The following is a 72,089-nucleotide window of genomic DNA, read 5'->3' on the forward strand; positions in this document are numbered from 1 at the left end:
ATTTGTGTGTGCAGATGCAGGAATCTGTGTCATTGACAAGCATGTCAAATATGTCACAAGCTCACTCACATTTGGCAATTACTAATTTAAGAACAATATGGCTAGAAGCAAAGCATCCAAAGGTTGAGTAACAACAGTTATGCTCCTGACTGCTTGAGTGACTCTGAGTCTTTGCTAAACTTCATTCAGTTTTCTGGCCTGTAAAGATACTGATAAAACACACTTCATGGAGTTCTGAAAACTAAATGAGATAGGACAAGTACTCAGCAAAATAGCTAGCTGCTAATAATTGCTTGGCAAATATGAGGTATTGTTATTAAGCCAACTTTAGGTACTTTTTGGTTGGAAAAAAAGGAGCTAGAAGATCTCCTTTTTAGTATTAGGGGATTATGGATTAGCATCAAATAACCTACTTTCTACAAGTACTCCATCAACATTTGTTGTGCTGAATCAAAATGAACTGATTTTAGTAGAGTATACATTTATCTCATCATTTGTAACTGAACAGCAATTCAAATAGAACAATGCAGTGTCTGAATGGAATAATTCATGGGACTCTAAAGCAGTGAAGAAGAATAAAGAGGAGGATACAGTACATAGAATACATGATGTATTGCTGTGAGGCAAGTCTTGGATGTCATCTATTTCTGCATCAGCTTTGTCTCAAGAGTCCAAAGCTTCTTGCTAATCTGATGACTTCCTACAACATCCTGGTGTTATCATTCCAATTTTTTGAAACACGAGCAAACTGAACCACAGAAAAATTGAGTGAATCGCTCAAGGTGACATGGAAGTCAAGCCCAGAATAGAACTGATGTCTGCTGATTTCCCATCAAGCCACGACCCTTCCCCACACACCTGATTTGAAACAGTCTGGTCGGTAGTGGCTAATGGCTTTGATATGCTAGAAATATTAGTATCTTTTTTTTTCTGAGTAATATTCTTGGCAAGCATGTTTATTTTCCAGAGTGAGAGATATTTTTGAAAATAAAGTCTCTAGACAGTGTTGACTGTCAATCTCAAAAGATAGTCAGTGTTAAACTAGTAAGTGCACTTTAACATAAAAATGTGGGTTTGCAGACTGCATTCAAACTTATACCAATATTATGACAATATAACAAATCTTGAAGGATAGAAATGTTGAATGAAAAATATTGAAAATCAAGGCAAGAATTTTTGCAAAAAAAACCTGGATTCGAAGTAAGACCAGGCCTTTAGCAATGAGCTTGAATTTCTGCCAGGAAATGTAATCCACCTTGGCATCCTGCCCTGATCTCACAGTCCTGAGCATTGGCTTGTATCTTATGCTGAAGCCAACTCATTTCCTCCAGTCCAATCGATGGTTTTCTAATAGCTGAGCATCCTGCTCTGAATCACTTGCAAACCACAAAGATACACTTTCACTGTTTATTTTCTGACTTGAGACAGAGAAGAGCAAGGTCAGTTGATGCTTTCAATGATTGCTCTTAAAATAAAAACTTTCACTACAGTCTTTTGAACTTTTGAAAACCCCAGTCCAATGATACAGTCATTTCAGCAAATTCGGTTGCTCATGATTTCACAGTTTTTAAAAATAACTTTGTCAGTTGCATCTCTCTATGTCAAAATATAAATGCATTGATAGTTATTTAATTGGTATAGTTGTTTAATTGGTATTTTATGTCTGTAAAATACAGTGACGTGCTACAGGTACACTCATAGAATACTGAAAAAGAAAAAAATGAAAATGCATGTAATGATAATAAATGGTTTCTTTACAATTAGGGTCTTAGATTATATGTGCATTTCCACACACTTTAATGAATGTATACATTTGTACATCTGCCCTCCAATAACAGAACGTTTTCATCATTCCATAGAGATCCCTTCTAGTACTACATTCCATTTTCACCTTCTGCAGACAACTATGGTGCTGATATCTGTCAACATAATTGTTTTTCCTATTCCAGACCTTCATATAAATGGAATCATGCAATATGTAATCTTCTGTTCTGGCTTCTTTTGTCCAAATATAAGGTTTTTGAGTTCTTGTCCATCTTATTATCCTTATTAGTAAGGATAAGATCTTTCTTACTTTTTATTGCCAGGTAGTATTACACAGAATGAATATGCCACACTTTTGCATCCATCAACCTGTTGGTGAACATTTAGTGTCTTTTCAGCATCTATGATTAAAGCTGCCATAAATTCGTTTTTACATTATTCATTTGTGGACATGTTTTCACAACTATTTTAGGATTATTATTCACAGATTTGCCCTGATTACTCCCTTTAGAAGAGGTTTAGTGGGAAAGTAAAGTATTCTGAGCAGAAAGGCTGTTTTTTCATCCTTAACTCATTGGTTGTTTCAGTCTAGGACTTTGTACTACATCCCCTCCCAATCTTCAACCTTCAATACCCACTGTAGATATACTCTGAATGCCATGTCTCCTGTGAAATCATAGTAAAACAGAATAATAAAGTCAAGATCCCATCCTCTTTCACACTCCTATTTGAATAATTAGATTTTCTTTTAATGTCTCAATACATTGTAGCTAATATAGAACATAGTAACAATGCTACTAAATAGATTGAAAAGCAGCCTAACAGTTTCAGAGTAGTTGCTTCAAAATTCACCTGGAAGTGAATTCATCAAAATGGCAGAGTAGAAGCAATCTTACTCACTCAGGTAAGCCCCTTTGCTTTGAATCTCATGGGTTATCGCATTGCATGTATTTTGCAGTCATAATACAAAATAATCCAAATTTCAATGTTTTGTATTATAAGAGACTTCTGAGCATTTCACTGCATTTTTGAGCTGTAGGAAGGGATATGTTAACAAGATCTTATTTAAAATCCATCCTAGCTGGGCACAGTGGTTCATGCTTGTAATCCCAACCGCTCATGAGTTTGAGATGGAAGGATCTTAGGATGCCAGGAGTTCAGGACTAGCCTGGGCAACATAGGGAAACCTATCTCAGAAAGAAAGAAAGGAGAAAAAGAAAAGGAAAGGAAAGGAAGAGAAATTGGATGAGTATGGTGGCACACAACTGTAGTCTCAGCCACTAGAGAGGCTGAAGTGGGAGGATCCCTTGAGCCCAGGAGTTCAAAGCTGCAGTGAGATACGAGTGCACTTCTAAACTCCAGCTTGGAATCAAGACCTCAACTTTGAAAAATAAAATAGATAAAATTCATCCTAATGCTTTAAGATCCTTGCTTAGAAAACTATGCTGAGATGTTTGCTACACTCCATATTAAGGACCTTCTAAAGATTTAAGGATTTTGTTACAGTGAAGAATGCTCTTCTGGAGAATGGTGGTCTTGCTGTAAGGATCACCAGAGCATTTATTTTCCCTCAACATACTATGAGCACCTTGAGTGAAGGAGTTGGGATTTTTTTCAAATAGTACCCTAACCTTTCTTTGATAGCGTCTCAATTGTGGTAAACAGGGACGTGGTCTTCTTCAGCCTCTTTCTAACACCTAAAAGAGTATGGTACAGAGTTGTATTCATTAAAAAAATTATTGAAGGATGGACCAGAGAGACCTGATCTCCCACACTCTCCAATTTTAGTTACTTTCTTGCAAAATGGACATAACTGGATGCTTCACTCTGCTCACATCCCAAGTAAGTCAGTGTGCAGATATAGTTATTATCATTATCAGTAAGAAAAGTGAAAAGGATAAGAAATGTTGCATTTTCATAGTGTTTAGGTCATATAGAATGCTCTCATATGCAGATCCCATTTATATGTCCAAATTTTACTGATACAGAGAGAGTAAGACACTTGATTAAAGTCATGGAATCAAAAACTCATTCAACTAAAAATTGAACCTAGAATGTCCAACTCATTTTCAGTTTCCCCATTTTCTGCATCACAGTTGTGGCCAAATGTAGGGCCACATTTTGCTCACAATAAAATGTTCTAGACAGATGCATGGTATTTTTGCCATATTGTTATCAGGAGGGACTCAATAATCCCCGACTAAGAAAATGTTATCATTATTTGAAACTGCTTTGATCTATCTTTATATGTATTAAATACAGCTATTGACCCACCAGAAAGCCTAGAGTGGTTCTAAATAAATATTTTCATTTTCCAAATTGTACTGTGATGGCTTGTCTTCTAGAATAAAATGACTTCATTGGAAGTGGGGGGGATTGATTTCTTAAATCTGACCCAGACGTGGGATGGTGTGCTTTATTGTGTGAGTCTAACTAAATTTTTTTTTTGTAAGCAAGATCTCGCGTTACCAGAACAAGTAGGTTGTACACAAATTATTCATCAAAACCTTGAAGAAAAGTAAGCTCAACCACACAACTGACTTACAAAATATTTCAAATGCATTTGTTCAGTAAACAATTGAAGAAGGGAAATAATTTCCTCCCAAGTCAACATAAAGTGGGAAAATACAAACATTTGTTCTTGCCAAATTTAGCCTGAATTATTTATTAACTGCTACAGATCAGGGTATGCTAATAATATTGTAAGAAACAGCAAAGTTCTGATACTTCTCAAGAGATAGTTTGTAAATATCAGTAAATTATTGCACATCAGCTGTTGCAATAGTTGAGTTATGAATTGTTGTGACTACTGTTGTACCCTTGTAGCATCTGCATTTTTGGAAAAAATAAATCTTAATACTCTTCAACAAGCTATGGGGAAAGATTGTCGGACTTGAAACACAAAGACTTGACTTCACTTTGTAGCTGTGTCATCTTGAACAAATTAGTTAAACATTGTTAAGGAGGTTAATGACATTTAGTTTACAGGGTTAGAGTGAATATGAAGTAAGTTAGCACAAGTGAATTGCCCCTGTATGATACCTGACCCATGGTAAAAGATTCACAGATAACTGATCCATAGTGAGAGCATATAATTATAAATACCATTTTTTCTTATTTAAATATGATTGAGAAATTGGTGTTTAATGCCTGGTAACATGTTATCTTAGCTGCTACAGCACTGGACTTGACACAATTTGATAATAATACACCACTCATTCATTTATTATTTAACTTTCATGGTGAAGACAAAGATTTAATTTACTTCCCACTAAGTACAGGGCACTGCACTCGATCCTGAAGAGATTGTCGTGATCAAAGCATACAACTATCTCCTGTAGCCTATAATCCATAGACTACTATTTGTTAAATGTTGTTTTAGCAGAAGAGCTGTGGTTTCCTACTATGGGAATTAAGGTTTCAACCTTTACTATGAATAGCAAACGACTTTCTTCAAAAAGATATTTAAGTTACTCATCCCCATCACTCCAACTTGTAGTCACAGAATAACTAAGTTGAGAAAGAATGACAATATCCTACAGCAGTTCCAAGTCCAACAGCTAAACTGGTGTTTTATATATACGTTAAGAAGCAAGAGTTCATTAGCAATCAAATTATAAAAGCTCCATACTTAAACAGTATTTTTTAAATCAAAAATAGTGGAACATTGAAGATCTTGATTCTACTAATGCTACATATCCTGTAACAGAAAGCAGGTCCCAAGACCTGCTTGACTGTAGGTGACACAAGACAAACTCCAGAGGAAGATGGACTTAAAAAATTTTTATTATAAAGACGTGGGGTACAATTCAGTGTTAGGTATATAAACATTGATTGTGCAGGTACCCTTGTTGATGAGGTAGGACCCTCCCTCCCCTAGCAGTTTCCTTCAACTGCCAATCCCACTTCAACTCCCCTGACAGTTTTCAACTACTGCCAATCACTTTCTTTTTTTTTTTTTTTTTTTGAGTTAGAGTCTCACTCTGTTGCCCAGACTGTAGTGCAGTGGCCGCTCCCGGCCACCGCAGCCTCGACCTGCCGGGCTCCGGCAATCCTTCCGCCTCAGCCTTCCGAGTAGCCGGAATTACAGGCGCACGCTAACACGCCCGGTTAATTTTTTGATTTATTGTAGAGATGAGGTCTCGCTGCCCAGGCGGGTCTCAAACCCGCGGGCTCAGGCAATCCACTCATCTCAGCCTCCCAAAGGCGCGGGATTACAGGCTGAGCCACCGAGCCCGGCCCAATCACTTTCTTATAGAATTATAATTGTTCAAGGTCCGCTTATGAGTGAGAACATATGGAACTCTGTTCTTTGTTTCTGTGATAAATTACTTAGTACAATCGACTCTAAATCCATCCAAGTTGCTCCAAAGTCCATATATTTGTTCTTATTTATGGCTGCATAATATTCCATTGTGTATATGTACCGCATTTTTTTTTATCCAGTCCAGCTTTGATGGGCAACATGGTTGGTTCCATGTATTTGCTATTGTGAATAGAGCTGCAACAAACATACGTGTGCAGTTATCTTTTTAAAGAATAATTTGAGTTCTTCTGGGTATATTCCCAATAGGGGACTTGTTGGGTCATATAGAAGGTCATTTCTAGTTCTTTCAGAAATTGCCACACTGTCTTCCAAAAAGGTTGCACTAGTTTGAATTCCCTCCAGCAGTGTAGAAGCGTTCATTTTTCTTCACATCCTCACCAGCATCTGTTGTTGTTTGTTTTATTAATGATGGCCATTCTTACAAGGTGGGTGGTCTCTCAGTGTGGTTTTGATTTGCATTTCTCTGATGATGAGTAAGGCTGAGCACCTTTTCATGTGTCTGTTGGCTGACCATTTATCTTCTTTTGAGAAGTGTTTATTCATGTCTTTTGCCCACTTTTTAAAGGGGCTTTTTGTTTTTTTTCCTTTTGGCACATTTGAGTTCCTCGTAGATCCTAGATGTTAGGCCTTTGTCAGATATACAGTTGGCAAGTATTTTTCCCCAATCTATGGGCTATCTCCCTGCTCTCTTGATGGTTTCTTTTGCCTTGCAGAAGCTCGTTAATTTGTTGAGGTCCCACTTGTCTATCTTATTTCATAAGGTATGAGCATTTAGGGTTCTGAATAGGAATTGGTTCTTAGTTGCAAATTTCCATAAGGGTGTCTCCTGCATTTTCTAAGATTCTTATCATTTGAGGTTGTATGTTTAGGTCTTTGATCCATTTAAAGTTAATTTTTGTGTATGGTGATAGGTAGGGATCCTGTTTCAATCTTCTGCATGTGGTCAGCCAGTTTTCCCAGCACCGTTTACTGAATAGGGTCTACTCTCCCCAGTGGTTGCTGTTGGAGGCTTTGTCAAAGATGAGTTGGTTGAGAAATTGTTGCTTTGCTTCTGGAATCTCTATCCTGTTCCATTGGTCTATTGCCGGTTCTTGTATCAATACAAGATGGGCTGTTTTGATTACTGTAGCCTTATAGTAAAGTTTGACGTCTGGAAGTGTGTTACCTCCTGCTTTCTTTTGCTAAGGATTGTTTTGGCTATTCGTAGTCATTTATGTTTCCATATGAATTTCTGTATTGTCATGTCCAGGTCTGAGAAGAATGATGTTGGTAACTTCATGGGTATTGCATTGAATCTGTAGGTTGCCTTTGATAGGATGGACATCTTAACAATGTCGATTCTTCCTGTCCATGAACATGGAATATTTTTTCATTTATTTGTGTCTTCTTGGATTTCTTTGAGCAGTGATTTGTAATTCTCATTGTAAAGGTCTTTCACTTCTCTGGTTAGGAAAATGCTGAGGTATATCATTTTTTTGGTGACTACTGTGATGTGATTGTGCTTTTTATTTGGGTCTCTGCCTGCCTGTTATTGGTATATAGGAATGCAACTGTCTTTTGCACATTTATTTTGTACGCTGAGACTTGGCCAAAGTCTTTTATCCATGCAAGTAGGTTTTTGACAGATTCTCTTGGATAAGATCATATCATCAGCAAGGTATAGGATCATATCATCAGCAAAGAGGGATCATTTGACTTCCTCTTTTCCTATTTGGATATCCCTGATTTCCTTCTCTTGTCTAATTGCCTGAGCTAGGACTTCCAACACCATATTTAACAAGAGGGATGAGAGTGGGCAGCCTTGTCTCATTCCAGTTTTCAGGGGAAATGTTTCTAGTTTCTGTCCATTTAGTAATATGTTAGCTCTGGGTTTGTCATAGATGGCACTTACTATTTTGAGGTATGTTCCTTTTATATCTAGGTGTTTGAGGGTTTTTTATCAAGAAGGGATGTTGGATTTTATCAAAAACTTTTTCTGCATCTAATGAGATAATCATGTGGTTCTTGTTTTTGCATCTGTTGATGTATTTAATGACATTTATGGTCTTGCAAATGTTGAACTAGTCCTGTATCCTGGGGATGAAACCTACTTGGTCATGGTGGATGATTTTTCAGATGTGTTTTTGGATCCAACTTGATGAATCTTGTTGAGGATTTTTGCATCTATGTTCATAAGGGATATTGGCCTGTAGTTCTCTTTCTTTGTTGTATCTTTACCCGGTTTGGGTATCAGTATAACGTTCGCTTTGTAAAAGGATTTGCAGAGAATTCCATCTTTCTCAATTGCCTGGAATAGTTTCAATAGGATTGATATCAGCTGCTCTTTGTATGTCTTGTAGAATTCTGCTAGAAAGCGATCCGGTCCAGGGCTTTTTTTTTTTTTTTGTAGGTAGTTTTCGTATGACAGAGTCAATTTCCTGGTCTATTTAGTGTCTCAATGTCTTCTTGTTTTAACCTGAGGAGGTTATATGATGTCAGAAAGTCCTCCATTTCATCTAGGTTATTGAGTTTGTTTTCACATAGGTATACATAGTAATCTCTAATAATCTTTTGTATTTCTTTGGGGTCAGTTGTAATTTGATCTTTTGTATTTCTGATTGTGTTTATTCAGGCTTTTTGTCTTGTTTTCTTGGTCAATCTGGCTAGGGGCCCATCAATCTTGTTAATTCTTTCAAAGAATCAGCTTTTTGTTTTGTTAATGTTTTCTATGATATTTTTGTCTTCTTTGTCCCATATTTGGGCTCTTTTTTTGTGATTTGATTCTTCTGTTAAAGTTGAGGTTTTGGTGGTCTTCTCTTTCCAGCTCCCTTAGGTGATTTGTTAGGCTCTCCACTTGTGATCTTTCCATTTCCTTGATGTGTGCTCATAGAGATATAAATTCCCCTCTTAGAACTGATTTCATGGCATCCCAGAGGTTTTGGTAAGATGCTTCTTCATTTTCATTTGTTTCCAGGAATCTTTCGATTTCTTCTTTGATTTCAGTGTTGACCCAGTTGTTGTTCAGCATCATGCTGTTTAGTATTCATGTCTTTGTGGGCTTTGAGGAAATGTTGTTGGTGTTGATATTTATTTTTATTTCACTGTGGTCTGAGAATGTGCATGGCAAGATTTCAACCTTATGGAATTTGTTTATGCTTGATTTATGACCAAGGATGTGATCGATCTTGGAATATATTCCATGTGGTGATGAATAGAATGTATATTCTGTGGTTGTTGGGTGGAATAATCTGTAGGTATCTATTAAGTACATTTGGTCAAGTGTCAAATTTAGGTTCTGGATCTCCTTGTTGATTTTTTGCCTTGATGATCAATCTAGGGCTGTTAGTGGGGTATTTAAGTCCCCTGCTATGAAAAGATGGACTTTAAAATAAGTGGTACTAGGAGAATTGGGTAACCAATTGGAAAATGATAAAATTAGATAAATACCTAATACTATAAACAAGAATAAACTCTAAATGGCTTTAGGATCTATATATGAAAGATAGAACCACACATGTATTAAATGGTCAAATTCTTCTTTAAATGCAAAACCAGAAGACTTTCTAACTATGACTATAAATCCAGAGACAATGAAAAAATAAAAAGATTGATAAATTTGACCCAGAAAATGTTTTTTAAACACATAGCACAAAACACCATACACAAAATCAAAAGACAGCTGTATAACAGAAAGAAAACATTTGTAATGCATACTATATACAGGGTTTCAGATTTCCAATTCATAAAGACTTTTTAAAAACTGAGGAACTAAGGAAACTGAGGAACAAAAGACCAAAGTCAACTCACAAATAAATATAAAAATTGACCTCAAACATATTTAAAAGCTCAAGCTAACCCATAATTAAAGACATGCAAGTTATCACAGCCCTGAGGTACAATTTCTCACCTCTCAGACTAGCAAAAACTAAAAAGTAGGCCCATAAATGGTGCTGGAAAGAACTGGGCATCCAGATGAAAAAAAAAATGGATTTAGACACAAACCTTACACCCACCACAAAAATTTACTCAAAAGGGATGGTGGGCCTAAATATAAGTTGCAAAACTATAAAACTCCTAGTAGATAGCATAGGAAAAAAGCTACATGATCTTGGGTATGTTAGTGCCTTTTTAGTTATAAAAGCCACAATCCATGAGTCAAAAAATTGATAAACCAGGTTTTATTATAATTAAAAACTTCTGCTGTATAAAGGACACCATCAAGAACTTGAGAAGATAAGCCACAGACTGGTAGAAATATTAACAAAAGATGTATCTAATAAAGTATTGTTTGTCAAAATATGTAAAGAATTCTTAAAACTCAACAATTAGAAAATGAACATGCTGATTTTAAAAAGGGGCCAGTAAACACCTCACCAAAAAACACAAAACAGATGATAAATAAGCATATGAAAATTTCCACATCTCACATCATTAGGGAATTGCAAATTAAAACAACAGCGAGATACCACTACACACTTATTAGAATGACCAAAATCTGAAATACGGACACCACCAAATGCTGGTGAGAATGCAGAGCAATAGAAACTCGGTTGTTGGCTGGGAGTGGTGGCTCAGTTTGTAATCCCAGCATTTTGGGAGGCTGAGGCGAGAAGATTGCCTGAGCCTGGGGTCTTGAGAACAGCCTGGGCAACTTGGTGAGACTTCGTCTCTACAATAAATCACAAAAACTAGCCAGGTGTGGTGGCGGGTGTCTACAGTTCCAGCTACTTGGAAGGCTGAGGCAAAAGGATGCCTAAACCCAGCAGGTCGAGGCTGCGGTGGCCGTGAGTGTGCCACTGCACCACTCTAGCCTGGGAGACAAGAGTGAGACTCCAACTCAAGAAAGAGAGAGATGGGGGGGAGAGAAAGAAAGAAAGAGAGAGAGAGAGAGAGAGAGAAGGAAGGAAGGAAGGAAGGAAGGAAGGAAGGAAGGAAGGAAGGAAGAAAGAAAGAAAGAAAGAAAGAAAGAAAGAAAGAAAGAAAGAAAGAAAGGAAAGAAAGGAAAGAAAGGAAAGAAAGGAAAGAAAGAAAGAAAGAAACTCAGTCATTGTTAGTGGGAACTCAAAGTGGCACAGGCATTCCTATAAAACTAAACATCAGCCCGGTTTGGTGACTCAGCCTGTAATCCCGCGCCTTTCGGAGACTGAGGTGAGTGGATTGACTGAGCCTGAGGGTTCGAGACCCGCCTGGGCAACTTGGCGAGACCTCATCGCCACAATAAATAAAAAAATTAGCCGACGTGGTAGCGCGCCTGTAGTTCCAACTACTTGGAAGGCTGAGTGGAGGATCGCTGGAGCCCAGAAGGTCCAGGCTGCGGTGGCTTGGAGCAACCACTGCACTCCAATCGGGGCGACAGAGTGAGACTCCAACTCAAAAAAAAAAAAACTTAAAAAAAGCCTAAATATCAGTTTATCATCCAATCCAGCAACCACTCTCTTTGGCATATATTCACATAAGTTAAGAACTTATATTCACAATTAGACCTACACATGGATGTTTACAGCAGCTTTATTTGTCGTGGCCAAAAGTTGGAGGCAACCAAGGTGTCCTTCAGTAGGTGAATAGATAACTAGACTGTGGTACATCCAGATAATAGAATATCATTCATCACTAAAAACAGATGAAATATCAAGCCATGAAAAAATGTTTGTAGGAATCTTAAATGCATATCACTTAAGTGAAATAAGCTACTCAGAAAAAGGCTACATGCTGTATAACTTCAACTATATAACATTCTAGAAAAGGCGAAACTATGGAGACAGTAAAGAGATCAGTTGATGCCAGGAGTTGGGGGAAAGAAGCAATGGATAGTCAGAGCGCAGAGAATTGTTAGGGTGGCGAAACTTTTCTGTACGATACAATAATGGTAGATACATGTCAGTATACAGTTGCCAAAACCCATACGATGTACAAAAATAAGGATGGAAACTGTGTAATTTGGGTAATAATGATGCTTCAATGTAGGTTCATTGATTGTAATAAATGTACCACTCTGGTCCTTGTTGCTGATAGTGGAGAAATCTGTGCTTATGTGGGGAAGGGAGATATGAGAACTCTATGTACTTTGCATTCATTTTGCTGTAAATGCAAAACTTCTCTAATAATAGCGTGTATATATATATATATATGCACACACTTTTTTTTAAATACAGGACGACACGTAGTTAGCAAAGCTGCAATGAAACAGGCTGTCTTCAAACATTGCTGGTGGATGTGCAAACAGATGTAAACTTTCTAGAGTGCATGAACCGACAAAACTGCCTACACATTTATCTTTTTTTTATTTTAATTAATTTTATTTTCAGTCGGGGCCTCACTCCATTACCAGGCTGGAGTGTAGCAGCAAGATGATGGCTCACCACAGCCTTAACCTCTGGGATTCAGGTGATTCTCACACCTCAGCTTCCCAAATAGCTGGGACTATAGATGTGCTCCACCATGCCCAGCTAATGTTCTGATGTTTTTGTAGAGACAAAATCTCACTAGGTTGCTCTCAAACTCCTGGGTTCTAGCAATCCTCTGCCTCCGCCTCTTAAAGTGCTGATATTACAGGCATGAGCCACTCACTGCACCTGGCCAACACACTTATATTTTAACTCCACAGTTCCACTCTTATGAATCTACAGTATGAAACTGCATATATGCATGGCAGAATTTTTTGTTATTACAAACTGTTAGAAACTACCTAAAAACCCATGCATTGGAAAAGTTACTGGAAAAAGAAAAACAATGGTGTATCTACACTACACAATACTATGTATTTATAAGAAAAAATATTAACAGATATGCAGTGATTGCCACAACAACTGTTAAGGAGAAAAAGAAAGGTAGTGTAAGCTATTCTTTATGTTAGAAAGAAGGAGATACAAGAAAATGCATAATTTGTGCAAAAGGTACTAAGAAAATAATCCCCAGACTAGGGTTACATATGTAGGACTTGAGTATGAAAAGGCTGGAAAGCAGCAGAAAATAGAAATAATAATAGGGATAAGAAGAGAGGACGCTTCTTTGAGTAGAATTTTCTGAGTAGCTATAACTCTTAAAATCACAAGATTATATCAGAAGTCCCCAAATTAAAGAATTATGATCAAGAATGCAAGGGAACTCGAGAGACATAGCACAAAATGAATTTAATTGCATGACGACAAATAACAAAACCACACTGCAAGAGCTGGGGAAGCAAATAACTAATCTGAGCAACTTGGAAGACATGTATTTTTGCTGGACAAAATACTTTATAAAGTGAAAGACAATAAGAACTGTACACAAGTGCTGTAATATAGTCAGTAAATGTGTTTCTCACGAGGACATGGGCTAGCAGTTCTAAAACTGCTTTATGTGTTTAATGGGATTGTAAGGATTATATACTGGAATAAGTAAATATATGTAATAAGAACAAGATTTCTTGCAACTGGGGGACTGAATATAACTCTTTGCCCCACTTTTGCCACTTCCTATGAATCTATACTTTTTTTAAGTTTTAAAAAATAGAATGGCATAAGCAACAAGTGGCTTTAAAGACTGTACTGAAATGCTTATTTTCATTAGTCCAAGGTGTCCCAAGGATTATAGAACAACTTTTATAATAAACCGTACTTGCTTTTGTGGAGAGAGATCTGAGTGTGTGTATACACACTTATACATGTGCATATATATTTACAGAAAAGTGATCATTTCAAAAAGGTTTTCAATTTAAAAAAACTTTTTCAGTTTATTATTTTTCTATCATTGACATACATTATTTTTAATTTTTAAAAAGAGGAGCAATTTTTAAGAACATTAGAGAAAAAATTAGGAATTATGTATCCAGCTTAAACAATTTACAGATCGAGAAACCGTGGCCCAAAGGGCTCATATGTTTTTGTTCAAGTTCTTCAGTGACCCTCTGGCAGAACCAAGAACACTATTTTCTGTCCAGAGGCTCCATTCACTGAGCCCGTGGCATCCTCTCTGGTAGGGTTCTAATACTTTCCTCCTCCCAGGGTCCATGTTTCTGTAGGAAATCTGAATGGCAGGGTCAAATAAATCTGCATAAAATAAACACAAAGCATATAGTTAATATTTAGAAAGGAATGCTATAAACAAAGTTAGCAACAAGAAATATTCAGGCAAGTTGCCTCTGCCTATTATATTCCAGCGTAACTGTTCAATGGGCCATTTTTCTATTGACAGACATTCTTTCCACATAAGTCAAAAAATAATTGCCAAGAACATGGTAACAAAAATCTTCAAAGTCTTCTAAAAGTCTCCAGTGTGCTCTCACTTATGTAGGGTTGTTTCCCAAAACTCAAGTTCTAAAATGATCTTTAAAAGCTATGTCTATAATTAAATACAAAAATAAAAGGCTATTTTTTCAGATTCTTCAACTTAAAGAACTTATTCCATGAATGCAAGAATAAAGATTTTTAAATAAAAAAAAATTTCTAGACTCTTGAATGCCCTAGATTTCTTCAGAAATGGCTGACACAATTACCCCACATGATAAAAATCTTATATGAAAGTGTCTTTTTTTTTGAGTTGGAGTGTCACTCGGTCGCCCTGGCTGGAGTGCAGGCGCACACTCATGGCCACTGCAGCGTCGACCTGCTGGGCTCTGGCGATCCTTGCAAGTGGCCCGAACCACATGCGCCTGCCTGGACCTCCCAAAGTGCTGGGATTGCAGGCTGAGCCACCCAGTCGGGCCATGTCATTTTTAAAATAGTAATTTTTTTCAGGAGGGAAGTAGAACTTCAAAACGGTGGCTGAGGTACTGGCGGTGGCTACGGTGACCTCCCAACCCCGGAAAGGCCGAGCTGGAGATGGTGGCAGTGCTTGCCCTCCCCAGGGGCCGTGGGAAGCTCAGCAGAGACCAAGCCTGGGAGGCCGGCTGGTGCCAGCCCCTTTCTGCTTCTGAGACGACAGCAGCAGAGGCGGTCAGGTTCAACTGGCTTCTTAGAAGTTGGGTGCAGATTTTCATGAACTTTCCGTGATCTTGATGATGTCCCATTGGGGAGGGAGGGGCACACCTCATCAACAAGGGTACCTGCATAATCAACGTTTGTATACCTAACTCTGAATTGCACCCCACATCTTTAGAATAAAAAAAATTGAATTGCATTTAAAAAAAAAAAGATAGGAGACAAATTCAAAACACTAGCTAAAGTTGGTCTATATATTGGCTTCTCCTTGCCTGATTGTTTGCAGGTTATCAGGGAAGGACAGTATGACTTCTCCTTGGAAGAGAAAATCATGGAGTGGGCCAAAGATATTAAGAAAATCCAAGAAGCCCAGAGGGAAGCTGAGTGCAAAGCTGAGGAAGAAGCCACTAAAGTGAAGTCTAAGAATGTTCCAGAGGGTGTTAGCAAAATGAGCTTCTCGGAGACTCATAGTACAGCCACAATGCAACCTCCTATGAACCCCATCTTTGCCAATTTATACCACAACAGCATTTTTGCCCTGACTAGCGTCAGCAGTAGTACCATAAAGAAAGTTCTCATCCCACCCCACACAAAGGCAGATTTCAATCCAACCTGCCTTTTTTTTCTTTATTCTAAAGATGTGGGGTAAAATTCAGGGTTAGGTATACAAATGTTTGTGACGCAGCTACCCTTGCTGATGAAGTGTGCCCCTCCCTCTCTTTGCAGTTACTCAACTGCCAATCTCGCCATCCCCCCTGCAGTTTCCCCCTAGTGCCAATCCCTGTCTTATAGTATTATGATATTCAAGGTCTGCTTATGAGCGAGAACATATGGTACTCTGTTCTTTATTTCTGTGATAGATCACTGAGTATGATCAACTCTAAATCCATCCAAGTTGCTGCAAAGTCAGTATGTTTGTCCTTCATTATGGCTGCATAATATTCCACTGTGTATATGTGCATTTTTTTTTATCCAGTCCAGCTTCAATGAGCAGCATGGTGGGTTCCATGTTTTTGCTATTGTGAATAGAGCTGCAACAAACATACGTGTGCAGGTAACTTTTTGGTAGAATGACTTGAGTTCCCCGGGTATATTCCCAGTAGGGGGATTGCTGGATCAGAAAGTCAATTTCTAGTTCTTTCAGAAATCGCCACACTGTCTTCCAAAGAGGTTGCACCAGTTTGCATTCCCACTAGCAGTGTGGAAGCCTTCCTTTTCCTCCGCATCCTTGCCAGCATCTGTTATTGTTTGTTTTATTAATGATGGCCATTCTTATTGGGGTTAAGTGGTGTCTCAATGTGATTTTGATTTGCATTTCTTTGATGATTAGTGAGACTGAGCACCTTTTCATGTGTCTGTTGGCTTCCTGTACATCTTCTTTTGAGAAGTGTCTATTCATATCTTTTGCCCACTTTTTAAAGGGGCTATTTGTTTTTTTTCCTTTCAGCGCATTAGAGTTCCTTGTAAATCCTAGATATTGGGCCTTTGTCAGATATACAGTTGGCAAGTATTTTTCCCCATTCTGTGGACTGTCTCCCTGCTCTCTTGATGGTTTCTTTTGCTTTGCAGAAGCTTGTCAGTTTCACGAGGTCCCACTTGTCTATCTTATCTCTTATAGTATGGGCACTTGGGGTTTTTTATCAGGAATTGGTTGCCAGTTCCAATTTCCATAAGGGTGTCTCTTGCATTTTCTATGATTCTTATAGTTTGAGGTTTTACATTTAGGTCTTTGATCCATTTAGAGTTAATTTTTGTGTATGGTCCTGCTCACTTTGAGTATGAAAAGGACCCATTTGATAATCTGGAGTTAAAACTATTGATGGGAAGGAAGAGTTCAGAAACACTCTGGTAGGAACAACTGGACCCATTATGGCTCAGGTACTGGACAGTAACCTGCCCAGAGGAGGCTCTGGATGAGGAGGATGAGGTTACCTGGCATCCTTGGGGCAGGTAACCCTAGATTTCAAGCCTCTTCATAAACTCAGTGGCTTTATAACCTTTCCACAGTTGGGCAACTGTGAAAAGATGTCACTGTCTTCCAATGTGCCCCTCCCTCTATCCCTGCAGTAAGCAATATCAAATCCCTATCTTTCCCCAAAGTTGACTGTTGTCTTCATTCAGAAGTCAGTCAAGTTGGCAAGCACTTTCCGTAGAACATCCTGCCTCTGTAATGTCATGTTTCAGAATTCCCTTAAACTTTCCACCCAAAGCAGTGCCAATGATCTCAAAGGGCATCATACTCTTGGGTTTTCAGCTTTGACCTTGGACAGTTGCACAGAGACATCCACCCTAGCACCCTCCCAGATGCCTTTCCTCTCTGTTTTGTCTGTGTGCACAGAGGAATCATAACCTCCAAATTCAGGTCCTATGGTCACCCCTCCTAATTTCTCAATGTCACAAGTGCCCAACCTGTCCAGCTGTCCCCACACCTATTCTGAACTACAGACACTGCCCCCCCCCCCCCCCCCCCCCAGTGAGCAGCAGTGTGTGGAGACAGTAGTCAACACAGGTTACTCATATGAGTGTGCTCTGACAGCCATGAAGAAGAAAGCGGAAAATATTGAGAAGATTCTCGGCTATCTCTTTGCACATGGACAGCTTTGTGAGAAGGGTTGTGACCCTCTTTTAGTGAAAAAGGCTCTGGAAATGTGCCAGTGTTCAGAAGAAAAGATAATGATGTTTCTTCAATTAATGAGCAAATTTAAGGAAATGGGCTTTGACCTGAAAGACATTAAGGAAGTTTTGCTATTACACAACAATGACCAGGACAATGCTTTGGAAGACCCCGTGGCTCACAAGGGATCCTGTTGCTTGCTTAGGCCCTGATGCAGAACCACCACCCTCAAGGACCCTGCAGAGACCACCAGAGGGGAAAGAGAAGGGACACACTTCTGGATTTTTCTTTGGGGGATAAGCAGATCGCTCACGTATGGAGATTGTGCTTAGCGTTCTCTGCAAGACTAGGCCCTCGGTCGGGGGAAGTGGTAAGTTGTGGGCATATGACTGCCACCAGAACCTTCCTGGCTCCTTCCACACTAAGTGCATTTGCATTTTGAGAAGGGTCCTGCCCACCTCAGCGCTCCAGTGACTACCTGGTCTTTCTGGAGTCCTACATCCTCAGCTGAAACCTGACCTGGCTGACAAGCAGCAGGTGTGGGCCAGACTCACCCCTGCTTTGAGGCTGGATGCTTTCCTCCTACCCCAACACTGGTGAACTGAACTCCAGTCCAAGCTGAGTGCAAGTGGAAGCTTCTTCCAGGGTTTTAGCTCCTCTCACCCTCCTTAATAGGCCCTTAGGGCTACACTGGTTCTGCAATGTCTCTGAGGTGCCAAGAATGTGCTTTTCCCCCAGAGGGCCCAGAGTTTGCTTCTTCTGCTAGGCAGTCACCATGCTTCTCTGCCCCAGCCTGTTTCTTTTGACTTGGTTTGGACATTTCTCTGCTACCCAGGGTTTTGGAGTCCCTGCTCTAGGAAACAGTTGTTAGTTTAAGAAATCACTGGCTCCTTTGCAGCACATTGAATGCATGAAAAAACAGGCCATGGTTTAGTTGACCAGCACTAACTCCACCTCTGTGCTCTCACTGCTTTAAGATGACATAGTGTGTAGCACATAGCCATAGAAATCAGTCTCTTTGTTTTATACTATGTTGTGAATCATTAAAGATCTAAATAGAAAAGACATACAGAATTGATGAATGTAAACTAATTTGTTAACTATTTTGATACTTCAGAGAGAACAAACGAAAATCTAAAAGATAAAAAATAAAAACAGTTTATTTTTTAATGTGTGAAGAAAATTTATTTTACATAAATTAAATTGAGTAGAACATTGTGGGGAAAAAGTTATTTTGCTTCCAGATTTCATGTATGTGCATTTGACAAAGACCCAGTAAGCATCTCCTTTGAACAGGCTCTGTTTTCATTCTGGGTTCTGGGTGTGCATCAATGAAATTAGAACTAGAGGATAAGATGGTTGCACAGCTCCGATAGAGTATCAAGAACTCAGGTACAGTCCTCGTCCTATTTCCAGTGGCAGTCAGTGTGATCTTGATTGGATAGTCAGCATTCTGAGCTTCAAGGGTGCATCTGTAAAATAGGAATAATGAAACAACCCTCCTGGCACAGCTGTGGGAGAAAAATAGAAGCTTCTTGAATGCAAATTTCTTGGTGGATATTTGGCCCTTGGGTTAACATTATCTCCCCTCATGCGTTCCCACCAGAGGTTGGAAAATAATCATCAGAAACTCTGACTTTTTACTGAACTTCTTTTTTTTTCTTTTTTTGAGTTGGAGTCTCACTCCATCACCCAGACAAGAGTGCAGTGACATGGTCCTGACCACCACAGTCTCAACCTGCTGGGCTCCAATGATTCTTCCACCTCAGCATGCCAAGTAGCTGGAACTACAGGCGGCTAATTTTTTATTTATTGTAGAGATGAGGTCTCACCAAGTTGCCTCGGCGGGTCCTGAACCCGCAGGCAATCCACTCACTTCGGCCTCCCAAAGCGCTGGGATTACAGGCTGAACCACCAAGCCTGGCCAAGGGTTACTGAACTTCGAAACCCAAACAGGAACAAGTCCAGGAATAGGGCACAGGGTGGGGGAGAAGCTGAGGGGATTGGGATACAGGTAGGCAGAATCCATACAACCAATGTTTTGCACAGAGCCACAGATGTCATGACTGAATTTTGATGCCAATTTCTGAAGGTCTTTAAAAGTCAAACTGAACCTAATCAAATGAGATTTCACCCAGAAGCATCAAATGATCTTGAAGCTTTCCTAAGATCCCTTCTAGCCCTCAGGTTTAATGCTAGAGTCATCTTTAAACTAGTCAGCCTTTATTTTTTTTTCCCCAGTGCTTTTATTTTTAAGTCAGAGAGTGTAACTGATTGCTTATATTTCATTGCCTCTCAGTGGGGTTTATTTATAGAATACCCACATGACAGCCAGAAATACCTTCAGACCAGGAGGGACACCAACCATCTGTTCCTCTGATAACATGCTTCCAGTGATTTCTCCGGGATTCTGGTACTTAACAAAATGTTGCCACAGCAATCTCCAATCTGTGTATTTATAGGAAGGAGAATGTGTGTATGTTACATATTTGGACTTGTTTCCTTCAGCAGGAGAAATATAGTCTCAGCCATATGTTTGCCGCACTCATAATTACCTCCCCACTCCATACATCCCATTTTAAATATCTCACCATTCAGAAAGCAGCAGGTTAGAATCTTCCTCTTGAGTCCAGATACACTTAAATCCATTATCCTGGAACAGAAGCCCTTTGTGGAATGGCCATTAATCAGATAATTACTAACTTCAAGTTGATGGCCTAAATAAACATTTCCTGACTTGAGACGTCTCCTGGAGCTAGAGAGAAAGCCGTGTTTCCTGTGTTGGGTCCCAGGCATGTGTACTCACACCCTCTTCCCCTAAAACCACTGCTCCTCATGTAAAAATGAAAGACTGGGCAATGATGTTGAAAATCATAGGTGTATTGACTGAGCTCACTCCTTGTAGCATGTTGTGCTAGACATGTTACATACAGTATCTGATTTTTACTTCACATAACAGCTCTAGGTGGTGGGGACTCCAATATTTCCATCTTACAAATGAAGAAACTGAGGCTTAGGGGAGGTAAATAGCTTGCAAATGACAGAGCTGGCTCTCAACCCGAGATCTGTTTCTCTAAAGGGAAGACTATTTTTGTTGAATATTTCCGATATTCATTGATCCAGTCAATATTTAAGGAAAGTCTTCCAAGCACCACATGTTGTGTTGAGTTCTGGGAATACAATGGTTCACAAGGAGGCAGTGTTCCCTCTCTCGAGAAGCTAACAGTTCTGGTCTAAGAGGACAGATGATAAACAAATTTTTAAAAAAAACTAACAGGTAATAATAAAAGTGGTAATATGGGGTAACAGAAAGAGAGTCCTGTGGCCACTTCCACTCCAGTTTGGAGGAATGAGCTGAGACCAGAATGAGAACAGGTCTGGCAAGTGAAACTCCTGAGGAGAAGTGTTCGGTCAGAGGAAATAACTGGTGGCTTAGGTGGGAATGACCTCGTTTGCTTTCAAGTTCAGATGGAAGGCTGTTGGGATCAGAGCCAGAGCGATGGAGGGGAAGAAGTGTGGGAAGTATGGGAAGTCCCAAAGTCAGGCAGGGCCCTGTCATGTGGGCACTATTGGCCAGGGCAGGGAGTTTTACTTTTAATAAGGTGCTTGGTCGGCCACTGGCAAGGTATCTGGTGTTTTAAGTGAGAGAGTTTTATAATTGGATTTACATTTTTCAGAGTTCAGAGTTGATTGCAGAAAAGCCAGGGATTGCATACAGAAGCAGAAAGAGACGACCAGGGTAACCAGGGTTACCTCTGCCAGGATGGGAAGTGTCCAGGAAAGGGATAGAGCATGCTTCTCATTGGAGATCTTTCTAGAAAGATAAGCAAGATTTCACCAGGCAAAGAGAAAAATGAAGAGAGCTTCTGTGAGGGAAAACAGTGGTTGCAAATGCAAAGACATCTATAAGGACAGGATGTGTTAGGGAAATAGTGAAAGCTTATCTGCAGAGTGTGGTGAGGTAAAAAATACCAGGAGCATACTGCAAGGGCCTGGAGTGGGTGCATCTTTATCCCAAATGGTAACCACCACTATGCAGATAAACAAAAGAGGCCCCTTCCTTCCCGTGGACAGAACCCTACACCAGAGTACATGGGAAGGAAAAGCAGTAATGATGATCAGCTCTGTCCTTCTCTTCCTGATCTCAATCTGAGCTACATTAAGAGAAGTGTGCAGAAATGTTTAATCTTCCTCCCTGCCACCCTCTTACTGGGACCATTCTGGACACTTAGTCTGCAGGACTCCATGCTGAGGTTTGCTTAATGGCACCAACATGCACCATCCGAATAAAAAGGTGATCTAGACCCAGCCTGGGGACCCAGGACTGATGCCAAGAGTGTCATAATGGATGGCATCATTCCAGAAATTTTTTGAAGATTCTAGCTCCTGAAACAGGAGGCTCATGAAACAACCTCAGTATCACCTGAGAGTATGTCAGAAGTACCGAATCTCAGGCTTCACTCTAGAACCATTTAACCAGAATCTTCATTTTTAGCAAGAGTCCCAGAGGAGCTGCATGCACACTTGAGACTAAAAGACCCTGGACTAGATAAACCTGTTCCTGTCAATGGTAAATTAGACCTGAGAAAGCCAGAATAGGCCAGGAACTTTGCATAACTCCACAACGGGATGGCAGCAGAGACCTGGGTTGTGCAGTGGTGTGTCCAAGACACAGATGAACCCTGGATCTTCTGATTCCTATTTCCAACTATGCTTCTGACACAGAAATGTGGGCTTAGAAGTGTTCTCAGGGCACAGCCTGTATCAACAGCAAAGATGTTTGGTTAAATGGATGCAAACACAAGTTTAAATGGTTGTACTAATAAATAATTGAATTTTCCAGAAGAAAAATATAAAATTTTCCCTTGTCATCAGAAGATTGTACACTGAAGGAAAGGGTTAGATTCACGAGGAAAATGAGAAACTGTCTAAAACAATTTCAGTCTGCAAGAAATATCCAGTGAGTTATCTACTCAGGGAATTTTAGCCACTCTTGTGCATTTGGGAAATTGACTCTCATTAGGCTGCATTATTGATATGCAGGTAGAAGGTCCTTGTTTCACACTATTTTTTTTTTAAATAAAGCTTGTCATGTTTTAACACATTATATAATTTCCAGTTTTAATATTTGGGACTGAATAGTTTGATCATGATATCAGACTGAGGTGAGCTTCAGTTTGAAGCATTAGATTAGAGGGAAGAAAAATTTAAAAACCCTAAAATATTAAATTGCCACACATTATATGTGAAATGTGTCTTTGAAGTGCATACAACTTCTTTTTAATTTCAGTGTTACTCTGTCTTAAATCTTTGCAAGAAAAAAATCAATTAGCATCGTAGAGCTGGTAATTCTACACTATATTCTGCAACAAGGGGGAATGACAGAGAAAGAGCAATTTAGGCTGATAGCTACATCAACCACAGTACAGTTGATTAAAAATTTAACAGTTTTTCTGATGAACATCCCAGCTCAGATTTGGAAAACACTGACGAATTTAATTTTCCACTGACTAAATAATCATTTTATAAGCCATGTATAATTCATGTAATGGCAATGTTATGGGCTTGTTAAAAATGACTTGTACTAAACAGTTAACACTCTCCAGCAAGCAGAGGTTTGTAAAGGAACATTATTGGAATTAGTTGGCACCTGCTAATGGCAAATGGGTTTTTGTCTTTTGAATCTTAAAGTGAAATGAGTTAAAACTTTTAGTATAAATAGCATTCCACTCCGCATCCTCCACCCCAAAATCACAAAAGTGTGAATTGAGAAAAGAATGATATTTGTTTGGTTCTAACCCTGCTTACCAGTAGAATCAGGTTGGGCAACAGATTTTGCTTTTCCTATCTCAGTTTTCTTACCAGGAAAATGGAGATAGTGGTGCGTAATAAATAGTGTTATTGAAGGAGGTCAAAGAAATGATGCCTCTGAATTCACAGTGAGGCCTTGTGTTATACCGTCACACCAGCGGTCCCCTACCCTGAATCTATCTCCTGGGCATCTGCAGGGACACTCCTCCGCTCCCTGTAGAATATGCTCAAATGACTCTTTCTCAGTAAAATATGTGCAGACAACCTAAATTAAAACTGCAAACATTTTGTACCACCACACTCTCTTCATGATATCCTTACCCTGGTCCACTTTCTTTGTCACATTTGCTATCTACTTACATACTGTGGAACTTATTTTTGCCTATAATTATTAATTTATTTATTAATAAACTATTATCAATAAATTATTGATGAATTATTTTTGAATTATTTGATGTTGTTGCTCTGCATTTCCCCAAGAGGAAGGATAGCTTCACAAAGGCAGACTTTATTTTTTTTTATTTTGAGTTGGAGTCTCACTCTGTCACCAGGCTGGAGTGCAGTGGCATGATCATGGCCACCGCAGCCTCGACTTGCTGGGCTCAGGCAGTCCTTCCCCCTCAGCCTTCCAAGTAGCTGGAACCACAGGCATGTGCCACCACGCCTGGCTAAGTTTTTGATTTTTTGTAGAGATGAGGTCTTGCCATGTTGCCGAGGCTGGTCTTGAACCCCTGAGCTCAGGCAATCCTCTTGCCTCCACCTCCCAAAGTGCTGGGATTACAAGCTTGAGACACTGTGCCCGGTCATGGCAGACATTTTTGACAGTTGCATTTCTTCATGAGCTCCAGTCCAGGGTTTGGCACATAATAAGTGCTCAAAAAGTATTTGCTTAATAAATGAGTGAATGTTTCAAACATTTTAGAAATATTCTCTTTTCCCCATTGTAACAGTGGTTGGTCATTAGACTCACTAAGTGAAGCTGTAGAAAATTCAATTTCCTGGGAAGTATTTTCAGAGAGTCTTAGAGTCAGGGTAGTACCCAAGAATCAGCATTTTTGATGCACATGGGCAAAAGTCACAGTTTCAAAAATATTACAACCTTGAATGTGAGGCCTCTCTATCCACACTGCCCCATGAAGGACCTGGCCTGCATGAACTCACAAGCCTATAATCAGGTTTTAATGTTAATTTGTCAGGAATACCTATATCATGAGGGATATGTAAATTTGGATTTCATACCCATAGGTGAGCCAATGACCCAAAACCCTACGTGGAGGCAAACTTTGCTGCCACCTTCCCATACCAATGGACAGAAAAGTAGCCTAAAACTGAAAGGGAATTTGATGCAGACTCTTTTATTCAATGAAACCTCCACGTTTTTGATCACCTACAATCCACTCTTTTCATTTTTATTATTGAACATGGAGTTAGAGCTTGGCTGTGTGTGATCTTGGCCAAGTCATTCCATCTCTCAAAGTCTGATTCCAGGCCTTTCTCTCTTATTTTCAAGATTACCACGAAGATCAAAATATTTTAAATGATTTCATTCTGCATGATGGCAATATCCATTGCAAAGTGCAAAACAATAGTATTAATAGTGGAGCTCTTATATAAAGGCCTATAGATTATTTTATCCATGAATTCTGTCCTATATATAAGAAAGAACATCGTAGAAGAGACATAGAGGGTTAGAGATTTTCTTGTTCAGTGGTTTCTAGACAACACTAAAGAGAGGTCCACCTGGAACTTATTAAGGATGGATATTCCAGAGTTCCAGCTCAAGTATTCTCAGTCAGCTGGTCTGAAATGATACTTTGGATCTTTGTTTTCACCTAGCACCTGCCCCAGTCAACTCTAAACCTGAGTCTTTAGGATCTAAATTCTAGAACAGAGCTTGGTGGGCTCAGAGATGATCAATTTTTCCTTCCTTTCAGAGGAATAGTCAAACACAAAGGGGAGTAATATGCAGTGAGGTCATAGCACTTTGAGAAGAAAATAGCAAGAATGCACTGGGAACTTCATATTAGATTCTAATTCACCTTTGAGTTCCACTGAAACCTGGCAAATTCACTGGGAGAAAGAATGCCATAAATCAGAAAAAAATCTCGCAAAGCAGGTCCCAAAACGACAGAGAACAATTTTCCTTGCTTCCACCATGTAAAATATCCGAGGTGCCTAAGAAATCTTTGGGCTGTGTAAATACAGGATGAAAGGGCCTGGCCAAAACTATCGTACCTTGATGGACTGAAGAAAAAGTGGTAAAAAGGAAGCTCTGTGAACATTTTGGTGTAGGAATCATACTCAGGAGAAAGCAAGATTGATCTGTGTTTGTTTACTTTGCTTACTTTCAAACATAGTAATCAGTATGCTTGTAAGACTTTAAGAGGGATAACTATACACTTACCTTAAAGTTTATAATTTCTCTTTCCCACCTGGAATAGGTGTAAGCCCTAATTTAGCTGGAATTCCAAACCAGATATGACCAAACAATTCAAGTTTGTGCTAAAAAATCAACTAGTCTAGAGGACCTCGACTTTTTTCCAACCACTGTGGTATATATAAAAAAAACAATACTTAAACAGCTCATAGCATGTCAGATAATAAAATAGAATTGCTCGATTAGAATTTTGATCTATCACATCATTATCTTGGGAGCATGCAACTGCATACTTTGTCTCTTTGCTTTTTCTTGCTTGCTTGCTTCATTCCACTTTTTCATGCTGGTACCATGCCAGAGCTTAGAACACAAAGATGAATAAAACATGAGCTTCAAGGAGCTCCCAGTCAAGTGGGAGAAACAGACATTTTCAAATACTCATGATACAATGGGGCAAGTGCTTTGGAACGAAGTGATCCCTTCTTTCCTTTACATTCAAAGAAAGCCTCCCAGAGGAAAGACCTTTCAGTTGTGTTAAAAACTGCAGAAGGGTTCCCCATGTACAAAAAAGAGAAAATGGGATCACATGCAGGAGAGAGCGATACACCAAGGGCAAGAAGAAGCTTCATGCTGCAGAGTATGAAACTTGTTGAAACTTTTTTTCCTTACCGTGCATTTAAGGAACCCTCCCAAGAGCAGGCGCTATTCCAAAGGAACACAAAGACAAATCCAGACCTAATCCCTGCCTTGGAGTTCATAGTTGAAACAGATAGGCAGTCACACGTGCATATACAGTGCAGACTAATCAGTGCCACTTTAGAGCAGTGCATGTGTCATTATGGGAACACAGAGACACTGAGCCACTGACCTGGCCTGGAGAAGGGAGAGAAACTTTTGCACAGTGACCCAGGAGCTGTGAGGAGTTCGCCAGGAAAAGAAAGTGTAGGGAGTGACATTCCACGCACATAGAGCATCCTGTGGCATCATGCATGGGGCAGGAGCAGTCCGTGGCTTCATAAAGGATTGTTCAAAAATTATTAAGAATTTCAAAGTGGTGATGGTAGAGCATTAAGCTAAGCCAGGGCCCTTCTAAGTGTGAGGACCTGTGGGAGTGCATGAAGAATGGCATGTGAAGTCATTTTGCCTGTAGAGGGATATGCATGGAGTGCACCTTTTCTGTTTTTATCTCAGTCTTTTCTCCAAACCCACACAAAGGTCATCAGGAACATGACTGCAGATGTTTTTTTCTGCATAATAAAACTCTGATGTTAGAAAACTTCCAACTAAGCTACCAAAACCGGTCTAGGAAAACTTCCCTGAAACTCACTGCAACAAACAATAAAGACAAAAGTAAATAAGAGTAACCAGGAAAAAAAAAGCAATCAAGAGATTAAAAACACAACTAGGCTAGTTCCTGTCAAGCAAAGCAATTTTCTAAGATCAGAAGAACTAAAGAACTTCTTGAGTCCTATAATTCACTCACAGCAAATGACAAACACTTTAGACTTTTCAGAAAGCATTGCATTTTCCCCCCAAATAGGGCTTGATGGTAGAATGCAGGATAAACAGAAATGCCATGAAAAATTGTCTAGGAATTAGAAACATAAAACCTTTTATGTTTCAGAAATAAAGGCCATAAAAACAAAATATCTATATTTAACTGCTCCTGTGGATGGTAATGAGATATTTTTAGAAGAGAGAAAGCTTATAAGGCATCTGTGCAGTGCCTTGTTTACATCAGGGTAGATTACAATGTAATGACTAACCAACTGCAGGTTTTATGGTTAAACAAAACTTCATCTTATTTATGTGTGTGTTCTCTTTATTGCTCTGCAGAATTTCTGCTTCTTAGCATTGAGTAATATGGACTGAGCTCTCATCTACTTGTAATTCAGAAAAGCCAAATCAAGTGTATCAATTGAAATCAACTGCCAAAGCAAAGAAGTCTTGTGGGTCTCCAAGAGGTCTTAGTCTTCTCACTCAACTGCCTGGGAGAAGTGCTCATTAGCTATGCCTCAGGACTTCTGCCCAGGCCTCAGTTTCTCCTTGACTTCTTTGGTCTTGGTCTCTTTATCTGGGTCCAATATTCCTCTAAGTATGTGTACTGATGAGATTTGTTAACACCTGCAAACCCAGACCTATGCAAGTCCTTGAGAATAAAGCAGCATGCTGAGTCTTCCATTCAACGGTGGTTAGAATGCTAAGTAGATTACAAGATTATAGTTATGCTGTTAGAGCAATGATGGATAACAGTTACCATTTACTGGACAGTCACAAGTGCCTGTCACAGGGTGTAGCATTTCACATGGATTATATATTTCATTTACTCATCACAACAAATTTATAAGGTAGGTACAATTATCAGTCCCCTTTTAAAGTGAGGAAGCTGAGGTCTAGACAAGACACACCCTTTCCCAAGTCCATTTAATTGGTTTGTGTTAAAGCTGGAATTAAAACCCAGTCAGTTAAACTACAGAGCTTGTGTGGTTAGCCACCAAGTCACTGCTTCCCTAACTTTGATTGGTTTCATACCACTGTAAAAGCAGGTGTTTTTTATTTATTTATTTTTACCTTGAAAAACCATTTTATAAAATTGTTACAGTAAATAAGATGTTTAAAAAGCTTTAGCAATGATGATGTCATCTGAAGTTTTTATATAATAGTTAAAAATTCTAAACATGTAAAATGTTTAAAATAAAATATTTATTAACTATGCTAGAGAAGAGTATCAATACAGATGAACATATAAATATCAATACTTTTAGTTTATATGCTCCATTGTCCTTAAAATTATTCCTCTATCCCAGTTACTTTTCTTAAAATATTAACTTATTAAAATACAAATTGCTCATTCACATACTTTCTAAGATCATCTAGGACACCATCCAACTTCATTCTACAAATATTTATTAGGTCTTTGCTAATGTGCCAGACACAGAATATAGCAAAGAAACCTTTGGAGAAAGACACAACTATCAAAGAACAGAAGGTTTCGGTGAGATCCCACAAGGACCCCGAGGAGACAGTCACTTTGGGAGGGCACAGCAGCATCAGAGTGCAGGTGGGTTTTATGGGGACAGAGAAAGTACCATCCAATCGCGTATTATGGACTAGTTGCAGGCTTTCAGGACAGGACACCAGAAACAAAGGGCAGAAATCAGTCAGCACTATTGTAAGCAGACCTCAGCTGAGAGGAGGTAGGGCTCAACCCACTGGTGGGGTAAATGGGTCTGGAGTCCTCCTCAGGTGTTCCTTCTCATGTCTGGATGGGAGCAGGAACCAGGATGAAGCTCAATTTTTCAAACACAATATTTAAAAAGAACAAGTGTGTGGAAAGGCCTAACGTTTACCTACTGACAGCAAATAAATGAAATCCATTAGCTATTTTCCAGTCACTCGTCCTGGGTTCCTACCTAGCCTGCATTTCTGCCTCCTAATCATTTGGGAGAAAGAAACCTAGCAGCTAGGAAGCACAGAGATAAGCATTAACAACTACTCAGGTGAGTCCCCCCAAAATGGAACTTCCCTGGTGTTTAGAACTTGTATGTGCTGTACCCCAATACCTGGAACATTCTGTGGCATAGGTTAGATGCTCAATAACTATTTACTGAATTAACAGATATTAGAACAGGTAACTTCCTCCATTTGGGATAGTAATTTGGAGAGGTAAACAAATGATCTGGGTAGATGATTCACTCGCATATTGCATAGTCTTAATATCATGCTCAAAAGCTCAGATCTGTCCTGCAGAGATACCCTTGCCCTAAGGGTGTGACAGTCAATCTAGTTTTATACTGATGCAAGTTAATAGACTTTTCCATAATGCCTTATCTACCAAAATTCTTCTCCCATAAATATACCCAGCATCTTGTGGGGTTCACTGGCCTGAATGAATCACCTATAAATTATTTCGTTATTTTAAAATTTACAAACTGTGGGACAGGTACTGTGTTATCTCCGTTTTACAGAGGAGAAATTGAGACACAGAAAGTTTTCTAAGTGGACAGTTACTGAGTGATAGACCCAAGAGTCAAACTCAAGCAGTCTGTGCTCTAACCACTGTGTTTTATTGTGCTCTCAATGCTATCAAAGACCTTTTCATCACAAAATTGCAAGATTGGAATCACCTACCTTCATGGCTGCATCCTCTCTTTTCCATAAACTTTCATCCATGTCAGCCTTTAATAACTTTTACCTTCCTTATAGCTTTGCCTAGAAACATGTTATGGTTAATTTTATGTGTCATCTTGTCCAGGCCACAAAGTGCTCAGACATTGGTTAAAGATTATTTCTAGATGTATCTGCATAAGATTAACATTTTAACCAGTAGACTGTGTAAAGCAGATTTCCCTTTCCAGTGGGAGTTAGCCTCATCTAATCTGCTGAAGGCTTGAATAGCATAAAGACAGAATAGCAAATAACTATTTCTTTCTGCCTTACTGTTTTGAACTGATAGATACTGGTTTTCCCTATCTTCAGACGCAAAATCAGACTGGAACTACATTACCAGTTCTCCTGGGTCCCAGCCTCCATAATTGTGTCAATCTCTTGTAATAATTTTCTTTACACACACACACACACACACACCCCCTTATTGGTTCTGTTTCTCTGAGGAACCCTGACTGATGTACAGTCTCACTAACCAAAGCTTAATTTCCAAATCGAGAGATAAGCCACTTATTAAAGTACACATTTATTGGGCCATGATTCTAGAGTTAACTGCCTTGTATTAGTTGATGAGTAGGGGGAAAAGGATAATCATTTTTAGATTCATAATGTCTATCCCCTCTTTCTCCTTCTGTCTCATTTGAATCGAATCCCATGGCAATCCCTGAGCCATCGAGATGGAAACACTATGAAGACCAAACTAGAACTTGCAGTTAAAACCAGTCAACTAATGTGCCCACCAGATCTCATCTTGTCCACTCTATCCTTTCTCCTCCATGATGGTTTCTCACTCCAAGCTTGATGTTCAACTCTGACCTGATTTATCTTGTGGCTAAGGTACCATCCTAGTAATCTTTTTATCACTCTTAGTTTGTCAACTAAAATAAATGTGTCTTCTTTCTGGATCTGTCCTCTGACCTGGCACCTGTTTAGTTGGCTTGAGAAGCTTTCCAGGAGTGATATATCAAAGCTCCACTACCTAATTCCCTTCATAAGTCAACCCGTTTTCCAAGGTTTCGACTAATTAGTTGAGATCACGTCTGATGCCTTCTCCGTGTCTTACATTCTATGATTCTATCCACCAGGGGACACTTATTGAAAGGTTACTGATTTTTCACTTCATTATCTGTATAATCAGAATTAGCAATGAGTCAATGAAAAGGTCGTTGAGATTGAAATCAAAAGAACTAAATTTGAATCTCTACTTTATTGCATTCAGTTCCTTGGATTCAGTCATCTCATCAATGTAAATGATAATAAAAATCTGACTCACTAATGTTTTAAGGTTTCATTAAGATAATGTGCATGGGAGTATGTGTTAATTATTTTAAGCTACAAAAATGTCAGATATATTTTTATTATTTTCAGCTTCATCTTATGATGATTACCATTTTCTAAACGTCATCTGAGCTAAGAGAGGATCAAATTCCAATCAACATACATTTCTTATTCACCTGCTTCCATGCCAAGCATCTTGCTTGGTACTGGGTGCAGTGGGAAATGGACAGGCAAGGAACTAGCTCACAGCTTGCTTGGCAGCAAAGAGATGGCAAATAACCCCAATTAGTATTGGGAACTTACCAAACTATACCTGAAGATCAGCAAGGATTTATTTGTCATTTGGAAAAGCAAGTCAGGCATGAGTCTGTCCAAATAATTTTTTTTTTAAATCCCTGTATAGCAAGCACCCTTTTGAAAAAAATGCTGCCCTGCGTGATGTCGGGTATGTCTTCACAAACTAGATCTGGTTTGTAGGGAGCCCTCTAGAGGTCAGTTGATATTATTGCTTTCATCTTTTCAAGAGTCATTTTCTCTTGCTTTAAGTAATAACTGATTTCCAGATGTGAATTGCTGAATCTCAGAGATTTCAGCTGAAAAGCAACTTTTATTAAAATAAAATAACAACTTACCTGAATTTCATTTATATATTCAGAAAGATTCTGAAGCACAATGTGAAGTGTGATACTTTCATATCTTCTGTTACTTTTATTTCTAACTTGTAGCTATTTTCATTTCTTGTTTAATATAATTTTTCCCTTTTTACTACTTAGGAGATATATTTCTTCATAGACTTAGAAGTCAGTAGAGAATAAATACTGTCTGTTGGATATTTGCTCATATTCTTGATTAACTTTTATATGTAACTTTTTAAATCACTCAGAATGAATCTACAGAACTTAGAAAATAATGGGCTCTTTCCAATGCTCCACAAATCCCAGTGATCCTGTTTATTCTCATTGTATTACAGGTCAAATGTTTGCACAAGGAAGTAGTTTTTGTTGTTGTTGTTGTTTCCTTCTCCATCCTCCCCTATTGGTCATATCATTCATCTGACAGTTGAGCCTGGAACATCTTCTCATGGTTGTCTCTTGTATACCTTTAAAAAATACTTGCAAGAATCAAACTTGATTTTACTCTCTTTGAGATCAGTCGTGATTTATGCAGGGTAAAAAGTCAATGAATAGCTGGTGATTGAGTTGACATAATTCTAGGTTTCTATTTGTTCTCCCAGGCTTCAGCTCATGAAAAAAAGGTTTATAAGTTTGCATATGCACAGAATGAATTTCCAATGATGGCCATAGATTTTCTCTCATCCTGATGACCTTGAGCTATTTTGTAATTACAGATACATTGGAATAATGGCTGTTTGAACTGCAAATGATAGATAGACTGGATATCTTGGTTAGTTTGGGCTATAATTTTTAAATGTCATTTGTCTTAGGAAGGGAGCACTGATATTCAGACACTGGGATAGAAAGTCGAAGTCAAGTGAAAAAGAAACAGTAGCTGAAATGGGATAGGAGAAGGGGAAGAGTGTTGACATTTAGACTTGCTACCTTAAAGGAGTAATCAGATCATTGCCTGGTTTTAATACTTTTTTCCTGGCAGAATGTCTCCTTTCTCCCTCACTTTCTCCATTTCTTCCCATATACCTGTTAAGAAATACCCCACCCTCACCACCATAAGCTTTGGTTTCTTAAAGAAGGGACTTACACTAGACAAAGAGTGTTAGCATCTCTTCTAACTGCTTTCCAGATGTATTTGTCAGTGTTCTTCAAAAAACCAGAGCCTTCTTTGGAACCCTGAATATCTCTGTAAGAGAAGATTTGTTGTAAGAACTGACTCACAAAATTATGAAGGTTTAGAATTCTCATGATCTACCATCCACAAGCCGGAGAAACCAGAAAAGCCAGTCTGGTAATTAATCTGAGTCTGAAGGTCCAAGAACAAGGAGTACTGATGTGTGAGGGTAGGAGAAGATGAATATCCCAGCTAAGAAAAAAAGAGAATCTGTTATATTCAGGCCTTCAAGGGATTGGAGGATACCCACTCACACTGTGGGGAGGAGGAGGGAGATGATCATCTTTACTCAGTCTTCTAATTCAAATGTTAATTTTTTTCTCGAAACACTCACACAGACACACCCAGAAATAATTTATCATGAGTTATCTGGGCATCCCTCAGCTCAGTCAAGTTGACACATAAAATTGGCCATCACACCAAGAAAGGAGTAATAATTTATCTAAATGATGAATATGTGAGAATAAATTAAGAAGGATCAGCTCATCCCTTTCCACGAGAGGTCTGTTGCCCATCTGTGACAATGGCTAAGTTGACAAGTCTGTGTCATTCGGGAGTAAAATATACGCACAACAATTTGACTATAAAACTAAAATCATAGTCTACCCCAAACTTTTCCTGTATCTTAACCCTCAATGGTTCTTAAATAAAGATGGATTAGAGTATTATTTATAGCGATTTAATATTCCAATAATTTCTTTCCTAATTTTAAATTGAGGTAGATTTCAAAATTACATACAGAACTGTAAGATAAAATATTAGCAAGTAGGAAGACACAAGAGAAGAATGAAATATTAGAAAAAATAGAATAAAGTCAGTTGATTATTTATTTATCCATATGTCACATACTTATCGTAATTCCACAATATCAGAGTCCAATATGGATGGGAGGTACACAATGAACAAGACAGACAGAATTTCTGCTTTATGAACTTTACAGAGAACACACACTTTACACCCTGAGGACCTATGTAAGAGCTAAGAGGTAAAGTGTGCACTGATCTTAATACAGTTACAGAAAATGAGAAATCATGATCAATTGCATGATGTGCAAGAATTTTTGCCTATTCAAAAGATTGTCTTTCATGATAGGATTCTTGGAGGTACTACTGCTCACCACACGGTTACCATTGGAAGAGAACCGTTCTTTTATCAGAATACCTAGTTTTGGACTGTGATGATTTATTCAGGGATAGGTATCTAACCAAGATCAGGTCAATCAATATTTTTAGCTTTTTCATCCAGGAGTCCAGACAGTGTCTGCCAAGTAAATGGAACTCTAGAGTTGACAAAAAATTTGATTCTGGATTAGCAGCAAAGAGAGGAGAGTTAATGAGCGACAAGAGTCCTGCCTTGTTCCGTTTGTTCCTAATGCTCTGTCTATGGCTTGACAGTCGAACAGCTATGTGAGATATGCCTACATTCTTCCGATGGGACACTGAGCTTTACAATGTAACTGCAGTCACAGAGGAGTACAACTGTTTACATTCAAACTCTGGGCTCTTGAGTTTCAAGCAACATTTTCTGCATGTCTGCTGGTCTCACATACCTTCCCTGTTAAAATGATCTTCAATCTGTACTTAAATCTGTGACAGCTTTGACACAATGAGCAGCAAAACTCTAAAATAAACACTGCACCCACCTTTTGGCTTGTTATCAATATTCATTAGAATACATTCTTTGCTTCTCTTTTCTTTCGTTTCCTGCCATGCCTTGTGCTAATTTTTAAGAGTGATTTTCATCCATTTACTCTTCAATTATACATCTAGACCCTATCATACAAATACTGATGGATGCAAGATGGCTATTTTATTTTTTGGAACACATTTCAGACTTAGAATTTTATCTCCCTGCGTCTAATTTCTGAACTGTCATTAAACTATTTCTGAATGATCACTCTTCACCTCCAACAATCTTCAGCATTTGAAGTTATAAATGTTTCTTGCTTGGGTAACTTAACCTCACTGAGAGCTAGAGATGAAATGTGATCATTGACTTTCACAACTCAGAAAGAAAGAAAGGTATTTATATTAGATAAAATGCTATAGTTCACTCGGTTGGAGCTATAGCAGCTAAAATAACATTACTGATAAAAGAATAAAACAAAGTCTTCAAACTCCATGCAGATTTTCTACTTTGAGATGCCATACTTTTATGACAACGCTTGGCCATATTCACAGTGATTGTCTAAGATATTTGCCATGGCCTCCGAATGGGTTTTGTTTTGAACTTTCTATGGTTATTAGGAAACCAAGTCAATTTTGTTTTGTCTGGTCCATGATAAAGGAAACGTGAACCAGACTAGAGAACAGAGATCTTGCTCAAATTAAAACCAAATAACAGCAACAAAGAGAAAAAAGAACAAATTTGGAGCTCAGAGGGAGTGGTGAAGCCAAGAACACAACTCTGTTGCCACATGTAAATAATCTGGAAGCTCTCAATAGTGGGCATGAAAAATCTCACACAGAGATCAATCAGCATTAGAAATTCTTCAGTAGTGATGGTCAGAAGTCTTGGCAGTTCAACAAAATTCTAGGGCTTTCCCACAAATCTACATTTTTTTTTACAGTGGTAGCCCTCTTGATTTAAACTCTTTAGGGTATTTTGATTTTTAACCTCAAAAGCATTAGACTAATAACTACTTAGATAGATGCAAAAACTGCCTAAATAAACCTGATCAATTGTATTTTTAGAAGAATGTGCTTCTTGAGCCTAATGTCAGTCATTGATCAATTTTTTGACAATTTAATAAGGATATAATTGTTGAAAAATGGTGTATTTTGAGAAGTACCATCTCCATGTTAACTCCAAGCCTGTATCATGGAATGTGGCCCAAAGTCTTCTTTTCAGTCATTTCCAAAGGGAATACCCTCTCACAGAAGACCCAATATTCTAGAATCTGTTCACAAAGTTACAAATTGTAAGGTGTCTGTGGGATGTTTTCAACCATTTTGCACATTTTTCTTCCTTGTCATCTTCTTGGCAACTGTATTTTGCTTATGGTTGAATCAGGTCTTCTGGAAACTCAGACTCAAAGATGGAACAGATGCTAAATGACTGAGGTGTATCCAGTGAGTTCAAATCTAAAAGCAGACATAAAACATAAGGCATGATTCATGTCCATCAAACCTATGAATTGTTGCTGAATTAGATTTTTATTTCCACCAAATAGCTTTACAATTCTTTGACATCTGTGATTCCATTGACTTCAGGGTGGTTTAGCAATGGGAATTAGGTGTAGTCTCAAGTCACAATCTGCTCAATTCACATGTCCAGTTAGTTCTTGAGTAGCTATATTTCTCAAACAAATTAGCAGAATTGAAATATATATTGTCCTTTTACAGCATCAAGTTAGGCAAATTCATATCTCTATCATAGCAACCTAAAGTGTAATTAAATGTTTAAAAATTTGGGTTGTTTAATTATCTGATTTATCAAACTTCTTAATCAGAAAAAGCAGATCAGTGAACCTCTTTCAAAATTTTACCTGACTTAATCATCCACCTACATTAAATAAACAAAATTGTCTTTTAACTTTTTTCCAAATAAATTGACCAAAGCTTGCAGAAAATTCTCTGACTGAAGCACTTACTCCATTAAAACCTGCAGTGAACTAGCTTTTACAAAATTCAGAGGTCTCTCTCTCCTGATGTTTGGGATAATAGTAATTGAGTCTGGTATGGAATATTTTGTGTACATGCTGGTGAGTAAGTGGGCATGCTAGTGGCTGACAATGTAGGGACTCAGGAGCAAATGGTCAGGGTTCTCCTGGTGAACTGACTGATGCCATGGCTGCTCTGCTTGGTTCCTAGCACTACCCAAAGCACAGAAGCTGGGCACCATTTTAAAAAAATCAACAAAGTCCTTCTCAGGAAGACGCTGCTGGGAGATACAGCCAGCTCCATGCTCTACCTCACCACTGCAGTACCTGACCAGACATTGGCAGCAAAAGTTGCAGAGGTAACAAAGCAAGGGAGCCCAGAGGGAGAACCCCACTGAAGAAGACAAAAGAGGCACTCTGCCACGCTCTTGAAAACTGAGCAGGAATGTGCTCCAGCTTGCTTACCATGGAGCAGCAGACCTGACCCTATCTCTGTGATCAGTGGATTAACTGCTCAGGGGTTGATTATGACTCAGAGGGAATATCCTGAAAGCACAAACTCTGGAGGGACAGGACGAGTGCTGCGTCTCAGATGCCCCACCTCCTGCCCTGATTCAGCTGCAGGTTAAAGGATGTGGCCAGAAAAGGATGAGAAAGGCCTTCAAAGAAAGGCGAGTCAGGGAGTGACTCAACCCCCTCCACCCCAGCAATCCTTTGAATGTCAGACCCACATGGCTGGAACATGACTGAGAGGCACTAACCCAGCAGAGCCTGGACACCAGCCACAATAGGAGGACGCCATTCAAGATAAGCCTGGCTGAGGTGCCTCCTGCCAGTACATGAGGAAGAAACAATTCTGCACCTCCCCACCAGAGGAGAATCCCCTGACCATACTAGAGTGGGTGGGGAGGACTGAAGCCCCACCCCACTGCACCCTCCTCCTTTCCTGGGGACACTGGAGAGACTGTGATTGAAGCTGAAGCTCTGCAAGAGACAGTAGAGGGGCAGCCAAGAGGAACACTTACAGAAACTGCCCCAAGAGGGTAGGGTTTTTCTTTGTTTCTTTGTTTTATAACTTTAAAGTAGTTTTCCTTTATGCATGAATATGAATATGAGTGTTTGATCTGTATTTCTCCCACCCATTTTTTTCATTTTTTCTTTCTTCTTTTGTTCTTCTTTCATTTTTGTTTTCTGTTTATGAGTATACATGAAGGATTGAGTGTTCATCTTTTCACGTTCAGTTTTCATTTTTGCTTTTTTTGTTCTTCTCTTTTTTTTCATTTAACATGTGTGTGAATACATGTGCAAGGGTTCGATTTGAATTCCTTTTTTTCTTTCCTTTGTTTTTCTCTTTTTCTTCTTCTCTCATTTTGGTTTGGACGTGTGTGTGTGTCTGGTTTTCCTGCTTTTGTTGTTGTTGTTGCTTGTTTTGCTTTGTTGTTATTCCAGTTTGCTTTGGGATGTGTGTGTGTGTGTGTGTGTGTGTGTGTGTGTGTGTGTGTGTGTTTAATTATTTTTTGCTCCAGTTTCTGCTTTTGTTTTTCTGTGTTTTTGTGTGTGTTTTTAAAAGTTTGTCCATCTTATTTCATTCTTCTTTTCTCCATTCTCCTCATTGCTATGACTATATCATGGACTCAGGGGGTACACACACATACTCATACATCATCATATAGAGTAGTGGTAGGGAGTGGGTCTCAGGGAATCCATACCACAATCAGTGAACATTGTAATTTGCAAGGAGTTTCTGAATCCTAGCTCCCCATCTTCCACCTTATTTGACTCTCAAAAATAAAAGATATGGCAAAGTTTTCTACCCACAACCCTGTTTCAAAAGAGGGCAAATTCATAGCCCTGATCAGGGAAGAATAGCGGGCAGAGCAAACATCAGAAGTGATAGCCTATCCCATTGCCACTGAATAACAAAACTAAAGAGAGAAGAGAGCAGTCTGTCACAAATGAGGAAAAATCAATGGAAGAACACAGGTAACTCCCAGTGTACCAAACAGAAAACACCTGACCTCAGAGTCAAACAATAGAAGTCACCAACGACTGGCCCCAGAATGCAACAGGGTTTAGGGAATGGATGGAAAAAGTAAATAAGACTCAAGAAAGATAATATGCAACACGGAAGTAACTCATAAAAGATTTGGGCCATAAAAAGTTTTATCCAAGATCTAAATAACAAGATGACAAGAATGGAAAGCAGAATTAAGCAGAAGAAAGAATCTCAGAAAAAAAAGAAAAGAAAAAATACTTAAAAAGTGAGAAAAAAGTCTCCAAGAGATGTGTGATTATATCTAGAGACTGAACCTATGCCTGATTGGTATCCCAGAAGAAGAAATGGAATTGGAGAACATCTTGGAGCAAGTATTCCAGAAGGTTTTCCAAGATCAGAGATGTGACAATGCAAACACAAGAGATACAGACAATGCTGTAAGGCATCAAATGACACATAGTAATTCGGCTATACAAAGTAGAAACAAAAGAAAAAATCCTAAAGGCAGCAAGAAAGAAAGATCAGACTACCTACCAGGGAAAAACAATCAGAATAGCAAGAGACTATCAGCAGAAACACTACAAGCTAGAAGGGACTGGAAGTCAATCTTTAAAGTCCTTAAAGATAAACAATTTCAATCAAGAATCTCCTAGTCAGCCAAACTCAGTTTCATCAGCAATGAACAATTAAAAATTTTCCCAGACATCTAATCCCCAAGAGAGTATGCAGCTTCCAGATCAACTATGCAGGAGATGGTGAAAAAGGGATTAAACACAGAAAAAAGAGAGGAAAAAAAAGAATGACCATGCACTTCCCATGAGAACAGCAGAACACAGAATTAATGGAGAGTACATAGCAACTGAAAACTTGAAAACACACACATACATCAACCCAAAAGTTAAAAGAACACAAACAAACAAACAAAAATTTTAATAAGAACTGTTGGGAATGCAGGATGTGGCGGGGAGTGGGGGCGGATCAGGGGGCATGGCACCACCTGAGCTGGCGTGCTGGAGTTGCATGCCTGTAACCAGAGATCTGAGTAATACAAAGATTTGCAAACACACCAAGAGATGAAAAAAGGAAAAGATTTATTTAAGAAAAGATCACCCCATAGACAGGAAGAGAGCTGGCACTCTAATATGAGCATGGCATTGAAGGCTGGGAAACCGGGTATATTGAAAGCTCTTGGAGAGGAGTTTGGGTCAAGGAGAATGTTTAGAGTTGCACTTTTTGATGTAGATAACAGAAATCACAAGTTTTGTGTCTTGACATCACCAGGCCCTGATATCTCATAACTCCAGGAGGTGGATAGAGGCCAGTCACAGTAAACTATTAATAATACCTCAAGGCCTGAAGCACAGATACCTCACTGGGTGAATGATTTGTAGACCTTTAGGAAGAGGAGGTCTGCTTTATGATTACAACAGGCAGATACTGGTCATATTTGAGGGATCTGGGTTTCTGAAAAAGGCAAAGTCAGCAAAGTTAATCTTTATCTAGAGTATGCATTCCTTCAGAACACAGCTTCTACTTTTTCATTACTGTGTTAAGATGTAGGAACAAAACAAAGTGACTTTTATTTCAGTCCATCCTTTCAAGAACCTCATCATGGGGAAACAATCACATTTCAACAATCAGCTTGAACATCAGTGGACTAAATACACAACTGAAAAGACACAGAATGGCAAACTGGATAAAAAAACCCATGATCCAATAATGTGCTGCATCCAAGAAACTCATCTCACCACAAAGGATGCACACAAGACACAAAGATAGAGGATGGAAAATGAGTTTCCAAGTGAATGGTCAGAAAAGAAGGCAGGAGTCACAATCTTAATATCAGACAAAACAACATTTAAGCTATCAAAAATTTAAAAAAATACAGGACACTACATAATGATAAAAGTTTCAATCCATCAACAAGAAATATCCATCCTAAACACATATGAACCCAACACAGGAACACCAGCATTTATAAAGCAGCTACTAAGTAAATTGTTTTAAAAGATAATGACTCTAACACTATTATAACTGGGGACTTAAATACCCCACTAACAATCCTAAGTATATCATCGAGGCAGAAAATCAACAAAGAGATCTGGAACCTCAACTTGATGCTTGATCAAATTGACTTAATAGATACCTACAGAATACTCTACTCAACAACCATAGAATGTACATTCTACTCATCACTTCATGGAATGTTCTCCAAGATCGAGTACATCTTTGGCCATAAATCAAGCATAAACAAATTTCATAAGATCAAAATACTGCCATGCACCTTCTCAGACCACAGTGGAATAAAAATAAATATCAACTCTAACAAAATTCCCCCAAAACCCACAAAGACGTAGACACTAAATAGCATGATGCTGAACAACTACTGGGTCAACACAGAAATCAAAAAAGAAATTAAAAGATTCCTGCAAACAAATGAAAATGAAGAAATAGCCTACCAAAACCTCTGGAGTGCCATGTAAACAGTTCTAAGAGGAGAATTTATATCTCTATGAATACACATCATGGAAATGGAAAGATCACACGTTATAGTCTAACAAATCACCTAAGGGAGCCAGAAAGACAAGACCATCAAAACCTGAACTTTAGCAGAAAAATCCAGGTCACCAAAGTAAAAGCCCCAATACAGGAAATAGAAGACAAAAGTATCCTAGAAAAAATCAACAAAACCAAAAGCTCCTTCTTTAAAAGAATAAACAGGATTGATGCACCTCCTAGGTAGAATGACCAAGAAAAAGAAAGAAAAAGTCCAAATAGTCACAATCAGAAATGCAAAAGATCAACCACAACTGACCCTATAGAAATATAAAAGATTATCAGAGGTTTCTATGCACACCAGTTTTGAAATAAACTGGATAATTTAAATGAAATGGAGGACTTTCTGATAACACAAAACCTCCCTAGCTTGAAACAAGAAGACACTGAGAGACTAAGCAGACCAATAACAACCCAGGATTTTGATTCCATCATAAGAAAACTATCTTTAAAAGAAAGCCCTGGACCAGAAGGCTTAACAGTGGAATTCTACAAAACATACAAGGAGGAGCTGATACCAATTCTATTGAAAGTATTTCGGGCAATTGAGAAAGATAGAATTCTCCCCAAATCATTGTATGAAACGAACATCACACTGATATATTGATATGCAAACTGGGTAAAGATTCAACAAAAAAAAGAACTACTGCCCAATATCCCTAATGAACATAGATGCAAAAATCCTCAACAAGATTCTAGCAAATTGGATCCAACAGCACATCTCAAAAATCATCCACCATGACCAAGTAGACTTCATCCCCAGGATGCAGGACTTCTTCAATATCCACAAGACCATAAATGCAATTAAATACATCAACACGTACAAAAACAAAAATCACTTGAATATGATTAGATGCAGAAAAAGCTTTTGATAAAATCCAGCATCCCTCCTTAATAAAAACCCTCAAACACCTAGGCATACAGGGAACATACCTCAAAATAGTAAGCACAATCTACAATAAACCCATAACTATCTACGATAAACCCATAGACAGCATATTGCTAAATGAACAGAAATTGGAAACATTCACCTGAAAGCTGGAACAAGACAAGACTACTCACTCTGACCTCTCTTGGTCAACATTGTTGGAAGCCTTAGCTCGAGCAATTAGACAAGAGAATGAAATCAGGGGTATCCAAATAGGTAACGAGGAAATTAAGTTATCACCTTTTGCTGACAATATGATCCTAATACCTTGAAAACCCAAGAGAATCTGTCAAAAATCTGCTTTCACAAATAAAGGACCCCCAATGTTTCAGGGTACAAAATAAATGAACAAAAGACAGTTGCATTTTTATACACCAACAACAATTAGGCCGAGAACCAAATAAAAACATAATCTCATTCACAATAGCCACATACAAAAATGAAATACTTTGGCGTCATCCTAACCAGAGAAGACCTTTATAGTGAAAACTACAAAACACTTCCCAAAGAAATCCAAGAAGACACAAACAGATGGAAAAATATTTCATGCTCATGGATAGGAAGAATCAACATTGCTAAGATGTCCACCCTACCCAAGACAATCTACAGATTCAACAAAATACCCGTTAAATTACGAACATCATCCTTCTTAGACCTGGGAATGACAATGCAGAAATTCACATGAAAACATAAATGGCCACAAATGGCCAAAACAATCCTTAGCAAAAGAAACAAAATTGGTAGGTAGCACACTTCCAGACTTTGAACTTTACTTTAAGGCTACAATACTATAAAGCTACAATAATCAAAGCAGCCTGGTATTGACACAAGAATAGGTATAAGAACCAATGGAACAGGATAGAGATTCCAAAAGCAAAACCTCAATTTCTCAACCAACTCATCTTCAACAAAGTTTCTACCAACAACCACTGGTGCTGGGAAAACTGGCTGACCACATGCAGAAGATTGAAACAGGACCCCTACCTATCACCATACACAAAAAAATTAATTCTAAATGCATCAAAGACTTAAACATAAAATCTCAAACTATGAAAACCTTAGAAAATGCGGGAGACACCCTCATGGAAATTGGAAGTGGCAACCAATTCCTGAACAAAACCCCAAGTGCCCATGCCATAAGAGATAAGATAGACAAGTGGGACCTCATTAAACTGATAAGTTTCTGAAAAGCAAAAGAAATCAAGAGAGTAGGGAGACAACCCAGAGAATAGGAAATAATATTTGCCAGCTGTATATTTGACAAAGGCCTAACATCCAGGGTCTATAAGGAACTCATAGTGCCAAAAGGGAAAAATCAAAAAAACAAAAAACAAAAAACATACAGCTCCATTAAAAAGTGAGCAAAAGACATGAATACATACTTCTCAAAAGAAGTATGGCAACCAACAGACATATAAAAAAGTGCTCAGCCTCTAATCATCATAGAAATGCAAATCAGAACCACAATGAGATATCACCTAACCCCAGTAAGAATGGCTATCATTAATAGAACAAACAACAATAGTTGTTGGTGAGGATGTGGAGAAAAAGGAATGCTTCTACATTGCTGGTGAGAATGCAAACTAGTGTAACCTCTTTGGAAAATAGTGATGATTTCTAAAAGAATTAGATATTGGCCTTCCATATGACACAGCAATTCCCCGACTGGAAATATACTCAGAGGAACTCAAATCATTCCACAAAAAAGATACTGGCACACACATGTTTATTGCAGCACTATTCAAAATAGCAAAAACATGGAACCAACCATGCTGTCCATCAAAATTGGACTGGATAATAAAAATGTGTTACATATACACAATGGAATATTATGCAGTGATAAAGAAGGACAAGCATATGAACTTTACAGCAACTTGGATGGATTTAGAGTCTATCATACTCAGTGATCTGTCACAGAAACAAAGAACAGAGTACCACGTTTTCATTCATAAGCAGACCCTGAACATTTATTATAAGAAATATTTATGGTAAGAAAGAGATTGGCAATCTCTGCTAGGGGGGTGGAACACATCATCAATAAGGGTACCTGATCTCAAACCAGGCAAAGTGGGTACCAATGGGAGGCCCAAACTTTTCCTGTATGATGACCACTTGTATACCTAATCCTGAATTGTACCTCACTTCTCTAAAATAAAAAAAGAAACTGAGTCTACTAGTGTACTCCTGTGACTCACATTCATTTCATGTATCTTTTTTCCCCCACTGTCCTTTCCTCTATAATAATTGAGCTCAGCTTGTAGATTAAACCAAAATGCTCTAATTTCTTATGGGAAGGTAAGTTCATACATTGTAGATGTTTATGTTTTGTAGCATCCTCAAGGAGAGTGCATTTGGTCTCATGTTGATCGTCTCTCCAGGGTGGTCAGACAGGTGGGTAGGAAAAAACTGGTGCCACAGTACATCTTGTGCTGCTACAACAGAATACTTGAGACTGGGTAATATATTTTAAAATCTGTTTATTCCCCACAGTTCTGGAGGTCAGAAAGTCCAAGACAAAGCACCAGCATCTGGTGTCTGGTAAGGGTCTTCTTGCTGCATCACATGGTAGAAGGTAAAAGACAAGCAGATAAGCATTGTGTTTTCATAAGGCAGAAAGAGTAGAACCGCTCCCACAAACCCTTTTTAGAGTGGTATTTATTCATGATGAAGGAATCCTCATGACCTAAACACTCCCACTTGGGCCTCACCTCCCAACACTGTTGCATTGGGGTTAAGTTTAAAATATACAAATTTGGGGAAGCATTCAGACACTAGCAGCTGAATATTGAAAGTGAGATTCTTGAGAATGCCCTTGACCCATTAATAAGTGATTTGGTACCCTGAGATGAGCTCTATTACTTTATGAACCACAGAGGAGACCTCTGAGGAGCCAAGTCAGAAGTCATTCATAAATGGCATCCTCTAGAGCCCCCTTTTATTTCTGTAGCCTCTCCTCCTCATCAGCACTTTATAGTCTGGCCTTTCAATCCCTTTTTGGATTTGAGTAAGTGTTATCCATTTGCTGCATTTGTATTGGGTAGCTCACTCATCATCTGATTCCTTATTCTACTTTCCCCACTTGTTTTTTGGTTACTGTATGTCTATTGCTCTTTGATGAATTGCTTAAAATCTCCTTGTAACTGAAACTAAACTATACTTCACTTGGGACTTTGCTGTTTCTACATGTGTGTGGTTATCCCAAAGGCCCATCTTTTTAACCAAAGAGGAGCCATGAGAGTCATGATAGTGTCATGTGAAGGGCATGAACCAGGGTGGGAGTGAGACATAGGGGGTTTTCTAGCCATGTTAACTACCTGCTAGAAAAACCGGGTTGTTTTCTTCGTGTATCAGTTTTTATTTCAATAGTACCTGAGGGTTCGATATCTAAACAAACACTGAGAAGTTAGATTCAGGTGTTTTTTTTTTTGTATTGGATATGAAGATAAAATATGTTTCCTTGTACTCCTTAAAGTTTTTTTTTTGAGTTGGAGTCTCACTCTGTCGCCCAGACTGGAGTGCAGTGGCCGCTCCCGGCCACCGCAGCCTCGACCTGCTGGGCTCCGGTGATCCTTCCGCCTCAGCCTTCCAGGTAGCTGGAACTACAGGCGCACACTACCTCGCCTGGCTGATTTTTGATTTATTGTAGAGATGAGGTCTATCCAAGTTGCCCAGGCGGGTCTCGAACCCACGGGCTCAGACAATCCACTCACCTCAGCCTCCCAAAGGCGCAGGATTACAGGCTGGGCCACCAAGTCCGGCTTGTACTCCTTAAAGTAATGCAACATATTAAACAGGATGGGGGCAAATTACAAGACTTTAGAGTTAGACAGGCTTAGGCCACACCTACCCTATCCCTTCCCTTTCCCTCATGAAGCTATGAATGTTTGCTCTAGATAGATCCTCTGTGTCAGATTTCCCATCTGTAAAATGGGAATCAATGTAGTAACTATCTCATAAAGCATATGAACATTAAATACAAAATCCCATACAAAGTGTCAGGTCTAGTCCACGGAATACAATGAGGACAACATGACACATTTCTTGTGGTGTACTATTTACCAGATTGTATTTTTTTTAACATTTTGCATAGATCGGCTCATTTAATTCTCACAGGTGGTGTCTATCTTTACGGATGAAGAAACTGAGGTTCAGAGAGGTTGATTCCCAAGACTACAAAGATAGGTAAGAGAAGCACCTGGAATTTGAAACCAGACCACTCTGGTTCTAAAGCTTATACTCTAAAGTAGTGCTTGAAAAGATAAAAATAAGGTGTCCAATAGACCTTTCTATTAAGTGATAAATCAAAGGCAGACTGCTGGTGAGAAATTGAATCTCGAATTCAATTTTCAGATTAGTGTGCTATACAGTGCACCGGAAGAAGAGTGTGAAAAATAGCGATGAGGTATTTGAATTACCAAAGACAATCCTTGATTGCTACAGCACCCTTGAGAATTTCTGTGATTTTCTGCAATGAAATAATAGCCATCAAATGTGCCTACTCAGTACCACACAGTGTAAAAAGTACCATAGACACAAATAGGAAAGATTGTGACCCTTATCCTCATCTTCCTTAGCCCCATTCCCTGAAGCATTTATTTTATCATGGCATTTTATGGGTTCCCATTAGCATTAGTTAGAAAGAAGTTTGCCAGAATTGGATAGTAGGAAGAAATTGATTTGGACTTGGGCCTGGAATCAAATCATGCCAATAAAACCTGACGCTTGAAAATCCTAAGACTTGATTTTCTTGGCTATAAAATATGAGAAACCAGCATGTGATGGGACATCAAATGTCACATCCACTAACTCTGCTGCCATGAGTTGAATTGTGTTCTCCCCAAAAAAAGGTATGTTGAAGTCTAACCTCCAGTACCTGTAAAGGTGACCTTACTTGGAAGCAGGATTTTGCAGATTTAATCAGGTTAATATGAGGTCATTAGGTTAAACCTTAATTTAATACGATAGTTTCCTTCTAAGAAGAGAAAACTTTGAACACAGACACACAGGAAGAATAGTGTGAAGATACAAAGACTTACAGACACACTGAGGGAAGATCGCGCGCAGATGGAGTCAGAGGTTGAAGCGATGACATCTGCAAACCAAGGAACACATCACTCACAGTCACTAAAAACTAGGGGAAAAGCCTGGAGCAGATTCTCCCTCGGACTTTCAAGAAGGAACCAGCCCTAACAACATCTTGATATCTAACTTCTAGTCTCCAGAACTGGGAGATAATACATTTCTGCAGTTTCAGGTCACTAAATTTGTGGTACTTTGTTACAGCATCCCTAGAAAATTAATACACCTGACAAGTAACAAAGTCAGGAGATAATTTCCTAGGAAGTCCAAAATTCTATAAGCAGAAGAGACAAATCACTTTCAGGAGGCTTGCTACATCAAATAATAGAAGCAAATTCATAGTACATTGAAGTCCAAGTTTTGTTGGAGATTAGCAATTTACCATTGATACATTGATACAATGTATCAACACCTTCTGAGGCCAGTGCTTCCTAGAGGAGTGTAGCCCTCATATCCTTTAGTCCACTGTTCACTTCATCTGCCTTTTCCTGTCCCTCATCACTTTAGTTTAACTTGAGCACAGATGTACTGCTCCTGTACCCAATAATTCATTTTGTACTTCAAACTGGTCATGTCCAGGGTCATGTCCATGGACCCACTAACTCTCACATTTCAATTCATTCACTCTTTGAAATGTCTGTTTTTACACTTTTCTAGACACAAGGAAGCTAGTAGCTTAGTTTGATAACTAGTGTATTTTAAACGGGCTCTGAATGTTTTATTCCTTGTTGAGGAAAAAAGCTAAGGGAAAAGGAAGTGAAAGCGTCTTTTTATTAGGTGAATGGAAAATCCCCATGGCCCCAAGATTCCTTAATGAGAATGGAAACAGCCAGATTCTGACAACCTGCTTTTGAATTCCTAAATCCTCATTCTGACACCGACTAGCTCAGTATCCTTGAATACATTTCATAATTTCTACATGCCTAGATGGTCAGGCTATAAGATAGGGCAACAGTGCTGCTTATCTTAAAGAATGGTTGGGAAGGTAAATGAATTAATAGTGCATATGTACTTTATGCCTGGTACTTATCCCAGAAAACAGCTTTTTCTATTTGTCTCCTAGATGCTTAGTATATTATTTTTATAATAATGCATTTACACAATTGTGTTCATTTCTTGTTTAACTAAGACCACTACATACTTATTTTATATAATCTCTTAGAAATTGAAGGGTGAATTTGAAGTATAATTCTAATAAAAAAACGAAATAAAATAAATGCAAATAAATCTTGGCAGAATATTTTTTAACTTGGCTTGCTGCAGTTAATTTTAAATCTGCTTTTTATGAAGTATATTTTTAAAGTATTGAATTATATCAAATAGGTGTACTGGTACAGGCTGATAGCTATGTCTTAACCAGAAATAATAGCAATACACATTTTTTTAAAAGCTTCTAAAGTGATGGTTTAAACTTTTCCTTTTTGTCTGAGATTCAGGAATAAAAGAAAAAGTCTTGAAGAAATGTACTGGAGGGCACCTATACTCATTGGCATGAAATATAGGATAAAAATGCAAGGTGGCAGTCCAACATACTAGGTCATTCTTAGCTCTGGTCATTATACAAACTCAACATATGTTGTGGATATAAATATATTGAGTGAGTAGTTGACTTCTACTAAGAAGATAAAATGTGAACAGAGCTGGTATGCTTTCAAGCAGACAGTCCTTAGCCTTAATTTGAATAACCTAAACTCAGAGGGGTTTTGTTTGCTTTCTTTAATAAGGTTTTTTTTTTCTCTTTAATGTCTTTCTTTAAAGGGAGTTACTATACCATATGATTTAGCACCTAAATTATCTAACACTGATTAATGATTGGATGTATAGATGAGTGAAACAATATGATTATAAAAATCAGGTTTCAGTCAGGCTTGGTGGCTCAGCCTGTAATCCCGCACCTTTGGGAGGCTGAGGTGAGTGGATTGCCTGAGCCCGCGGGTTCGAGACCGGCCTGGGCAGCGAGACCTCATCTCTACGATAAATCAAAAAATCAACCGGGTGTGGTAGCGCATGCCTGTAATTCTAGCTACTCGGAAGGCTGAGGCGGAAGGATCGCCGAAGCCCAGCAGGTCGAGGCTGCGGTGGCCGGGAGCGGCCACTGCACTCCAGCCTGGGTGACCGAGTGAGACTCCAACTCAAAAAAAAAAATCAGGTTTCTCCAAATACTCTAAAAGGCAGATACTAGATGCCTGGCATAGACTAGGCATTCAACAAAACATCTCGACTGATTAACTCAATCTTATAGCTCCCTTTATTCTCCTAGATTCATTTTCAATTCTGCATCAATTAGGCATCAAAATTGGTTGTTTGTAAACTGTCATTTGGTATGTATCTGTCTTCTGAAAAAAAAAGACATAAGCCAGTGCCAGTATGAACAGGTTCTGCTCATCAAAGTTTACTCCCAAGAAAAGATGAGAATACAGGAGGTAGAAGTACCAAAGGAAAGAGGAAATGCCTCTCACACCACAGCATTTTTTACTATTATTTTTAAAGATGTGGGGTACAATTCAGGGTAAGGTATACAAACTTTGATAATGTAGGTACCCTTGTTGATGAGGTGTGCCCTCCCCCCTCCAGCAGTTTCCCTCAACTGCCCATCCTACCTCCCTCCCCTGACAGTTTTCCACTACTGTCAATCCCTTTATTATAATTGTTCAAGGTTTGCTTATGAGTGAGAACATATGGTACTCTCTTCTTTGTTTCTATGATAGATCACTGAATATGATTGACTCCAAATCCATCCAAGTTGCTGCAAAGTCCATGTGTTTGTCCTTATTTATGGCTACATAATATTTCATTGTATATATGTACCACTTTTTTTTATGCAGTCCAACTATGATGGGCAGCTATTGTGAACAGAGATGCAACAAACATATGAGTTCAGGTATCTTTTTTGTAGAATGATTTGAGTTCCTCCAGGTATATTCCCAAAAGGGGAATTGCTGGGTCATATGGAAGGTCAATTTCTAGTTCTTTCAGAAATCGCCACACTGTCTTCCAAAGAGGTTGCACTAGTTTGCATTCCCAGTAGCAGTGTAGAAGTGTTCCTTTTTTGCCGCATCTGTTGTTGTTTGTTTTATTAATCACGCCCATTCTTACTGGCCATTCTCAAAGTGATTTTGATTTGCATTTCTCTGATGATGAGTGAGGCTGAGCACTTTTTCATGTGTCTGTTGACTACCCATTTATCTTCTTTTGAGAAGTGTCTATTCATGTCTTTTGCCCACTTTTTAATGGGATTGCTTGTTTTTTTCCTTTCAGCACATTTGAAATCCTTGTAGATCCTAGATGTTAGGCCTTTGTCAGATATGCAGTAGGCAATTCTTTTCCCATTCTGTGGGGTGTCTTCCTGCTTTTTTGATGGTTTCATTTGCTTTGCAGAAACTTGTTAGTTTGATAAGGTCCCACTTGTCTATCTTATTTCTTAAGATATGGGCATTTAGGGTTCTGATCAGGAATTAGCTGCCAGTTCCAATTTCCATAAGGGTGTCTCCTGTGTTTTCTAAGATTCTTATAGTTTGAAGTTTTATATTTAGGTCTTTGATCCATTTAGAGTTAATTTTTGTGTATGGTGATATGTAGGGTCCTATTTCAATCTTCTGCATGTGATCAGTCAGTTTTCCCAGCACCATTTACTGGATAGGTTCTCCTCTACCCAGTGGTTGTTGCTGGAGGCTTTATCAAAGATGAGTTGGTTGTGAAATTGGGGCTTTGCTTCCAGAATCTCTATCCTGTTACATTGGTCTATATGCGTGTTCTTGTACCAATATGGTTGTTTTGAATACTGCAGTCTTATAGTAAAGTTTGAAGTCAGGAAGTGTGAGCTGATACCAATTCTATTGAAAGTATTTCAGGTAATTGAAAAAGATGGAATTCTCCCCAAATCATTTTACAAAGCTAACATCACACTAATACCCAATCCAGATAAAGTTCCAACAAAAAAAGAGAACTACAGGCCAATATCCCTTATGAATATAGATGCAAAAATTCTCAACAAGATTCTAGCAAATTGGATCCAAAAACACATCTCAAAAATTATCCACCATGACCAAATAGGTTTCATTCCCAAGATGCAAGGCTGATTCAACATTCGCAAGACCATAAATGTAATTAAATACATCAACAGATGTAAAAAAAAGAACCACATGATTATATCATTAGATAAAGAAAAAACTCTTGATAAAATTCAGCAGCCCTTCTTGATAAAAACCCTCAAACACCTGGAATAGAAGGAACATACCTCAAAATAGTAAGTGCCATCTACAATAAGCCCACAGCTAACATATTGCTAAATGGTCAGAAATTGGAAACATTTCCCCTGAAAACTGGAACAAGACAAGGGTGCCCACTCTCATCCCTCTTGTTCAACATTGTGTTTGAAGTCCTAGCTCAGGTAATTAGACAAGAGAAGGAAATCTGGGGTATCCAAATAGGAAAAGAGGAAGTCAAGTTATCCCTCTTTGCTGATGATATGATCCTATACCCTGAAAATCCAAGAGAATCTGTCAAACACCTGCTTGCCCTGATAAAGGACTTTGGCAAAGTCTCAGGGTACAAAATATATGTACAAAAGACAGTTGCACTCCTATACACCAACAACAATCAGGCAGAGACTCAAATTAAAAGCACAATCCCATTCACAATAGCCACACATGCACACTCAAAAATGAAATACCTCGGCATCTTCCTAACCAGAAAAGTGAAAGACCTTTTACAATGAGAACTACAAAACACTGCTCAAAGAAATTCAAGAAGACACAAACAAATGGAAAAATATCCATGCTCATGGATAGGAAGAATCAACATTGTTACGATGTCCATCCTACCAAAGGCAATCTATAGATTCAATGCAATACCCATTAAGTTATCAATATCATACTACTCAGACTTGGAAATGTCAATACAGGAATTCATTTGGAAACACAAACGACCATGAATAGCCAAAACACTCCTTAGCAAAAAAAACACCATAGCATTTTAATGGAATAAGCCAAGCACAACACTTAAAATTAGAAGGCATGTGTTTAGTGTCCATGTCTGCCACTTGCTTGCTGTAAGATATTGGGCAATTGCCTTAACTACCCTAAGTATTATTTTTCTCACTTGTAAATTGGAAAACAGGCTCTCTCAGTGTTTTTTCAGTCATGAGGATTCATCAAATAATGCTCATCAACTTATACATTAGACTTTAAAGTACTTCACAGATATTGACATTGACTTCATCCATATTGGACACAATAGGAAAGGTCAACTCTATAAACTGTGAAAATATAAAAGGTGAGAGACCTTCAACAAACAACTGAGGTCTAGAAATGTGCATGTTTCAAAATCTTGTGACTCTGTTCAACAAATCCTTCAATCTTTTGTTCTTCAACAGTTTTTATAAAACACAATTAAACAGCAAAACCTTGGAGCAAAAAGAACAACAAAGGTATATTTCAACGTATCTAACCTCTTCCAAAGTCATTCCTATAATCCCAAATTATATTTTACTAAGTATTAGGGGAGGTGCTTTCTTTCCTGGCAAACCCCAACAGCTGCAATTTGGACTGTGCCTAGAATCTCAGATGCTGTTTAAGACATAAATACATTATAAAACATGAGCTTGCCTCCCCTCAGTGCAGCTTTATTGCTTATTTATGCCTGTGGTTCCTGGGTGTTTCTAAGGCAGAAGATATGCTTGTTTGTCCTTTGGACTGGCTCCACTGCCACTCACCTGTGCTGAGTTTAATCTGGTAGCACCCTTCTGAGCTCAGCAAAGCACTTTTTGTGTGTGTGTGAGCCAGAAGGAGCCTTGGAGAGTCTGCATACATCCGAAGACTTCACAACAGGTGTTGGCAGGAAGAACATGTTGAACTCTGAGGCGTTTCCAGAGCTTGCAGTATGAAAAACATGAAGGTAATATGGAAGTTGCATAGAGTCACAAAAGACAGTAGCCAAATCATGCATGCTAATCAGAATGCCTGAAGGTTGGGAAAATTCAGGTAGCAATTTCTTTTCCACCCATCTCCGCTCAACTTTTCTTGGGAACCAACAGGGAGATATTGAATCTGACTTTTAATGAGTCAGGACACACTTTATTGGTCCTAAAGCACATTTGTTATGGCAATTTACATGAGTTAGTACCGTGTTTTCAAATGCTTGCTCCAGAATCTAGCAAGCATTTGTTTTAATGAGCTAACACACCCAGAATGACTTATACTTTTATCGTATTTATTACAGATTGTCAAAAGCACTGTTAACTTAAATTATGAAACCATTTGCACACTGAAACAAAAGTGTTCATCATTAGAGCAAGAAAGGATCTTTAGAGGCACCCACTCCAGCACTTCATATTCTGTTGTCTATAGAAGAAAATCTGGTGGCATTCTTTATCTCATCTTAGTTGAAAGCAAATCTGGTGGCCTGCACATCAGCTGGGGTCCTAGGAGTCTGGGGTGAAGTGGAAGGTCCCTGGACTACAGCAAGCCGGTCACAGGGCCCTCCTAGTGGCCGAACCCAAGAGAAAAACTGGGGCCAATTTTAGATAGACAGGTAGCCAAGTTATCAAACCTCAGTAAACAGGAACGAGAGCCACATCATAGGCAGATTTAGGGATAAAGAGCCAGATAAAAAGACCCTGGAGAGCCTCCTGGAGTAGGCAAAACACAGCACTAGACACACTTCATGTTAGACCATGCCCTTCGCTGTGTGATGAGAAGCTCTGTCAACTTGGAATTCAGCTTTTCATAATAATTGTTACTAATCCCCTGGTTATTATGCACATGCCCACCTGCATTGGAACAAACTGATTTTAACGGCCCTACTTTCATGTGCTGTGTTATCTCTCCGGGATTTTCTGGAATGCTAATATTCATTCTCCCCCCCCATTTCACTGATCTCCCATACTTAAAGTTCTTTCCTGATGATGCTACCTTCCTGAGCATTAATGTGGTACAGTGATTTAGGAGCATAGGTTCTAGGTTCACCTACCAGCTATTTATCCTCGGGACACTTACTTAACCTCTTTGTTGTGTTCAACTATAAAGTGGGCCTGATAGCAAACCCCTTTAGGGTTAGTGTAAAGGTTTGAGTTAATACATGCCAGGTTCTTAAAACAGTGCCTGGTAATTAATGAATGCTACTTAAGGGATTCTAATATTTATTAATTTTATTGTATATCTTCCCTCCTTTAATGTCTAGGGCTAGCCATGTGTGGGGAAGCAAGCATAACAAGTTGGGATTTTTTTAAGTTAACATGATTCAACTTTCAACTGAATTTTTAAAAATTTGTTTTTCATTTTGAAACAAGAGAGAATGGAACCCATTGGTATAAATAAGCAGAATCACTTTGAATATAAACTGATTGGTGACTCACATGATATGAGTAATATTGCCATTGAAAATTATTTTCCAAGATGGGGATCAACAATTCAGTAAAGTTCTGAAAAACAAAAACAAAGTAAAATTGCCTACTGTTTGTACATCTACTACATTTCTGGAAATCAAGTGTATAATAAAAATAAGCAAAAATATCCTCTGAGATTTTATTTAAAAAAGAAATATATTCTAGGCCCTTGTAATTACAATCAGGTTTTTTACTTACATGAGTGTCAGGCTGGCTATTCAGAATCAGGCAGGGCCTTGTGTTCTCATTCATAAGTGGACCCCAATCACTGTGCACACAAGCACAAGGTGGGAATGGCAGACACTGCACACTGCTTGTGGAGGGAGGGAGAGAGCAGGGATGGGGATACATGGCAACATTGGGTACCAGGTCCACCACCAGGGGAAGAGAGGACCCACAGGAAGTCCAAACTTCACCTGCATGCAACTTACTTATGTATTAAATGTTCACATGTACCCCACAACTTTAAAATAAAATAATTTTGAAAAATTTGGAAATTATGAGGGGCATGAGAAAAGGGACTATCCAATGTATTAGAGGATGTCTAGCCTGCCCGGGCCCTGCCCTCTAAATATCAGTAGGTCCCTTCCCTCATTCATAATAATCAAAAACATTCCCACAAATTTTTGAAATGCCTCATAGAGTAAATTATTCCTCTAGAGAGTGTCCAGGCTGAGATGGAAGCCTGAGATGGAGTCAGTTTGTTGGAGTGAAAGCCACAGAGTACGTAAGACTGCCCAGGAAGTTCATAAAGAGTCATAAGAAACCAAAGATGAAATCTGGCAAAATATGAACATTTAATGAATAGGAAAGGATAGGAAATAGCCCCCAAAGACTGGAAATAGACAGAAGGGGGATCAGGTCCAAGATTAAAGGAGAGGAGGGAAAGAAAAGACAAAATGCAGTTATCCTAAGAAAAAAGGAGTCAATATTGTCAAAGAGTGGGTGAAATCAGCTGAAATGGGGGACTGGCGTAAGTCTACTGAATTTGACAATTAAAGAAGTCATATCTTCCAGGGATGTTATGTAAGTCAGTTTCAGCATACACAGTAGTTCTCTAGGGTTCTCCAACTGTTTTTTCACTGAGCCACGGCTTCTCATTTTATTTTTTATAATGCAAAAAGCAATGAAAAATTTGCTCAGTAAATAAAGATATTTGCATGTGCACCAGAAAAAAATAAGATGACATTTCTGAATTGTTCCAAGGCTGTCAGTGCTGTCTTTGCGAATCAAGAATATATTGCAGCCAATGAAATTTGACATCAAAACTGCAGACAGTATGTTGTCAACTCTATCTGAAAGTCTAAACGAGAGTGGAAGAAAGATGAGGATTAACAGTTGACATAGCTAATTAGATCAAGGCAACTGAGTTTTAATTCACATTCTATCACATTTTCTTCAAGAGGAAACGTCTTTCCATACTTGCAGAATGTATAAGCAAACCTGGCTTCAATCAAATGCTGAAGAAACATTTTTGTCTGTTTGCATGTTTGCTTTAAAAAAAAATTCAGCAACTTGGATGGATTTAGAGTCTATCATACTCAGTGATCTATCACAGAAATAAAGAACTGAGTACCACATGTTCTCACTCATAAACTGACCCTGAACACTTACCCTAATACTATGAGAAAGGGATTGGCAGTAGCGCGATACTGCCAGGGTGGGAGGTGGTGGAGGTGGGAAGCACAACATCAATAAGGGTACCTGATCTCAAACCAGGCGAGGTGGGGACCAAAAGGAGGCCCAAACTTTACCTGTATGATGACTGCTCGCATACCTAATTCTGAATTGTATCCCACATCTTTAAAATAAAATTCAAATAAATAAATAAAGAATGTCAGATTTAAACAAGTGAGACTTTCTTGAATAAATTTAACAAAATGGGAAAGTAAACATATATAGACCTGTTTCTCTTCTTGAAGTCCCTGACACTATTTCTAAGTATGTTCAATGTATTCCTACATATCATACAAACAATAGCATGTTCCTTTATATTTTCTCACCATTTGCCACTCTGGCCTTTTTTTCTGTTTCTTTCCAGGAGAAAGAGGTCAATATTGCTGTGCCTGAAATCCCACTGCAGAGCTTCTGGGGCTCTTCACGATAACTACAACTTTCTTCAGAAATGTCAACGGTTGCTGGGCTGGGTAGAATCTGGCTATCAAAATGTGTCTTCTGTCTTGCAGCTTAATTGGCAAAGAAGAGCATCGTTAGGATTTTATGTTGCAGATCGAAAACTGGAGCATGTTTATATACCAAATAGAGCAAGGTAAAAGGGGAGAGGCTGATGGAATGGATGCTAAAGTTATTCATTAACGAAAGAAGAATGTCAAGCCCAGGAAAAATGGATCCAAACCACTCATTTTAGACACAGAGATATCCTCTTCCAGTTAGGAAGACAGAATAAAAGTATAATCACAGCTCTAGGGAGTGGGGGTTGTAGGTAAGATGGCACTTTTCAAAAGCTGCACCACTTTATGCTTTAGACAGGAAAAAAACAGATGTGCTGAGTGAACTTGAGTTAAACAATAAAAATCTTTATCTTATTAGTTAAAAAGTAAGATATCCCTATTTATTTAATAATAGTGTGAAACAGGGTATCAAATTATCTGTGAATGACCATAAAAACCTACTCTCCGTTCCGAAGAAAGCCGACCAGCTGGGAGGTGTTGTTGCTACCTTTATTAAGTAAAAGGAATAGCAGCCGTGGAGTGTGACCAATGGTTCCCTTTTGCCCAATTCCCCAATCTTTATTCATCAGTGGTTTTTAATAGATGATTCATGGTCCCTAAGCCAGCAGCATGAAAATCACCTAGGAACATGTTAGACATGCAAATTCTCAAATCCAACCTCAGATCACAGAATTAGAAACCCTGGGGGTGCAGTTCAGTAATCTGCTGTCAACAGCTGATACCCCAATTCTAGATGTAGGAACCAGATCGTTGAGAGTTTCAGAATCAATTATAAGAACTTATAGAGTCAGACAGGAGAACGATTCTGTGTGATAACCATACTATTTTGCCAGTAGTCACCCTCCTGGAGCCATTTCAAATCAATTCCCAAACTTAATTAGGAAAAGTAAAGGTTGCTATTTTTTTTTTTTTTAGCAAATGTACCACAAATTTGATCAGTCACAAGGGTATTTACAAGAGTATTGCAGAGACAGTGCCCTAAAGGTCATGCTGAATCAGTTTTACCAGACAATTCACCTCAACAACATAAATCTGAGAAGTAGAGTAATACAGTAAAAGAACACGAGACAGACCTAGATTGGCATCTCAGCTTTATCTTTGACTAGCTGCCATATGACTAGGTGTATCTTAACTTCTCTGAGCATCACTTTCCTCATAAAGCTCTCACACACTGATCTCTTCAAGTTATTGTGAGAGAAAGAGAATAATGTGTACTATACTAAACACAGTATTTGAGGTGTGATGAGATCTATGTAAATTATGCCAAAAAAGCTCATTGCTGTGTGGTTGTGACTCTTTTGGTTATCGATACCTTCTCTGGGCATGATACTGAAAATATAGGTAGCTGAAGGGAGTGTCTAGAGATTTTGTAACCTAAGAGAGGAGAGCCATAGGAAAGACTTTCAACACTGGAGATGCTTCACATGAATCTTCAAGGATAAGTAAGAGAGAGCAGAGACATGAGGAAAGGTGATTCAGAGCTAAGGACACAACATAGATATTGACTGTAGGCTACACAGTTCTGCTTTATAGAGGATATGTAAGATTCTAGTTTTTGAACAAAGAAAAGGACTCATGCCAAAGAGAGGGATGAGATGAAATGGCAGCTTAAGCCAGGTCTCTGTCATGAAGACCCTGCTTGTCTTAACTAAGGAAATGAACACATATTTAAAGAAAATGTGAAGACATGGGTGGGTTTTCAGCAGGAAAATGAGATATGCTTTAAAAACTCTACAGAAGCTAAGGTAAGAATAATATATTGAAATAGAGAAGAACTTCGCGTCAGAGGATTTGTTTGCAACTTGTTCCTATAAATCAGGGGAACCTGGGAGAAGACATGGGAGGGCAGGCGAAAAGTGAAAGATTACTGTAAAAGATTTCAGTGGGAAAAAAAGGATGTTTTCTCATACACAACTGACACCTCATGGTTAAGGCTTCCCACATTAAGAAAAAAGAACACACAAAATGAACTCTGAAAACATCTTATGTGACCACCAATGTGCCAGGAGCAATGGGGCTTGGGTCTTGAGTTAAAGACCCTACAGCCTCACAGGGAGAAGAAGCCACATGTGCTACACACTGTGAGGGATTGTCGTAGGCAGGATGCTAAATGCTGGGAGGTGTGGCAGAGTCCCAAGCAAAGCAAGGCCTTGAAAAAACGACTCTGACCTGGCACCCAGAGTCCCAGGATATAGTTCCAACTCTGTCATCGCCTTGAGTAGGTGATAACGTTGAGCAAGTCACTGTCCCTTAAAGTTTTCTTCTGTATACAAATGACATTGATTTGAATTAAATATATAAGAAAATGACTCAAGCCATGCTAATCCAACCAGAGTTTATGCTTAAAAACTGGCACATCAAAAGTTATAGAATATACAAGATACACTGTCCTGGAAAAGCCTTTTTTAAATTTTTTTACTAATAATAGATAATTCAAAATATTTTCTTTCCATTGAAATAGGTATGGACATAATCTGGCATACAAGGCAAACAAGCACATATTTTAAAGATAAAACACACAGCTTCAAAGATATATCTGCCTTGCAAGGTAGAGTAGGCAGACTTCTAAGTTGGTCCTCAGTGATCCACACCTCCTGGTATTTACATCCTGTGTAATTCCGTTCCCTTGAATATATGCTAGCCCTAGTGACTTTTCTCTAAAGGACAGAATACAACAAGAATACTATAGTAAAATTCCCATGATTAGGTTATGAGTCTCTCTCTCTCTCTCTCTCTCTCTCTCTCTCTCTCTCTTTCTCTCTCTCTCTCTCCTTCTCTTCTCACTTGATCCCTTAGATGAAGCCAGTTACCATATTTCAGTTGTCCTACCAAAATGTCCACCTGTCTAGGAACAGCCAGCAATGAACTAAAGCCTTCAGTCAAATTTCAGTCAAATCACCCACAAGGACTGAACCTGCCAATTTCAAGATGAGTGAACTTGGAAGCGTCTTCCATATTTGCATGTTGAGATAATTGCAACCCTGGCTGAACTTTTAATAGATCAAATGGCTCCAGCTAAGGTGTACCTGGATTCCAGCCTCCTGAAAGCTTTGAGATAAAACAGGTTTGTCTTTGGATAATCTGTTATGTAGCATAAATAACACACAAAAGATCACTTTGGGCTGTGACCAGAAAGACCTACTGAAGTAGTCTCTCCCTTGCCTCTGGTTTTAGCAGCATCTGATGGAAATGTCTATGAAACAACTTTAAGAAGAGCAACTTTTAATATGATGGGAGCCAGTGGAGGGGTGTTCTGTTGAAAGAGTAAGCCCCCAGATTTCAGACCTCTAGAATGCAAACTTCTCTGAGTGAGGAGTTTATTGCCATTTCTCTTCCCCAAGAACATTTTTGAAGTAGATTAGAGGAAGAAAGATTTGAAAAGATTCTCCTTAGATATGATAAGCAAAGTTATTACTGGCATCTACAATGAGAATGAAGATTTGTAATGTGGATGTAATGTTTTATATGTGTTATTTTTTACTTCAATGTGACAGTGTGGGTGGGCAGAGAGGTGTGTGTGAGTAATAGGTATTTCTTACAAAAAGCAGAAATCATTTGCTGTTATGTGCATATCATAAGGAAAATGGAGATGCTGGAGCCAGACAGCCTGAGTTAAAATTGCAGCTCCTCTGCTTACTACAGTGCAGGAAAAAATGCCTCTGTTTCTTCCTCTATAAAATGAGTATAATAATAATAACACCTCATTTTATTGGTTTGCTGTATTAAATGAATTCATTTTTTGATATGTTGTATAAATTATCTGTTACTACAGCTACATAACAAACACTAAAATTTAGCAGCTTAAGCCAAAGATGACATCTTGCTCATGAGTCCACAGGCCACCTGGGTGACTCTACTGATCTAGACTAGTCTTGGTAGCTCTCAGGGGCCTGGCCCATAAGTTTGAAGTTAGCTGGTGAATTGGCTGGGACCCTGCTTCTCTAGAATGATATAGCTCACATACCTGGCAGTTGGATGTCTGTTGGCTGGGATAATGAGGTTTGACTAGAACATATGTCTGTGATCTTCCAGCATCCCGGCTTGAACTTGTCCATAAAGTAGGAGTTTTCCAAGAGAAAAATAGGAAGCATGCAAGACCTGTTGAAACATCATTTCTGCCATATTTTATTGTTCAAAGCAAATCGCAAGGTAGCCTAGACTCTACCACTTAATGCAACTAATAGCTCATATTACAAACAAATTTCACTATTTTTGCAAACAATGCACTGTAATTGTTAAGAATTGAAATGTTAACTATTATTCATATGATTAGATGAGGTTCTGGTGTAATAATATGTAAACTCTTAGAATGTCAGAGTTGTAAGAGCCCTTAGACTGTTTATAAGTTCAACAGTTTTATTGTATAAATAGAGAATATAAAGAAAGCCAATCTATTTGCCCAAGATTTCCTAGCTGACTAATAATGAGCTGGAACTGAAATCCATATCTTCTGACACCCAGGCAACGTTCTTCTCAATGACTCTGGGCTTCAATATTCATGTCTATATGTGAATGGATATGACTATGTTATTATTATTGTATATAAATGCAATTATAGTCATTATCCTTGCCAAGTCTACACTTTTTTCTAGATATTTTCTTCTTCTTTTGTTAGTTTCAGACGTCTGAATGCAAAGATTTTGTTTTGTTTGTTTCTTTTTCTGTTTCCTGTTTGTAGTCAGTGACTCCTAAAGGACACTATCAAGAATCTTTGGACAAGGATCACAGAATGTTGAATTGAAAACATTTCCCAAAGCCCCAAGACGTATTTCAACACTCACCTCCAGATACCATTGCAGCATGGCTGCCCAAGATAAGACTGGCCCTATTTTATAATTCAACTTCACTTCAGGGCAGAGGGAGTGAGGCAGAGCATCATAAACCCAGCCAACGGAATATGTTATAAAAGCCCTTGTTCTTTTACCCTAAGGACAAGCTGTAGAGAAATGATATGGGAAATGTGGATAGAGACTTCCTGCTTCTACAGAGCAGTGAATTCTTGGAAAAAAACCAATGCAAGCTTCTCCGTGACTATAATTGCCTTGGATGCCCAGTAGGGATGTAGATACCATTGTGTTTTCTGCTGCTGTTTTTGTTGTGGTGTTTCTGTTTTTGTTGTCATACTGCCAGTTTCTTGTTGCTTTTCTTTTAATGGTCCTCAGCACATGACACGATGTCATTCAACCATTTGGGGAATATCTCAGTAATGGGGAGCCCAGTGTTCTTTCCTTGTGTATTCACTCAACAGAGTGATCGAGACTGTGCTGCCCTAACAAATAAGTCCCAAATCCCAACAGATTAAAACAAGGAAGATGTGTTTCTTGCTCTCCTGCAATACTCATTATGGATCACCTAGAAACTGCTCTGGGCTATTTCCACTCCACGGCCCAGGCTGGTCTACTCCAAATTATTGCAGATTATGGTGGCAGAGGGAAAGACAATGCAGCAGTTGTGACTTTGTTCTATGGTGCCTTCACAGAAGTGTTAATCTGGCATTTTACCGGTCAATGCAAATCACACAGCCATGCTTAACTGTGTGTGGGGTAGAGGAAGGGAGATACGTGCAGTTCAACAATATGCCCAGAAGAAACAGAACTACAATACTTTGAGGTGTTTGAATGTCCTCACATCCTTAAGTTAAGGTTGTATTAAAGGTTAAAGAGTAGGAAGTATATAAATATGTGCAACAGTATTCAAACTGTAGGTTCTATAACAAGTCTAATTGGCTTGCATTGTCCCTTTTTCTTTGGGCAAATGAGATTCTTCTTAGTTTCACTCCAACTTTATGGAGAGAATACAGGCAAAATATTTAGGCTTCTATGCATAAACAGTCTCTTCTCTCTTCTCATCCCATAGTAACAATCTCATTTGCTGTTTCCATGAGATTTGTTTGATCAAGTTTCTTTACTCTTCTGTATCTCCAGACACATCTTGTAATACCATCCCCACTTCCAGCCATTACCCTCTCTTTTTCATGGTTGAAGATCTTAAGAGCAGTTTGTGTCAACTCTCCTCAGTCTCTAATCTCACATTTATCATATTTGTAGGTGCTGCTCATACTCTAAGGGATGAGGATTAGACAAGGTTGAGGGTCAATGAGGACATCCTAAAATTCTGCCTGTCACAGTTCTATAAAACCAAAGAACAAGAAATGTCAACTACAGGTGGGAGGTCTATTTCACTTGCTTAAAATATCTAGCCCATGGCATAATGCCTGTTGAATGAAAAGGATGAATGAATGAGTGAATCAGTGAGGTCTCTGGATCACTTCTATATGGCTACTTCTGTCCCTAACTGGGACTAACATCACAGATAACTTGGTCATCTGAAAATCCTGGCACCACACTAGGAATGCTTCTTCCCTTCTTGCCCTCAGTGTAGTATGATGCACTGTCATAGAAGCTCTGCACTGAACGGCCTGGGTTCACATCCCACCTATCATTTTACTACTTTGTTATGCTATCCAAAGTCATTGAAAATCAGTTCCGTTCAGCCTCTTTCTGTAAAGACAACATTGTTCACCATCTCACAGTGCTTTCACAAGAATTAACTGAGATGTACACATCTGGGCACATACTGAATATTCAACAAATTATTAGTACTGTTATTATCACTCTCACATACTCCTTTATGTCATCAGCATCTTGTTTCTCTCCTCATTTATCTTTTTCTTCTCTCCAGTTTTCTTCTACTGCAGAAGCATTCATAAATCTGTTACATTTGTCAAAGTGCTGAAACCAATTAAACAAAAGTATGCTTGGCTTACACAGTCTCCCAAGAAGTGCTATGAGTAATCAGTGTTCCATCCCTGCTACTCTCTTCCTAAGGCTGGACCACAGGACGGAAAGAACAAAGGGACTAAGAAGATTTTTTTTCTTTTGTTTGAATACAGTGATGTGGACAGAAAAAGTCCAAAGAGAGGCTAAAGGTCTCAAAAAGAAAATCACAGATGGTTTATTGGAAATGGCTTTTCCATTAACCATTGGGGTGACCTTGGACACATTACACTTCACCACTGCAAGCCTGTATGCCCCCTCTGCAACAAGAATAGTTTGCCCCATGAGATCTGGCTTTCCATATTTACATATGTGATCTGAGGGCAGTACTGCAAAGAAGCAGGGCCTCCTTTGCAGAAGTGAAGCACACATTGTTCTGATGGCTGAAGCAAGTTCAGCTCAATAATTGGACCAGGCTTATGTCACAAGCATGAGAAATGGCACCTGCATGAGATAAGGCTCAAAGTTACAGGGTAGAAAGGCAACAGAAATTGAAACACATCCATACCAATACTCTCCAAGTCTATAATATTACAATGGAGTCTGCAGAGTACTTCCATATCAATTGCCAATCTGGATTTAACAAATATATGCCTTGAGACAGGTAGGGTGATTATTAGTATCTATATTTGTGAAAGAGATCTGGCTAGGCCTCTTTTCAAGATGAAAGAACAAAGACTAAGATTTAGATGCAGCATGGTAAACAAATTTAAAAGATCTCAGTCCAGAGTATTATTTATATCTATTGTCTCTCTGCTAGTTGACCTTGGAACATGAACATTAACAAATTCTTCACTCTAACTTGATACTTTCTTGACCTATAAAAGAGACATGATGATGATGATGATGACGATGATGATGGTGACGATTCAAATGGCAGAAAATGGTCGCAAGATCCATATGAAATCACATTCATAGACTGTAAAATGGTGGATTTTGTTAGTTTTGCTGAATTGCTCTGGCACCTGGACCTGCATTTCCCCCACTCTTCTAGACATGATCTCTCAAGGATGATCAGAATAATCTACATCATCTATCTGGCAGATTCACATTCCCAAGGCTACTCCTTCATCTGTCTTATTTTGCATGTCACGTCACGCTTAGATGTCCATGTAGTGAACATGCATGTGTACTCCCTGAATTTAAAAGGACAAAAAAAACCTTCAACTTCAACTTCCCCAAGGACCCTCATGGTGATTAGACCCTCCTAATGCAGTCCCTTCCTACTACTCTAAGCTCAGATCTAGTTGGTTACCTGTCAATCTGTATAATTTTCAAACCATTTACCTCATCCTTGGCAGATTATAAGTGTCAGAAAGAACACAGACTTAAGATTATGTTAAGCCCCAGCTCTGCCACTAGATGACTTTGATGAGGTCATTGAAACTACTGGAAACACAATTTCCTTATTTACAAAGTTGGGAATATAATTCCTGTCCTCCTAACCCACAGATTTCTGAACATCAACAATGGAGAGGTTATAAACTTTCTTTATTACACATGTATTTCTGAAGAGAAATTCCTTGTTCTTTATTGGTTATTTAAATATTATAATTTTGAGAGACAGTATTCAAATGACTGACATGAGGTAACTAAAATAAGTTTCTCCTACAGAGCAAACCAAAATAGAGTTTTCTCAGCACCCAGAGAGAAATAAATCCAGTAGCATGCCCCCCCAAGGAGAAACCCTGAAGCCGCCATCATAGCTGGCTTTGTCCCACAAGCACCACCTCCTGGCCGGAGGTCCGGTGCAGATGCATAAAACAGAGCTGCCACGTCTGGCAGTTGAGAAACTTACCACATCAAGGCTACACATAACCCAGGGTACCCTACAGTGCCTACATCAGCCCCATACCAACCTCAAATAAGAAGAAATTGTTTACCATAATGAGAAGGAACCAGAAAAATATTCCTGACAACAGGAAAAAAGAGTTCTCCAATACCCCCCCAAAAAGACCAAACCAACACTTCAGCAACAAATCCTAACCAAATTAAATTGTTGAAATTCCAGACACAGAATTCCAAAGGTTGATGATAAACTTGATCAATGAACTTCAGAAGAATATTGAAAAACCAACATAAAGAAATACAAAAAAACTATTCAAGACATAAATGAAAAATTCTCCAAAGAGACAAACGCACACACACACAAGCTGAAATTCTGCAAATCAAAGAAGCATTTAGAGAAGTGCTAAATGCAGTGGGAAGTTATAATAGTAAACTAGAACAAGCAGAAGGAAGGAACTCAGAACTGGAAGAAAAGGCTTTTGAATTGACCCATTCAGACAACAATAAAAAAATAATCAAGAGAATAGAGCAAAGCCTCCAAAAAATATGGGATTATGTAAAACAGCCAAACCTAAAAATCATAGGTGTTCCTGGGGAGAACGAGAAAGCAACAGGTTTGGAAAACCTATTTGAGAAAAATGATGAAGGTAAACTCCCCTGATCTTGCCAAAGATTTAAACATTCACATACAAAAAGCTCAAATAACCCTCCGAAGAATCACTGCAAAAATATCATCCTCAAGGCATATAATCATCTGGCTACACAACGTTAATGTGAAGAAAAGAATTTTAAGAGAAGTGAGATGAAAGCATCAAATAACTTACAAAAGTAAACCTATCAGGCAAACACCAGACTTCTTAGAAGAAACAAGCCAGAAGAGATTGGAATCCCATCTTTAATCTCCTGAAACAGAATAACTGTAAGTCAAGGATTTTGTATCACACAGAACTAAGTTTAATAAATAAAGGAAAAATGAAGTCCTTCACAGATGAACAAATGCTGAGAAAATTTGTCATCACTTGACTGGCTCTAAATGACTGACTCAAAAGAGTTGTAAATGCTGAAATAAAAGGTCAACATACACCAATAGAAAAACACTGGAAGTTATAGAGTTCACAGGTTTTATGGAACACCAACACAATAGAAAATAAATAAATAAAGCAACCAGATAATAACCATTGTGATAAATAGAATATGGACTTCGCAGCAACTTGGATGGACTTAGAGTCTACCATATTCAGTGATCTATCACAGAAAGAAAGAACGGAGTACCCTATATTCTCACTCATAAGTAAACATGAACACTTATCATAATACTATAAGAAAGGGATTAGCAGTAGTGGGAAACTGCCAGGGGATGGAGGGGCAGACCTCATCAGCAAGGGTACCTGCATAATGAACATTTGTATACCTAACCCTGAATTGCACTTCACATCTTTAAAATAAAGAAAAATAAAAAGATAGAATAGTACCTTACATATCATTATCTCTGAATGTAAATGGTCTTACTGCTCTACTAAAAAGATATAGACTGCCAGAATGGATTTAAAAAGACACCACCCAAATATCTACTGCCTTCAAGAGACCCACTTTAACCTACAAAGACTTCTATAGGCTCAATGTAAAGGGGTGGAGAAAAATATTCCATCCAGATGAAAACCAAAAACAAGTAGGTGTAGCCATTCTCATATCAGATATCACAGACTTTAAATTTAAAACAGTAAAGAGCCGGGCTCAGTGGCTCAGCCTGTAATCCTGCGCTTTGGGAGGCCTAAGTGAGTAGATTGCCTGATCCCGTGAGTTCGGGACCTGCCTGGGCAACTTGGCGAGACCTCATCTCTACATTAAATCAAAAATTAGTTGGGCATGGTAGCGCATGCCTGTAATTCCAGCTACTTGGAAGGCTGAGGCGCAAGGATAGCCAGAGCCCAGCAGGTCGAGGCTGCAGTGGCAGGGAGCGGCCACTGCACTCCAGTGTGGGCGACAGAGTGAGACTCCAACTCAAAAAACAAAAAATAAAACAGTAAAGAAAAAATAGACAAAGATAGCTACCATGTGATGATAATTGGATCGATCCAATGAGAAGACATAACAATTTTAAATATATATGCACCTAACACCAAAACCCCCAGCTTTGTAAAACAAATTCTACAAAACCTAAAACAAGAGATAGACAATAATACAATAATAGTGGGAGACTTCAACACTTCACTGACAGCAGTAGACAGATCAACAAGGCAGAAAGTCATCAAAGAAACATTGGAGTTAAAGAGGACTCTAGAGGAAATGGAAGTGACAGACACCTACAGAACATTTCATCTCAAAAGCATAGAATATACAGTTTTCTTATCAGCATAAGGAACATTCTCCAAGATAGACCATATGATAGGCCACAGATCAAGTCTCAATAAATTTTAAAAAATTGAAATCATATCAAGCACACCTCAGACCATGAATGTTAAACAATTTGTTTCTGAATGAACATTGAGACAGTAATGAAATCATGATGGACACTTAAAAATTTTTTGAAACAAATGACAACAATGATACAAGTTATCAAAACCCCTGGCACACAGCCAAAGCTGCTCAGAGGAAAATTTATAGTGCTTAAGGCCTACATTAATAAGACAGAAAAATCACATATTGACAATCTAACATCACACATCAAGGAGCTATAAAAATGTGAAAAAACCAAACACACAACTAGCAGAAGAAAAGAAATAGTGAAGATCAGAGCAGAATAAAATGAAATTTAAATTTTTAAAAGTTGGGCTCAGTGGCTCAGCCTGTAATTCCGTGCCTTGGGAGGCTGAGGTGAGTGAATTGCCTGAGCCCGCGGGTTCGAGACCCGTCTGGGCAACTTGGCGAGACCTCATCTCTACAATAAATCAAAAATCAGCTGGGCGTGGTAGCGTGCACCTGTAGTTCCAGCTACTTGGATAGCTGAGGCAGAAGGGTCGCCGGAGCCAAGCAGGTTAAGGCTGCAGTGGCCAAGAGCGGCCACTGCACTCCAGTCTGGGCGACAGAGTGAGATTCCAACTCAAAAAAAAAAAAAAATTTTTTTTAAATGCCAAGGATCAGTGAAACAGAATGTTGTTTCTTTGAAAAGATCAACAAAATTGATAGATGACTAACTAGATTAATAGAGGTAAAGAGAGAAGACTCAAATTAGCTCAATCAGAAATGAACAAGGAGACATTACAACTGATATGACAGAAATTTAAAAGATCATCTGGAACTATCATAAGCACCTCTGTGCAAACAAACTAGACAATCTAGAGGAGACAGATAAAGACTGAGAAACATATGACCCCCTCAACCTTGAATAGAAAGAAATAAAAACCCTAAACAGACCAAGAACAAATAGTGAGAGTCCTAGCCAGAGCAATCAGGCAAGAAAAAGAAATAAAGGGCATCCAAATTGGAATCATCCATATGCAGATAATATGATCTTATACATAGATAATCCTAGTCTCCTCCACAAACTCCTGGACTTGATAAATGCATTTGTTAGAGTCTCAGGATACAAAATCAATACACACAAATCAGTAGCACTGTTATACACCAATAACAACCAAGCTGAGAATCAAACATAAAACTCAATTCTAATTACAGTAGCTGCAAGAAGGCTAAAATACTTAGTAATACATCAAGGAGGTGAAAGACCTCTACAAGAATAAAAAAACTACAATACACGGATGAAAGAAATTGTAAAAGACACAAACAATTAGAAAAACATCCCATGCTCATGGTTTGAAAGGATCAACATTGTTAAAATGATTATATTACCCAAAGTAATGTACAGATTCAGCACAATCCTTATAAAACTGCTTTTCTTTTTTGATTGGCAATAAATATTTGTGTGACCTCTCTGAAACTCTTACACATCTATCTCAGACTTACTGTTTGAAACGCTGAACTCATGAAAAGGCATTACATGTAGTGGCTATGGTCTCTTGTTTTTCCTCATTTAAAGATAAAGAGAGAGGGAGGGAGGGGGAGAGAGAGAGAGAGAGGAGAGAGAGAGAGAGAGAGAGAGAGAGAGAGAGAGAGAGAGAGAAACTTGGAGAAGAGTATTAGACCAAACCTAAGGTCGAAAGAATGAGGTTTCCTGCTGTTGATGGACACCTTCATTTTACACTAAAGTGATCCTACCACAATGAGTTTCAGAAAGTATTTTTGTTTTTTTGACCTAATTTTTTATGTAGAAAGAATCCCAGCCAAATGTGAATATTCACTCCTTTCTTTTTTGTCTCCGGTGAAGAGGGTGGGGAGACATTTATCCTTCTTTAACTTTTTTTTTTTTCCTATTTTCTTATTTGGCCCTGGGGTAGAAAACTCTAGACATTATCTCCAGGCTTTCAGCAATGATAATCTGAATTTATTTGTTGCCAGTTCTCTTTCTTTCCCAGGTCTCTTCTGACAGACCAAGTTGCACGCTGAGCTGTCACAGAATGTTCTGAAGTTATGGAAAAGGAACTAGTGCAGAGAAAAATAAAGTTTTTCTGCTATACTGCTTAAATTAATCATTGTCTCCAGTAGAGATATCCATTTCCTTTCACTTTCCTCGTCTGACTTCTTTTTCTACTTTTTTTTCCCTGCAGATATTCTGATGTGAGCTCAGTGTACATGTTCGCCCCAAAAGTTCTCAGAATGCCAAGGAAGTTTCCTACCAACAGATCTTCTTATCATGCTCCTCTTGAGATGGTTTTGTCATTCTTTGGATGACTGTGGAAGGTCTAGTCTCACACAAACCTGTTTTTCTCTGGGTTTCTGCAGTCACAACCCAATAATCCACAATGATAAGGTGTCCCAACTGACAAAATTAAAGAGTGAAAATGCTCTCAGCTGTCAGCTACTGGCTAACTCAGCAACTAGCAACTATTTCAAGATTTGCATTGAGCTCAAAGAATTGGCCTAAGTTGCATTCGTTCTTTGAAATTTCATGTCCTGTGCAATGCTTCTTTATTTTGCCTGGGACAGTCCCAATTTATGCCTATTTCCCATGAGTTTTATTTATAGTACCCATTTCACTCTCACAGCTGTCTCAGTTTGCACAGTTACGTTACATAGTCAAGAAGGATAAACTACGCATTACATACATAAAGACACAAAAGGCAGCATTTGTGCCTTGGAGGAGCTCAGTCTCTTTTGAAGAATAGACAAAGAGATGACTACAATATGACATAAGAATTAGGATAAACAATATATAGGAGTGTGACTTGGTTTCACTCTGTCTATGTCCCTTCTTTCCAGTACACTGCCCAGAACACGGAGATGTTTGACAGTTCTGTTGATGCTATTTTTATTTTAACCAATCCCAGTGATTTATAGGTAAAAATATTCTCCATAATAGACAGCCCTTCTTTCCTTCAGTCCCATCTTCTTTCCCTATTCCTTCCTTTCTTCTATAACCCTTGGGATTCCTGTACAAATAATCTCCAAAAGATAGTCAAGAGAGTGTAAAAATTACAAGAGCAGTAAACATATATTTTAGTTCCAAGTTCCTTCTCAACCCCTGCCACAAAAACACGGGAGCTAGTGTTGCTGCCAGTCTTTCTCTACTAGATCATGCATGCTCACTGAAAAGAAAATGTTCCATGAGCCTTATTGTTGCTTGCTGCAGCCCTGAGTAACAAGTTCCATCTCCTCTCGATGGCCCCAATTTGCAGCTTTTTCCTGATGTTTCTACTCCTGCTGCCTTGATTACTGGTAACATAGGCACGTCTTGCTAAAAGTGCTCAAGATCAATACTGACATTTTATCCAAACATGGTGAATCTGGTTCTGGGATTTGACTTATTGGCACCTGTTACCTCTGGAGAAGGCATGATGGTTGCTAGTATCACTGACTATGGCCTCGCCTTCTGTAGCCACTCAGAGGACCCTTCCTGAGGTGAGGGCAGGGTCTCTCCTCCACCTCAGCTACAACTCTTCTTCTTATTCTCTGGAAAGAGTGACTGCAATCATCATTTTCTCATGCTTCTCTTTGCCCTCAACTCTTGTGTGCAACTCCCACAAATCATTCAAACGGAGGATCCATCTGAGTGAAAATGCAGCTTCCATCTACAAATGTTAAACGTTCCTGGTTTTATTATGTATGTTTGATTTTATCAACTCTTTAATTAAAATGTCATTACAAATTTAAGACAGAAGGAAAGAATGGGAGAGAGGCCAGGATGGGGGAAGCGTGAAAGAATGCATTGAGTTATGTAGCTGTTTCTTCATTTCTTTACCCTAAAGTGTTCTGAATTTCTGACATTTTTGTATTTTTAGTAGCTTCAAATCCTGACATTTATGGGCAGAAAATTGTGAGGCTCTGACTTGCCAAGTGGCAAGGATACAAAAACACAAATGAAAAACAGAAAAGTTAAGTGAACAACTGCAATTCTGTGAAATAAAGGCCAGAACTGAGATGAGAACAGGGACCTATGATGACACAGGAGAAGGGTGTCTAAACAGAAAATGAAAAGAGGAAAGAGCATCCGATGTTATTGCCTTTTAGCTTTCCCCCAGGTTTTCTCCCAAGATAACTTGTCTCCTAAGGTTGTAAATTTTTCCAGAAAGACAATATTTTATTTCTCTACTGCTGTTGTTCATGTTGTTTTTCTGTGCTTAGCGCTCTGTAGATGCTCCAAACATTTGCTGCTTGCTTGATTGATTGATTGACTGATTTTTAAAAAGAGAGAAAACGAGATAATCTAGAAAAGCCCCAGAGTAGCACACCAGTGCTCCCAAATCTGCCAGCAAATCTCCATGTGACCTTGAACAAC

At 38.7% G+C, this 72,089-nt stretch overlaps 1 long non-coding RNA gene and 1 pseudogene across 1 annotated transcript; one reads left to right on the forward strand and one right to left on the reverse strand.

Moving 5' to 3' along the window:
- The first annotated feature begins 3,567 nt into the window (after positions 1 to 3,567).
- Positions 3,568 to 17,793, forward strand: LOC103254935 (annotated as a pseudogene).
- A 950-nt stretch (positions 17,794 to 18,743) lies between these two features.
- On the reverse strand, positions 18,744 to 20,250 carry LOC103254933. The gene is made up of 3 exons (XR_503993.2): positions 20,173 to 20,250; positions 19,923 to 20,029; positions 18,744 to 19,053 (listed from the first exon to the last, which is right to left on the reverse strand). It is a non-coding gene; the product is annotated as an uncharacterized LOC103254933 (long non-coding RNA).
- Between the last annotated feature and the right edge of the window lie 51,839 nt (positions 20,251 to 72,089).

The sequence above is a fragment of the Carlito syrichta genome, unplaced genomic scaffold (assembly GCF_000164805.1).
Source record: "Carlito syrichta isolate Samal-C Ts95f unplaced genomic scaffold, Tarsius_syrichta-2.0.1 Scaffold287658, whole genome shotgun sequence".
Classification (NCBI taxonomy): domain Eukaryota; kingdom Metazoa; phylum Chordata; class Mammalia; order Primates; family Tarsiidae; genus Carlito; species Carlito syrichta.